Genomic DNA, 68,224 nt, shown 5'->3' with positions numbered 1-68,224 from the left:
GCGTGCGCAGGGCGGCGGGCAGCGCGGGCACCGTGGTGATGTTGTTGTAGCTCAGGTTCAGCTCCTCCAGCGTGGGCACGGCCAGGAAGGTGTGGGGCGCGATGGTCATGTGGCAGGCCCAGTGCATGATGCTGAGGCTGCTGGGTGGGCAGTTCCACTTGAGGTCGAGCTTGCGCAGGCGGGTCAGGTGGGCGAAGTCCTGGTCGTGGAGGTGGCGGATGCGGTTGCAGCGCAGGGAGAGGCTGGTGACGTTGGCCCGGGGCGAGGACTCGGAGAAGCGGGGCACGGCCGTCAGGAAGAGCCACTCGCAGTCCACGTGGTTGGGGGTCTGCTCCTCGCAGGGCAGGAAGGCGGGCAGGGCGCCCTGGGCCTGGGCCAGGGCCAGCACCTGGGCCTGAACCAGGAGGCACAGGGGCAGCAGGGCGCCGTGGCAGGGGCCCTGTAGGGGGGAGGGGGAGAACGGGAGGGGAGCGTGAGTACCAGCCCGGCTTCGCCTCCCCACCCAGGTCTCCCCAGGGAGGCTCCCGCCTCTCTGCCCACCCCCTCCCACCTCCGAGGCTCGTGGGGAACCTGGACGTGGGCCGGGGACTCGGCCGTGGACTCAGAACCGCTCCTGAGACCCAGAACTCAGACGCATGGTCCAGACTTTCACTCCGAACCAAACCCCAGCTGCACGAGAGCCAGGCGGGTGCCTGCAGGCCCCAGGCTTCCCCTCTCCTCCCCCCACTCTCCCTCCATCCTCAGCCCATTGCTCTTTTCTCCTGAGCAAGGAGCCCCTCCCCGTTCCGCCCGCTGCTTCCCTCCTCCCCACCCCCTCCCTTTGGCCACGACCGACCCAGGCAGGAATGAGGGTCTCTCGCTGGGGTCCAGGCCGGGGACCATCCAGGGCCTGGGCACCGGGGGCAGTGCCCGCTCTTTCCCCTCGGCCCAGGAGCCTGCCCCTGCTGTGGGTCAGAGCCAGGCCTGGGCGCCCAGCTTTACCTTGGCCCCCGGGCCCCTCAGAGGGAGCCCTCGGCCTCGGCCTCCTCGTCCGCGCTGTTGTCTGGGGGGCCCCGGGGGCACCCTGGGCCATGTGGGTGACAGTGCATCCCCTACTGTCCCCTACTGCCAAGCCCTCCCGTCTCCCCACCCGTCCCCTGGCCCCGCTGTCCCCTCCCCAGCCAAGGGTGGCTGTCCTACCATGACCAGGAGGGGGGCTTGTCCAGAGGGTCTCGTCCAGCCAGGCCCTTCCCGCTGCGACTGCTGCCAGCAGAGGAAGTGAGACTTTCACAACCGCCAGCCCCCTCCCTGCCATGGCGGGGGGCGTGCGATGAGTCAGGCCATTTGCATAGTCAGATGGCAGACAGAGCCCTCCTTCCTCTTTCACTCCCCTCCCTCGCCCCAGCCTGTCCCGGCAAGACCGCCGTCTGTCTGGGCCTCACACCTGTCTGCGGGGACCCTGGGAGCCACGGGGCCCCAGCCCAGGCGATGCTCCCCGAGGAGCTGGCATCGGGGCAGTGCCAGACCTCGAGGGCACGCCGACACCTGCCGGGGCCTCCCCTCTCACCCTCATCCCTGCAGGCGGCCACAGGCCGGCGCCTCCTCCCTGCGCCTGCCCCTCCTGGCAGAGGCCTTCGAGGCTGGGGCCTGGGTGTGGGAGCTGAGCCTCCCCGCTGCACCTGCACCCCAGCCCCCACTCCCTCTAGGAGGGGTCCCCCTGCGCTCCCCACGTCCGGCTGGCTGCCGGACCGCCTGGCTCGGCTCCCATGGGCTCTGCCCGCTCCTTGGCCCCCAGCAAGGCCCTGGGCTCCACTTCCAGGTCCACCAGCTCCTGCCCATCACCCGCCATCTCTCGCCTAGACCAACACCCTCATCCTCGCCTCACGGGTGGCCGGCTTCTGTGCTCACACCCACACCCACGCCTGTTCCCATGGGCCCCGAGTCACAGGAGGCCCCCCTCCCCGGCTCAGGCCCCTCTGTGACCCTTTCTGGAGCCAAAGTCGCACCCACATAGTGGCCTCCCTCCTGTGCCGGCCTGGACACACCGGGGCACCTCCCGCCGAGGCCTGTGAGGGTCCGGTCCCTCTGCCTGAAGCTCTTCTCTCAGACCCTCCCTCCCCGCCGTCGTCTCCTTCACGTCCCCTCACACAGGGCCTCTCAGCGGGGCCTCCTGCGCTTCGTCTAAGCCTTCCACCCGCCAAGACCGGATTGGCTCAGTGGTAGAGCGTCGGTCTGCGGACTGAAGGGTCCCAGGTTTGATTCCGGTCAAGGGCATGTACGTTGGTTGCCGGCACATCCCCGGTAGGGGGTGTGCAAGAGGCAGCTGGTCGAGGATTCTGTCTCATTGACGTTTCTAGCTCTCTCTCTCTCTCCCTTCCTCTCTGTAAAAAATCAATAAAATATATTTTAAAAAATCAAAAAAGGGTGATCATGAAAATTAAAAAAAATAAAATAAAAAATAAACCTTCAACCTGGGCCAAGCCCCTTTTCTGGCTGTTTTCTCTTTCTTTCTTTCTTCTTTCTTTCTTTCTTTCTTTCTTTCTTTCTTTCTTTCTTTCTTTCTTTCCTTTCTTCCTTCCTTCCTTCCTTCCTTCCTTCCTTCTTTCTTTCTTTCTTTCTTTCTTTCTTTTTAATATATATTTTATTGATTTTTTACAGAGAGGAAGGGAGAGGGACAGAGAGTTAGAAACATCGATGAGAGAGAAACATCGACCAGCTGCCTCCTGCACACCCACTGCCGGGGATGGGCCCGAAACCAAGGCACATGCCCTTGGCCAGAATTGAACCCGGGACCCTTTAGTCCGCAGACTGACGCTCTATCCACTGAGCCACACCGGCTTCAGCCCGGCTGTTTTCTGTTTAAGTTTTGACAAATCAGCATGCGATTTCCTTGCTTTTGCGTCGCCTGTAATAGTCTTCTTGCCCGCTGGCCACGTGGGACCTTTTCTGTCTGTGTCCCGGGCCCACCCGGTGCCAGCTGAGCCTGGGCTGTCCCGGCCCCCGGACAGAGGTTCTGGGTGACGCTGAGTGAACGCAAAGGGCTTCTGCCGGGAGGCGGGCTCGGCTGCCGCTGCAGGGAGGGGTCGGGCCCTCGCCCTCGCCCAGGCTGTGCCACTGCGGACAGGACAGTGCCAGGTCCGGGGCTGAACCGCCACCGACCGGGGTCCTCACCCCTGCACCCCCCGCTGAGCCCCTCCCCAGGGCCCCTGGGACCAAAGGCTCAGGACCTCTCCCCTTCCAGCAGCCACCGTCTGCCTTGGGGGCAGAACCCAGGTCCCGAGGTGGCCATGAGCTGCCAGGGAAGCCTGCGTGTGCATGCACACACACCGGCTGGACACTGCGGGATTTCAGACACCCATCGCACCCGCCAGAGCCCAGCTCCACTGAGGTCGGGAAGCCCAGTGGGCAGAGCTCCCCAGCGGCGCAGGCCGAGGAATGCCCCCGGAGAGCCTCCCCCCCATCCCACTGCCTGGCCTGTGAATTGAGTCCACGAGAGGGGCTCACAGGCAGTTCCGGGTTTGAGGGGAGCGGGCCCGGCAGCAGTGGGAAAGGGAAGTGGCTATAATTGGAGCGGTCCTCCAGGCAGGGGAAGGGGAAGCCGATCTTCGGAAGCAGCCGCTCCGCCCCCGGCTCTGCAGGGGGAGGAAGGGGCCCGGGAACAGGTGTGGAAGCGGATGGTCCCCCGTGGCCTCCGGGCCGGCCCTGCCCACGCCTGGCTTTCGCCCTGCACGCACTCCCGCGTGTAAGAACTGCCGGGGAGTGCACGTGTGTTGTGTGAAGCCAGTAAGGTTGGCCTGAGAACCAGGAGGTCACAGTTCGATTCCTGGTCGGGGCACCCGCCCCAGTGGCAGGCACCATCCCCGGTGGGAGGCCCGCAGGAGGCAGCTGATGATCCGTGGTTCTCTCTTCATGGATGTTTCACTCTCTCTCCCTCTTCCTTCCTCTCTGAAGTCAACAAAAATAGACAAAGCCAGCGGGTTTGGGGAACTCGGAGCAGCTGTAGGAAACCCGCACACCCGCCCCCCTCCCCCGCGCTGTGCCCCCCACCACAGGCAGACCCCTCCGAGGAGGCGTCCCTGCACCCAGACACTCTCCTGGCACCTCCCACGGGGGGCGGGGCCGTCACACACACAGGGCCTCCCATGCCCAGGGCCAGGGGCTCCCTCGGGCCAGACTCGGCTGTTGATTTAAAAATATTTTATTCTTTAAAAAATACAGCATCCAACCATCTCCCCCACCGTGACCCTGCCCGGCCCCGACGGACCCACCCCTGTGGCCAAGGATTGTGGCTGCGCCGGGCCCTGGTCTCAGTTCCCTCGGGGCCCACGTTCATGCCAGGCCCTGAGACAGCCACGCAGGGCCCGGACAGCGGGCACACGGCGGGCACACGGACGGGCACACGGACGGGCACACGGACGAGGGGCAGGGAGAGCACGGGGGAGGCCAACGCCAGCCCGGTGGCCCCTGGAAGCAGCAAGCGGGTCCGCCACCGCCCTCCCGCCCCGAGGCCCCTGCCCGCAGCCCGGGCGGCGGGCGGGCGGGCGGACGGGAGGGAGGCGGCGGCCGGGCGGGCGGCGGCCCCGCAGTGACCGGCCGGCGGCCGGGGCCTCTAGCTGTCGTCGCCGTTCTCCCCGGGGCCGCGGATGAGGCGCTTGTGGCCGCGCTTGCCGCCCGGGCCCTGGGGCTTGGCGAAGGCCCGCCTGCAGGCGTGCTGCTTGGGGTGCACCTCGTCGTACAGGAAGTCGGCGGTCAGCTCGGCCCCGTCGCCGATCTCGATCTGCGAGGGGCACGCCGTGTCAGCCCCAGTGTGGGACCCAGACTCCCACCTCACTCCCGGGTACCCCTTCTCTCCTCCCCGACCCCCACCTGGACGACCTGCTGACCCCGCCTTCCGGGCCCCCCGCCTTCCGGGCCCCCCCGCCTTCCGGGCCCCCCGCCTTCCGGGCCCCCCGCCTTCCGGACCCCCCGCCTTCCAGGATCCCCGCCTTCCGGGCCCCCCGCCTTCCGGGCCCCCCGCCTTCCAGGACCCCCCGCCTTCCAGGACCCCCCGCCTTCCAGGCCCCCCGCCTTCCAGGATCCCCGCCTTCCAGGCCCCCCGCCTTCTGGACCCCCCCGCCTTCCAGGACCCCCCGCCTTCCAGGATCCCCGCCTTCTGGACCCCCTGGCTTCCAGGATCCCCACCTTCCGGGCCCCCCCGCCTTCCGGACCCCCCGCCTTCCAGGACCCCCCGCCTTCCAGGATCCCCGCCTTCTGGACCCCCTGGCTTCCAGGATCCCCACCTTCCGGGCCCCCATGCCTTCCGAACCCCCCGCCTTCCCGGACCCCCCGCCTTCCAGGATCCCCGCCTTCTGGACCCCCTGGCTTCCAGGACCCCCACCTTCCGGGCCCCCCCGCCTTCCGGACCCCCCGCCTTCCAGGATCCCCGCCTTCTGGAACCCCTGGCTTCCAGGATCCCCACCTTCCGGGTCCCCCACCTTCCGGGCCCCCCCCACCTTCCAGGATCCCCGCCTTCCAGGACCCCCCGCCTTCCAGGACCCCGCCTTCCGGGCCCCCCGCCTTCCGGACCCCCTGCCTTCTGGGCCCCCCGCCTTCCAGGTTCCCCACCTTCCGGGCCCCCCGCCTCCGGGCCCCCCCGCCTTCCAGGATCCCCGCCTTCCAGGCCCCCCGCCTTCTGGGCCCCCCCGCCTTCCAGGATCCCCGCCTTCCAGGCCCCCCGCCTTCCAGGCCCCCCGCCTTCTGGGCCCGGGCAGGAGGCACAGAGCCCGGGCAGGAGGCACAGAGCCAGGGCTCGGGCCCGCCCAGGCCATCAGCCAGCAGGGCAGTCCTGGACCGGTCCCCCCGTTTCTCCCCTGGACCGGTCCCCCGTCCTCCCCCCAACAGGCAGCAGTGGCCCTGCCCTCCACCGTCTCGCCCCGGGCCCGGCAGAGGCGGGGGGGGCTCAGGGGGACACGCTCGCGCCCACCTTCTTGGCGATCTCCAGCCGGAAGTCCTGCTCCACCGAGTCGAGGAGGCGGCTCTTGCAGCTGGAGTAGAGCATGCGCTCCCGGATGCTGCACTTGTAGCCGGGCATCGAGTAGATGAACACTGGGGGCGGGCGGAGCGGTGAGCGGGCGCCCCCGCCCCCGCAGGCCCCCCCCCCCCCCCCCCGGCCGCTGCTCACCCACAGACTCCAGCGGGTCGCCCTCGTGCGTGTGCCGGTAGAGGAAGAAGTGGTAGCGGGCGGCCTCGCGGGGCACACGGGAGGGCAGCTGGGCCACGTCCGTGGGCTCCGTGTGCACCAGCTCGATGGTCTCCCGCTCCAGGTCCAGCTTCTGCCGAGGGCGGGGGCGCCAGGAGGGTGAGGCAGTGCCCGCCCGCCCGCCACGGGGGCCCCCGGCCCAGCTCCCAGGGAAGGCTGGAAGGACCCCCCAACCATGGGCAGGACCAGCCCCCCCCTCAGACCTCAGGCCGCTTGGAGAGGAGGTGCCCCTTGGCCCCGGGGGGCCAGCCTGGACCACAGGGGCGAGGGCTTGCCTGGGGGTGGGGGTGAGGATGGGGTGAGGGGGAGTCTGGGACAGGAAGGGGCTGAGAGCTAAGGAGTCAGCGGATTCAGTGAGTACAGTGTGCGAGCGGAGGCGGGCGGGACTGTCACAGGCCCCTGCCCATGAGCAGGGACAGGGCAGGGGGCAGAGCGCATCCATGACACACGGCAGCTGCACCCAATGGGGACGGGCAGGGGCGGGGCGGGGCCGGCAGGTGTTCCTGCGGGCCCACGGATGAGCTGTGTGGACAGGCCGGGGACACGGTGCACACGCCTGCACGTGTGAGGGAGGTGGGGTGGGGCGGGGTTGAGGTGGGGGAGCGTCGGGGGCCGGCGGGCGCACCCACCAGCTGGATGTAGTCGATGGCCTTCTGCCGGAGCCGCTGCAGCGCCCGCTGGGCCTCGGGCTGCAGCGGGAAGGCCAGGCCCTGCAGCGTCTGGTGCTTGCTCTCCACGCTGATCTCCGTCTTCCCCTGGGGCAGCGCCAGTGAGCTCCGTGAGCGGCCTCACCTGCCGCCCGACGGGGCGCAGGGAGCACAGGCCCGCCCCCCAGCGCCCACCCCGCCTCCCCTCACCCCCCAGCGCCCACCCCGCCTCCCCTCACCCCCCAGCGCCCCCCCCCCGCCCCCCCTCACCCCCCAGCGCCCCACCCCGCCTCCCCTCACCCCCCAGCGCCCACCCCGCCTCCCCTCACCCCCCAGCGCCCCCCCCCCGCCTCCCCTCACCCCCCAGGGCCCCCCCCCGCCTCCCCTCACCCCCCAGCGCCCCCCCCCGCCTCCCCTCACCCCCCAGCGCCCACCCCGCCTCCCCTCACCCCCCAGCGCCCCACCCCCGCCTCCCCTCACCCCCAGCGCCCACCCCGCCTCCCCTCACCCCCCAGCGCCCACCCCGCCTCCCCTCACCCCCCAGCGCCCACCCCGCCTCCCTCACCCCGCCTCCCCTCACCCCCCAGCGCCCACCCCGCCTCCCCTCACCCCGCCTCCCCTCACCCCCCAGCGCCCACCCCGCCTCCCCTCACCCCCCAGCGCCCACCCCGCCTCCCCTCACCCCCCAGCGCCCACCTCACCTCGTTGATGCGGATCTGCTGCAGCTCCCTCTCGGCCGAGGTCAGCGGGGCGGGCGCCGCGCAGGAGGACAGGTGCTTCTGGTAGCCGGCCAGGGAGAGGTCGTCCTGCCGGGCGGAGGCACGAACGGGTGATCGGGCAACTGCCGGGAGCCCTCAGCACCCAGCCCGCAGCACCCAGCCCGCAGCCCAGGCCTGCAGCCCTCAGCGCCCAGCCCCCAGCCCTCAGCACCCAGCCCGCAGCCCGGGCACCCAGCCCTCAGCGCCCAGCCCGCAGCCCTCCCTGCTCATGGCCCAGCCGGTGCCCACCCGCCCCGTGACCCGAACCCGTCTGTCCTCAGGCCTGTGACCGGCTCGCAGGGCCAGCCTGAGCGCACCTTCGTGGTCCCGAAGAGCTCGTCCTTGACGTGGCCGCCCCCGAACTCCTTCTTCACCGTGGCCCTCGTGGCCGCGTACAGCATCTTCAGCCGCACCTGAGCGGGGGCCAGCGTGAGGCCCTGGGGGCAGGGCTGTCTCCCCGCAGGCAGGGCCAGGGGCAGGGCTGTCTCCCCGCCTGGTGCCCACACCCCGGCAGAGGGCGCCGTGCAGAGCGAGGAGGCAGTGGGGTGGCTCGGACAGCAGGGGGAGCCCTTGTCCAGCCAACCTCTGACTCCCAGGCCAGGAGGCTGCGGCGACCCAGGACCTGGTCCCTTCAGCCGCCCTGGAGCCGGTCCCCACGTCCCCCCACCCCAAGGATGGGCCTCGTCTCGCTCAGCCCCGGGCCCTCCCCCCGTCCGGGACTGGCACCGGGACTCACGGGGGAGCTGTCAGGCGACCAGGCCAGGAAGAGCCACTCGAAGCCCTGGGCGTTCTTGGAGTCCAGGCGGTAGAGCAGGTAGCAGGGCTGCTGGGCGTCCAGGAGCGGCAGCACCGCCCGGTCATAGTCCTGCTCCCAGCTGCCCACCGGCTCCCGCGACGCCCCCAGCGTGAGCTGCTCTGGGGGCAGAGGCGGGGTGAGCGAGTCCCACCCCCACGCCTTCCCCAGCCGCCCGGACCTCCGCCTCCGGCCCCCCTCCCCGCCTTCCCTGGAGCCCCCAGGCCCCGAGGGCGAGGCTGGGACTGAAGCACGAGTGAGTGGGTGGGTGAGGGGTGACAAAGCTGCCACTGGGGTCCGCTCCCTCCGCACACGCACGGACACGGGTGAGGTGACGCCAGGACTGGCACAATCACATGAAGACACGCAGAGGTGTGCCCAGCGCCGCCACCAGCTCGCTGCTCCATACACACCCTCACCCTCCCTGGCCCCCTGCAGAGAGCTCTGGGGGCTCACAGCCCCAGCCACGGGCGAGGGGACAATCACACCTGGGCCGGAGGGCTGGCACCTGCTACCAGGCCCCTGATGGGGGCAGGGCCCCCAGGCCAGGCCCAGCAGCCCAGCCCCCTCTGTGGGCCTCGGCCTCCTCGCTGCCTGCCACAACTGAAAGGGGGCCGGCTGGAAGCCAGGGCCGCAGGCTGAGCCGGCCGCCAGCGCTGTCGGCGCGCCTCACCAGGCCGCCCGTCTTCACACCGGAGTTTCACGTCCAAAGTGACCTTCCTGGTTTCTCTAGGAAACCCGGGAGCGGGGCCACAGGCGGGTGGAGATGGCAGTGGCTGCCCGTCCGGGGCCTGGACCCTCTGGGCACGCCCCGCTGCCCACCACTGCCTGCAGGCCTGGGCGGGCCGCGCCCCTGGAGCCCTCAGCTCAGACCTGGGGGACGTCCCGCCTGGGCAGACCCTGCTCGGAGCCCATTCACGGCGTGAAAAGCCATGGGCACCACGCCCGTCCGAGAGCCCCCACAGGCCCGCTCTGCAGGCTGGGAGGACTGGGGGGCAGCCCCCCAGCCCCAGAGTCTCACCCTCGTCTCCGGGGCAGCCCCTCGGCACAGACGGACGGGGAGAGGAAGGAGCCCTCTGTTCCGCCCCACAGCGCCGTCCGCTCCTCCGCCTCGTCAAACCCTCCCACCTGCGGCCTCAGCTCAACCCCCGCCCCCCATAAGCGCACGTCCCAGGTCCAGGCCAAGGCCCAGCCACGCCCAGAATTCTCCCATCTGGACCCCAGAGTCCTTCTCCCCGCCGGGGGACATTTTTTGGGCTTCTCCGTAGGACTCCCCCCTCCCCCCCGCCGCCAGCAGCCACACCGGCCTAGGCTGCCAGCCACCGACCCCGGTGAGCGGCACTGGCCACGGGGCAGGGCCCAGCCTGGCTTATCCCTGCCCCCTGCCCTTCTACCCCCTGCCCGGCCCGTTTCTCCCCACACAGCCCAGGGGGGGGGGGCGCTGGACAGGACCCCAGGCCAGGCCTGGGCCGCCTGCTACCCCTCAGCTTCAGTTTCCTGCCGTTTCACAGGAAACGGAGACGACCACGCCACCTCCAGCGCTTCCTACAGGCCCCTCCGGCTCCCAGGGGGAAACTGAGGCCCAGTGGGCTGGAGGTCCGTGTCCCCACCCCCAGCAAAGCAGCGAGCTCGGCGCCCGCCTCCGTCCGCTCCCGGGCACTCACCGTCCTCGATGACGACTTTGATGAGCCGCACGGAGCCGGCCCGCGCCTTGGCGAGGAACTCCCGCAGCTGCTCGGTGGCTACGAGCACAAGAAACATGGCGGGTGAGGGCGGTGGGCGGGTGGGCGGCAGGGGGCAGGGCGAGGGCGGTGGCAGGGACCGGCCGGGCCTGCTCTGCTCTGCGGGGTCCGGTGCTGGGCGGGGAGCGGGGAGCGGGGAGCGGGTTAAGTACAGCCCCATGTGACCGGGAACCTGAGACGCCGGGACAGAAGCTCCCAAATTTAGCCGCGGAGGTGGCGGTGAGCGGCCGCCCGGCCCGAGGCCTCTGGTGACAGGCGGGGCGGCAGCCCGTCCAGGAGGCGGCTCTGGGCAGGCCAGGCCGGCGCAAGGCCAGGCCGGCGGGAGAGGGGGCCGCTCAGTCCTGTCATAGCCACGGACAGACACACGCGAACAGCTCCCGGGGACCACTATGCCCGCTGACACACACGTGTGTACATGCGCACACACACATGCGCACACACGTTGCACGTGGCAACAAACAGGTACATTCTCAGCCCAGCGTGAGTGAACATAACACGTCAACACGTGCAGGTGACAGAGGAGTGTGAATGCCAACACCCCGTCCACCAGCACACGCTCCGCTGGGCTAACACAAGTGGACACTCGCATTTAGACACACACACACACACACACACACCCAGCCACCATGCCTGGGTTCTAACACACACACACACACACCCAGCCACCATGCCCGGGTCCTAACACACACACTCACACACACACACACACACACATGAATGGCAGACGCAGAGCTTGGCGAAGGCATGTTTGCAGGCAAAGGATGTATAAAGGTTACACGGAAACACACAGGCAGTCCGGAAGGCTTCCTGGAGGAGGGGGGACTCTCAGGAACTCCCCCACGCAGACTCTCTTGGTCCTTGGACCACAGAGCCAGGAGGTAAGAGCCAGTGGCTTGGGACCGAGTGCGGTGGGGAGGACGGTGGTCGGAGCTGGGGACTGCCGTGGTTCGGGGGGAAACCCAGGTCCACGTGGCAGGGCTGCCCGGCGTCCGGGTGCGCGGACCGGCAGCGTGGCCTTGAGGCTCCCCGAGGTCGGAGAGTCCTTGGGGAAGTCCCTGGAGGCTGAGGTCAGGGGCTATTTATAGGGCCCGCAGCTCGGGCCGGGGGGGCCTTTGGGGACACTCTGCCCCCGTCCTCGGGTGCCCCCCATGCAGGCGGCTGAGCCTGAGCCCGGGCGGGCACCACCCTCCAGGCCGCTGGGTGGGCGGGTCCCGGGGCAGCCCGGGTGCTGGGTGCTGAGGGCAGCCCGGCGGGCTGGGCAGAGCCGCCCACCTGCAGAGCCCGGGCGGGTCTCTGAGGAAGACCTGGCCTCTGGGGTGCCCCTTCCCCATTGCTGTGTGTGACCCCTGACCTCTCCGAACCTCACACTCTTCCTCAGGTGGGGCTCGCCGCCCGCAGGCAGAGGGAGGCCGGGGGAGTGAGCGGAGGAAGTGCTGGGAGGGGCTTCCACTGTGACACACGCACCTGCTCAGACCTGCGAGGGAGGGAGGGAGGGCGCAGGGGAGGGACTCGCCCTTCTCCTGTTACGGGGCAGTGACACCCCAGAAGGGGCAGAGACAGCCCATGCCTCCTCAGCCACCATCAATAATCCAGAGGCCGGGCCTGGGACACCTGAGCCTCTCATCAAAGATTCATGCCCCCGCCCCACCCCTGCCTGGCCCGCCCCCACCTGGAGCCTCCGGTTACAGGCCCCTCCCCTCCCCGGCCCTGCCCTGCCCTGCCCTGCGGTCAGCAGACTCGCACCTATGGCCTCCCACCCCCGGCCGCCTGGCAATGAGGGGTGGGCTGCTCCCAGGCAGGAGGAAATGAGAGGGTGAGGCGGCCCGACCAGCTCAGAGGAGGAACCCTCGCTTCCGATCCCGCCCCCTCCCGGCTCCGCTGGGGCAGCGGCGATGACCAGGCAAAGGGGAAGGAAGGGACACTGATCTCTCCTGCGGGCTGAGTCACAGCGGCTGGCCAACGCCTCCTGGGAGAGGCCGGCCACCTGGGGGGAGGCTGGCCCTGCCCCAGGCCCGGCCTGCTGACCTGCTGGACGGGCCAGGGAAGCCTCAGGGCTGTCTGGCCAGCAAGTGGCCACAACCACAAGCCGAGATCTAGGCAGGCGGTCAGGCTGGTCGATGGTGGCCCGGGGGGGGGGGGGGGGGGGGAGATCCTGGTTGGTGGGAAGAGTGGCTGAGGGCCAAACCACCAGGCTCGCTGGGCAGACCGTCTGGACCTTCTGCACAGCCAGGCGGAGGGAACCCTGAGGCCGGGAGGGGCAGGACACCTGGGTCCCGGCCTCCGCCTCTCCGGCAGCCTGTCCAAGGGAGAAAGGGGGGCCCTCGGGGAAGGGGGTGCTGCTGGTCTGGAGAAGCTCGGGTTCGGGGGAAGCTGGCCTGGAGTCTCCAGGGCCACAACCCTCACCCCCAAACCCCATACTCGGACCCTCTCCTGTGTTCCCAACCTGGAACTGGAACCTTCCAAGCCTGGCCCTGGCAGACTCAGATCAGAGTGGAAAACGGAGGGGACCTGAGGTCAAGGTCAGACCCACCACGCTCCCATCCCACTCCCAGGGCCCTGCCCGGGGTGTCCCCAGCCCGGCATGCAGGAGTGTGGGAGGAGCCAAAGGTCAGGGTCCCCCCTCAGACAGACACAAACCCACACCAGCCACACACACACACACACACACACACACACACACACACACACACACATACACACGGTGCATGCATCCATGGTAACAAACGCACACCGAGATGCACCCAGACACCCACAGCCGTGTGCAGTCACGAAACACTGTCTACAGATGGTCCCACGTTACTGTGTCCCTGCAACCAGCCCCTGGTGTGTGTATGTGTGTGTGCACCCAGCTGGGCACACACAGGGCTGTGCACACCAGGCGAGTGAACATGCGTGCACACCTCCCCAGATGTGCGCATCCGGGCGCCCCCGCCCCCGGAGAGGCACACAGACCCATAGATGGGCACACACAGGCACCTACCTCCACCCGCACGGGCACCACAGCACGGAAACTTCCGCCGCAGCCGGGTACCTGCCTGCACACCCACCCCAACTCTGCACGGGGAGCCCCCTCCCCCCAGATGTGCCGCCCCGGCGACGCGCGGCTGCAAAGGGAACAGGAAGCTTCCCCACCGGCGCTGGAGGAGCCGGGAGCAGCCGGGAGCCGGGGAGGGGCGCCGCGGCGGGGAGCCCCTCTGCCCCGGCCCGCCCGCCGCCCGCCCTCACCGTGGATGCCCGTCTGGTGCGCCATGGCTCCGTGCCCTGCTCCGCCCGCGCCCTCGGAGCCCTCGGCTCGGCCTGGCTCCGCTCCGCTGGCTCAGACCCGGGAAGGAGGAGGCGGAGGCGGAGGATGTGGCGGGGGCCGCCCAGCTCCGCTGCTTCCCGGGCGGTGTCGCAGGACCCGCCCCCGGCTGGCCCCGCCCCCAGGGCGCGGCCGGGAGGGGCGGGGCCTCGGCTGCGCGTGCGCACAGGCCGCTCCTTGTTCCGGGTGGGCGTCGGGGCGGAACCGGCGGGCGTGTCCGCGCATGCGCGAGCCAGCCTGAGGGGGGGTCGGCGGGGGACGGTCCGCTCCGTGCGCGTGTGTGCGCGTGCGCGAGCCTGTCCGCTCGGGGCCAGCCGGGTTTGCCCGCCGGCGGGGTCCGCAGGTCCCCCCACTTGTGGCCGGGGAAGGGGTCCGTCCGCACGTGGACGGGCGTGCGTGTGTCTGCGCGGCATCCCCGGCCCGGAGCCCTCGCCTGAGCGCCTCCGGGCACCCGCGAGGCGGCCCCGCTGGGAAGAAGCGAACTCTTGAGTTTTCCCCTGGGGGGCCTGCAGGTGCCAAGGCCCAGAGGCTGGAGGAGGCTGGAGCTTGGTGGCCTGAGACACTGCCAGCTCCTAGCGAACGGTCAGCACCAGCAGCCTGGCCTTGCCTGACGTCAGCCCCTGGGACGAGCCTAGGACCATCAGGGTCCAGTCAGAGCCCATGGTAGGCCCTCAGTGAGGAACCAGCTTTTGCATTTGCTTAACATTTGATGTTCACATTTGCTGAAAGCACCCTTGGAAGGAAGCCTCGAGATGCAGTAAACTCCCAGGAATGTGGCTCTCAAACTTGGGTCGTCTGGCCGCCACCTCCCAACCCCTGTGAGACTGACTCAGGCCGTCCAGGAACTGGTTAGCATCACGCCAGGGGACTGGTTTTAAAAAGATACACGGAAAGGGGTTTGTGATGAGACTGGCCTCACCTGGTGACAGGGGCTGAGAAGTCCCAATGAGACGGGCCAGGGAGCCAGGACAGGCAGAAGAGGGAAACTGAGGCGGACAGCGGGACCCACTGCCGGCATCACCAGGTGCAGAGGGCGCCTCCCTGGTGAGCACCTCCAGGCCCGGAGAAGCAGCAGCACCCGGGGGGGCGAAGCCAGGACCAGCTGCGGTGACGGAGGACCCTGCCCTGAAGTGACCCCTCAGTGAGGGCCTCACCCTGAGCGGGCACTGCCGGACGGATGACTCTTCTGCTCACAGGGCTGGAGACAAAGCCCCAGGGCGGCCACCCCCTTCCCCTCTCGCTCTCCCGCAGGCTGCATCCCCTAACCTCTAAAGGACCCCGAGGCTTCCACCTGGGGAGCGCCGGGCAGCGGCAGCTCGTCCCAGACTAACCCCCCCGCCCCGTCCCGAGGCCCCTTGGCTGACTTTGCGGAGAGTAGGGTTGCTCATCTGGGCTTTCCTGCTGCCTCTCTATGCGAGGCCCTTCCTCGTTCACGGTCCCAGCCCCCATGAGCACTCCTTGAATCACCTGGGCGTGTTGTGAAATCTGTCCTGCAGGAAGTCAGGAACCCACAGGCTGGGGCTGGCCGGAGCCAGTCCGCTTCCCGGTAACACCACCACCAGCAAGCTGCCCTGGCGGGAGGCTCAGGGCAGTGCTGGGGGAGTTCCAGTCCAAGCCCGAGGCTGAGAACCGAGACCCGGGGCGGGAGGAAGCGGAGTCCCCTTTCAGCAGATCTGTCTCACCCGGGCCCTCAGCGATGGTGCAGCCTGCGTGGTGAGGGCGTCTTGTTGACTCGGCCTGCGGCAGGGAGGACCTGGCGGCCAGCATGCTTTCCTGAGGGGGAGCCGGCATCTCGGATGGGACAGGAGATTCGTTTTTGGAAAGAAAAAAAAAAAAGTTTTCTATTGATTTCAGAGAGGAAGGGAGAGGGAGAGAGAGAGAGAAACATCAATGATGAGAGAGAATCATCGATCGACTCCCTCCTGCAGGCCCCCTACTGGGGATCGGATAGTAACCCAGGCAAGTGCCCTGACCAGGAATTGAACCCATGACCTCCAGGTTCATAGGTTGATGCTCAACCCCTGAGCCAGGCCAGCGGGCAGGACAGGAGATTCTGATGCAATTTTGAGAACCATTGGTCCAAGGACCACAGGTCATACCCCAGGCAATGAGTCGGGACCACGTGTTGTGAGCTCCAGAACCGGCCTCCGCCACAGAGCAGCTGATCTGAGGAGGGCGGGCGGGCGGGGAGGCGGGCTGCCGAGAGACCCACCCCTGCACACCAGCCTTGCCCCCATCCCGGGTACCCCATGAGGAGGTATAATTCGCCCCTCCTAACAGGTGAGGCAGCTGAGACACAGGTTCACTAACGCCCAGCTCAGAGGAGCAGCGTCCAGAGCCAGGCCACAACGTGGACGCCAAGTACCGCTGCCCGCCTGCCGCCAGCTCGGGTCATGGGCACAGCAGGCAGGGGTGAGGCTCCTGGGGACCAGGGCTCCTGACCCCCCGAGCCGAAGCTGGTGCCAGGGGCTGGAGGAAGGAGAGCCGAAGCTGAGTGGTGCCCCTGGCGCCCAGAGACACCGCCAGGCTTTACCCACAACATGCCATCGCCCAGCCTGCAGGCGGACAGAGTGCCCGAGGGGAAGTTCAACCGCCCACATCCAGCATGTCAAACCCATGGCCGCCGGCATGAGTTTGACATGCTTGACCCACGTGAACACTGCCCAAGGCCCTAGGCCAGTGGTCTGCAAACTCATTAGTCCACAGAGCCAAATACCAACAGGACAACGATTGACATTTCTTTTGAGAGCCACGTTTTTAAAAAATATATATTTTATTTGATTTTTTACAGAGAGGAAGAGAGAGGGACAGAGAGTTAGAAACATCTTTGAGAGAGAATGATCGATCAGCTGTGTCTTGCACACACCCCAGTGGGGATGTGCCCGCAACCAAGGTACATGCCCTTGTCCGGAATCGAACCCGGGACCTCTCAGTCCGCAGGCCAACGCTCTATCCACTGAGCCAAACCGGTTTCAGCCGAGAGCCACGTTTTTTTAAACTTAAACTTCTTCAACACAGACTCGCCCAGGCCGTGGTGTTTTGTGGAAGAGCCACACTCCAGGGTGGCTTGCAAGCCGCCGTTTGCCGACCACGGCCCTAGACTCACACTCAGGAAAACGAGAACCCCAAGGCAGGCATCATGATTTTAACTGAGAGGTAAGCATGACAGAGCTTGCCCGGCCCAGCATGGCTCAGCGGCTGAGCGACCTAGGAATCAGGAGGTCAGAGTTCAATTCCTGGTCAAGGGCCCATGCCTGGGTTCCGGGCTTGATCCCCAGTAGGGGGCGTGCAGGAGGCAGCTGCTCAGTGATTCATTACTGATCTCTCTCTCTCTCTCTCTCTCTTTCTCCCCTACTCCCTTCCTCTCTGAAGTCAATAAAAATGTATTTTGAAAAAGATTTAAACACATTAAAGAGCTTGATGGTGCAGGGAAGACCCGACAGACACCCAGTGTCATCGTCATTGTCTCTGCTGGCACACGCGAGGGCGCAGCAGGGGGCCCAGGGCCACGCCGTCAATCTGCACGCGTGTGGAAACGTCAGACGCTGCTCTTCCTGGACCTCGGTTGTTAGAATTTGTCTTTTTTTAAAAGGCCCCGTTAGAGAAAGTGAAGCGACAGTGGCCTCTGGTGGACGTGAGCAGAATTACAGCCACTGTGGAGCCTGCTGGCAGGGCCTTAGGGGCACAGAGGAGCTGGGGAAAGTGTTCTCTCACCTAAAACGCCCCTGACTGTGACCTGCCAGTTCCCCCCGCACCCCCGGCCCCTTATCAGAGGGCAGGCCTCTCACACCCAGAACCGCTAACCGGGCACCAGGATATGGATGTGAAACCTTCACGAACAAGCTGCGAGCAAAGCCCAGCCGCAGGGGGCCCATGGAGACTCGGCAGGGCCTCTTCTGTCCCTCCCACCGCACAGAGCTGCTGGAGGGACGCTGGGCTGCAGGGGGTCCCTCCGCTGAGCCCGCGCTCCCCGGGGTCTGCACAGGCCACTCACTGCCACGGCCCGGGCTCGGCCCTGGGAGAGGGAGGCAGGCAGGCTGCAGGGTCAGCTGGCTCTTCGGGGGCCCTGGGCAGCGTGCTGGGCCTGCTCAGCCTCATGAGGTTACTGGCTCCGGGGGTAGAGCGTCAGCGGAGGACTGAAGGGTCCAGGGTTCCAGTCCGGTCAGGAGCAGGTCCTCGGTGGCAGGCTTGATTCCCAGCCCGGCTGGGGTCCAGGCAGGAGGCAGCCAATCGATGCATCTCGCTCACATCAATCTTTCTCCTCCTGTCGCTCCCCTTCCCTTCCACTCTCTCTAAACTCAACAGAAAAGTACCCTCAGGTGAGGATTGACAACAAAGAGGCCACGGAGCCACGGGACTGGCAGCCAGGCCGCCGGCCCCCACGCCTGTGCTTTGGCATCAGCTGTGCCTCGCCAGCCTCAGGGCTCTCTCCTTCGCCCCGTGGAATATTCTGTTTTTAAAAGGCTCCTCAGAATCACCTGTGCACAGAGCGGCCCCCCCTCCCCCCCCAAGACGCCACAGAGGCAGAATCAGCAACCTTCGAGGCCCCATCTGTCCCCGGGAGGCCCCGGCCTGCTTCTCTGGGCAGAGCCCCCACATCAAGGGCATGGCCCCCCCCCCCGTCTGAGAGGGGCCTCCCCGGAGGAGGTGCAGGGCAGGCAGAGTGGGGCAGGGCGAGGCTTAGCTGTGAGAAGCCCTGGCACCTAACTTTTCCTTTCCCTCAAAGACCCCCGCCCCTCCGCCTGCTCCGCGGGCAGCGTGTCCGTGTGCGCGTGGAAAGGAGACACGAAACGACGCCAAAAAAGCGAACCTTTTAATAAAAACGGCTCATAAAAATCCTAGTAAATTTCAAAGAGCAAGATATGTCTCATACATTTATAAAAGCGTTTGGTCCTTTACAAAAGGCGCGTTTCACGCACACACACCTCTTTACAGCCCGACAGGAACCCGCTGCAGCGCAGGCCTATTGCACAGAGGCTCCCAGCTCCCTCTGGGTCTCTTCTCAAAACCAGACTCACGTTTCTCGGTAATAAATAACAACGCAGTGTGGGGTTCGCTACTTAAATACCTTTAAGACCATTTATTTCTCTGCCTGAGAAGGGGCGGGGGAGGGTCCACAGGAACTGAACCAGCCTCGCAGCCGTCCAGGGGAGGGGAGCCCTGAGCCCCCCAGCCCGCACCGCCCGCTGCCCCTTCACAGACGCCTGCCTGCGGGGAGGGCCGCCGGCCGGTGCGGACGGAGAGGGAAGACGGAGGTTTCCGACAGGCGCCATCACCACTCAGGGCCCGCACCTGTCAGAGCCGCGTCAGAGAGAAAGTGCCGGAGCGCGGGGAAGGAAGGAAGGAAGGAACTGAGCGGAGGAAAGTGCTCGAGGCAGAGGGAGCACCAGGCTCCCGCCCCCCAACGGCCCGGGCCTGGCCCCCTGCAGGCCCAGCTGGGCGCACACAGAAGCCCGGGAGCTCGCCAACCGTGGTCCAGGCGGCCTCTCAGAGGCGGTGCCATGCTGGGCTGGCAGCACTTCCTGTCACCTCTCGTCGCAGGAAGTGGGGTTCCCGTCACATCCTCTATCGCGGCGAGGCCGCCCACGCCAGGCGGAACCGGAGCAGCCTTCCCAAACCCTGCTGCTCAGCCACCAAAGCAGACCGACACCAGCATCACGTGGACCAAGAGCGTGGCAGGGGCACGGCTGAGCCGGGGGTGACGGGCGAGCCAGGGCGTTGGAGCAAAGCCAGCGAGGGCCTCTCCGGCACCGCCCGCTCAGCCTCCCGCCCGCACCGCCCTCAGAACAGCCACGGACCCGCCGGTGTGCCCTGGCTGCAAGGGCACCCGCCCACATCCCGCAGCCCCTCCCACTCGAGCGGGGCCCGCCGTGCCGTAGCCGCCCACCCAGGATGAGCCCGGGGCCGGGAACCAGAGGCTGTGAGGCACAATACAGGACACGCCTGGGTCCCTGGAGGCCGGGCCCTCCCTGGTGGAGGAGGCAGGCAGGCCCAGCACGGGGCTATTCCCAAGCCGGGAGGAAGCCAGGGCAGCAACGATCGAGAGAAAACACACGGACGCTCGGGCCCCGCTTTCCTGCCTAATGTGACCCATCGTCCAAACGGGTGCTGAGGCGTCAGCCTGCCTAATCCCGGGAGAAGGTGCAGGGGGAGGCGTGGCAGGGAGGCCGGGGGCGGGAGCGCAGCGGGGAGGACCCGCTCGGCCTGCCTGTGCATCTAACCCGGGACACTGGGGTTCTCCGAGTCCATGAGAACACTTAAAATCTGTACGACCCTTTAGACAACTCAACTCTCTATTCAGCAGCGGAGACAAGACCGGCACAGACGCCTCTGACAGGAAGGTTCTCCTTTAAACAATTTGCATAGTGAACGCTGGAGAGGGAGGTGACACATCTGTTACTGAAAACCCTTTAAAACTCCGAGCGGAGCCACGCCTGTGGGGGCGGAGCCGGGGCCTGCGCTGTGCGGCTCCCGTTTTAAGATGGAGGAAGGAATCGAAGTGCACGCAGTGCAGGTGGGCCCGTGATGGGGGTGAGACTCCCCCTTCCTCTGGGCTCAGGTCCCCGAGGCCACGGGAGCAGGTGAGGTTCGCACCCCTGGCTCGGCGAGGGGCCCTCGTTTGGCCGGGAATGGGAGACAGGAGGAAGGGAGACAGCATTTCAGCACAGGCTCCTCCTCGGAGCCAGCCCAGCAGGCGGAAAGGCCGGGACTGGCCAGGAAGCTGCAGACTCTTCCGAACACGCCCGCCCCACCCACCGTTCGTTCCCCATCCCGCCATGTGGCTACACAGAACATGCCTGTTGGAGCCACGGCGGCAGCTGTGACCACGTAAGGCACTGGTCGCGGGCACCGGCTCCCTGACTCAGGTACTTGGCACGAGACACGGAGACAGACACGGACACGGTCGGAGCTGAGCATCCTGGTCCGTGACCACGTGGCGGGCGCAGCAGAGGCAGGCTCGGGGTGCTTCTCTCCCCAAAAGGCACCTGGTTCTGGGGCTACGCAGCCCCCAGGCAGTCCCAGCGACGGTCAGACACGTCCGGGGTCCCCCTCGAAGCTCGGTGCGACGCCGCCACGGACGGCTACTCGTCAGCGCAGAACCGGCAACACGGCGAGGGCTCCGGGGGCTAACAGGCCGCTGATGGCTTCTTCTCCCCACGTGACCCACCGTCACGGCGACGCTGACACCGGGAGAGCCCAGTGATCCGACGGAGAGAGGACGACAAAGGCAGCAGGCAGGGAGGCCGGGACGCAGGCCTCCGCAGGCTCCATCCACAGGCGCTGACGGGGGCGGCCACACGGTGTCCGGGCACGGAGATCGTCCGTGGTGCCGATGGCATCAGCAGCTCCTCTCACCTCACATCACACCCGTAAGAAAGCGGCTTTTTATTGACAGAGAGAAACACTAGGGAAGCAGGACACTGCTGGACGCGGGCGAGGAGCTGACAGGGTCCCGGCGTGGCCGGCGTGGCGGATGCCGCCTTTGGTTCGGGCGGCAGGGCCCAGAGCAGCCAGCAGTCAGATCAGGCCGACCATCTGGTCGATCTGGCGCATGTAGACGCTCTTCAGGGGCAGCGAGTACCTCCTCTCGTCGGGGACGCGGTTGCACTAGAGAGAAATGGGACCCCGGGAATTTCCAGTTAAAGATCGTGTGCTGACCCGGCCAGTGCGGCTCAGTGGCTGAGCCTCGACCTATGAGCCAGGAGGTCACAGGTCAATTCCAGGTCAGGGCACAGGCCCGGGTTAGGGGACTGATCTCCAGGAAGGGGGTGCAGGAGGCAGGCGATCAATGATTCTCTCTCATCACTGATGTTTCTGTCTCGCTCTCCCTCTCCCTTCCCTTCTGAAGCCAATAAAAAAGTATAAAAGCCCTCCACATGCTGAGCCTCTCGGCCGGGCACTGCAGCCGGCTTGCGTGTCCCGGGTGAGGCAGGTGCTGGCAGCACCCTGGCCTCTGCCATGAGATGACCCGGCCGCGCCCCCAGAGGTGACCACCGGGGCGCTCCCTGGAGGAGTGGCACCCGCTGGGGCACTGGGGTGGGGGGCGCCCTCGCCTCCCAGGGTGCAGGCGGACCCGGGAGGCCGACGCCCACCACGTGCGCAGTGGCCGGACTCTGAGCGCGCGGGGTCTGCAGAAAGCTCGCTCTCTGGGCTCCTGGGCTCCTCTGGCTTACGTTCCTCTCGGCCACGGCCAGACCCTAAGGCACGCGTGCATCTCTGGGGGTGACTGGAGGCCGCGCCCCCTCGGAGGAGAGCGAGGTCAGGACCAAACGTGGTCCGGAAGCACCACAAGGAACACATCCACTGGGACGCACCTCGCTGCTCCTCATCCTCGAAGAGTCTTAACAAGGCCCTCAGCTTGAACCCGCATCCTCCCACCCTCCACCCTACTTCACCCCCACCCTGCGCTTCCCCTGCCTGAACCTCCTCCCTGCGGGGCCTCCTCCCCTCCAGGACCCACTGAAAGGCCAGCTCCTCCGGGAAGCCCTCCAGGCTTTCCCCGCAGGTGCCCTGTGTTGACAGCTCTGTGGCTGCTGGGGAGGAGCCGGTCTCCCGAGCAGCCAGGACCTATCAGAACCGGGCCCCTGGATCGGCTTGTGCCCGGCGCTGACCCCAGAACGAGGTCTATACGTGAGCGTAGCCATCGACCCCTCGGCCAGAGTGGCGGCCACCGCTCCGCGGCTCCCTCGCCCCGGCGCCTGTGACCGCCTGTTAGTCAGAGGCGCCTTCTCCGTCCACCACAAAGCGACCCCGAAAAGCAACTCACGTTGGAGCTGGAGTTGAGGGCTCTCAGGTCGGGGGCCGCCGGCCTGTGCAGGGACCCGGCCGCGCGCCCGGGCTCCTCGGGGAAGAACTCCTTCCACGGCGCCTCCCGCAGGTGCCGGTCCACCGACACCACGTGGCCCTCGGTGGTGAACATGTACCGGGTGCCGGCCTTGTGCACCGGGTTCTCCTCGTCGAACAGCTGGCGGAGGAGAGCGGTCGGAAGCTGGCGGACGACCTCGGCGCCCACCCCAGGAGCTGCCACCTCGCTCTCAGGGGCCCACGGTCCCAGCGGCTGCGGGTCTGAGGCACCTGCTTCACCTCAGATGTCCCCCGGCCAGCGCCCCAAGGCCCAGGCCCAACGCCACGGAATACAAACCGTCACCACCCTTCGCACTCCCTGCCATTTCACATCTCCGTCTGCTGGACGTGCCCCTCCACGCACGGTCAGGAGCCGCGGGGGGCCTGCCGTCCGCGTCTGCCCGCTGTGCCCGCTGAGCCCGCGTCTGCCCGCTGTGCCCGCGTCTGCCCGCTGTGTCCGCGTCTGCCTGCTGAGCCCACTGTGCCCGCTGAGCCCACTGTGCCCGCGTCTGCCCGCGGTGCCCGCGTCTGCCCGCTGAGCCCGCGTCTGCCCGCTGTGTCCGCGTCTGCCCGATGAGCCTGCGTCTGCCCGCTGTGCCCGCGTCTGCCCGATGAGCCTGCGTCTGCCCGCTGTGCCCGTGTCTGCCCGCTGTGCCCGTGTCTGCCCGCTGTGCCCGCGTCTGCCCGCTGAGCCCGCATCTGCCCGCTGTGCCCGTGTCTGCCCGATGAGCCTGCGTCTGCCCGCTGTGCCCGTGTCTGCCCGCTGTGCCCGTGTCTGCCCGCTGTGCCCGTGTCTGCCCGCTGTGCCCGTGTCTGCCCGCTGTATCCGTGTCCCGGGCAGCACTGTGTGGCCTGCCCGGCTCCCCGCCGCCTGGGGCCCCACGTACCAGGTACAGGTACTTGCAGGTCTCGCTGAGGAAGAAGCTCTCCATGCGGTCCTCCTTGGACTTGTCAATGACGTGGTGCAGCGTGGCGTACCCGCACCTGCAAAGCAGAGTCAGCCCTGCCGCTCCCGGAGCGGAGTCCGTCCCGGAATACCAGCCCCACCGGCAAATGCCACGGTAAACAGGCTACGCCCGGTTTCAGCGCTGCCCGCCTTAGCCGAGCCTGCCTGCACATTCGTTTAAAAACGGATTTGGCAGCCCTAACCGGTGTGGCTCAGTGGATGGAGCGTCGGCCTGCGGCCTCAAGGGTCCCAGGTTCGATTCTGGTCAAGGGCACATGCCTCGGTTGCAGGCACATAACCACCTAACCAGTAGGGGGTGTGCAGGAGGCAGCTGATTGATGTTTCTCTCTCATTGATGTTTCTAACTCTATCCCTCTCCCTTCCTCTCCGTAAAAAATCAATAAAATGTATTAAAAAACACACACAACAGATTTGGCGGCCGAATCGCCAGGTTGGGGAGGGGGGGGGCGGGGGCTGGCAGGTTTGCTGAGAGCATACCTAACATCGAGAAACGACTGGGACGAATTCAGGATGATTAACGTTTTCCATCCTAATATTTATAAACCTGACGTATTATTTGGAAAGTCTAAGACGACAGTTTATAAAAAATACTCAGGACGTGCTGCTCGGTAAACATGCAGGTCACAAAACGGAAACATCTTTTCTTATACAATACATGCATGCACACACGCTACATACGATACATACAAACGATGAGCACACACGTAAAGTCTGTGCTCCTCTCTGCACATGGCAGCCCAGGACAGTCCCAGTGTGTATTTTACGTGAGAAACGGGGAAGTTACTTGGGAAGAATTCAGTCCCGCAGTCTGCCAGCACCCGCCCCCCCCCAAGGGACCCCAACTTCCCTGCAAATCAAGATGAGGCCCCGCCCGCCACGTGACCATGTGAGAACCCCATTCTCCACCCCACCCCCACCCCCAGCAGCTCCCCGGGAACCGATCCCACCAGCAGGAGAGGAACGGGGAGAACTCACTTGACTTTCGTGTACTTTTCCAGACTCTGCAGGATGTCCATGCCCACGTGGAGGTAGAAGGGGTTCTTGGTCGCCTGGAGAGGGGAGAGCGTGAGCCAGCTGGGCGGGGGGGGGACATGCCACAACCCGCAGCACCGCCCGCAGCGGGCGTCTGGGTGAGGAGTCACGGCCACAGGAGGCGCAGGGCCCGGCCCGAGGGTCACAGCGTCCAGGGCTGAGTGTCAGCTCCCGCCGGCTCCCGTGGCTGGGCACACCTGCCCGCCTTCCTGAGCCACCAGCCAGGCCTCCCCAGTGCCATCTGAGCCCGCCAGTGCCCGCCCTGCCTCAGAACTCCCCGCAGCCTGAGCCTCTGCCCAGGCTCCGCACAGCCTCCTGGCGGCGGCTCTCGGCCCTCCGGTCGCCCAGCTCAGCCCGGGCCCGGAGGCTCCTTAGGAAAGGGTTTGCTGGGAAGGTGAGACTTCCTCCAACTGTTTCACCGGTGAGGGTCAGCTTTTTTATCCTCACCTGAGAATAGTTTTCTTCTGGTTTTTTATTTTTATTTTATTATTATTTTTTAATATATTTTATTGACTTTGTACAGAGAGGAAGGGGGGGAGAGAGAGAGAGAGTTAGAAACATCGATGAGAGAGTCATCGATTAGCTGCCTCTTGCACACCCCCCACTGGGGATGTGCCCACAACCAAGGTACATGCCCTTGACCGGAATCGAACCCGGGACCCTTCAGTCCCCAAGCCGATGCTCTATCCATTGAGCCAAACTGGTTTTGTCTTGATTTTTTTTTTTATAGAGTAAAGGGAGGAGGGAGGAGAGGGGAGAGAGAGAGAGAGAGAGAGAGAGAGAGAGAGAGAGTGGGAGAGAGAGAGAGAAAGCACCGAAAGAGACACCCGGACTGGCTGTCTCCCTGCCCCCCTGCCCCGACCAGGCCGGGGCTGAGCCTGTAAGCCATCCCCGCCCATGTGACGCTGACAGCAGACGCCCGGACAGGTCACTGTCAGAACGACCGGAAACGAGAGCCCACACCAACCAGCAGGGGCTCCCGAGAGCCAGCCCCCAGGCCCCAGCGGCCGGCGCCGAGGGCCAGCCCGCACCTGGTACAGGAGGTAGGTGGACTCCACCAGCTCGGGCCGCAGCGGGTAGAAGAAGACGTCGGGGGCCTGCAGCTGCCAGTTGTAGCGCTCGGGGAGCGCCCCGTAGCGCTTCCAGATGGCGTAGTAGAAGGCGTGCAGGCAGATGGCGTCCTCCACGTCTCCGATCAGCACCTGCGGAGGCACGGCCGCCGGCTAGCACTCAGGCCCACGGCTCCGGCTCCCCTCCCCACACCCACCCCCACCCACACCCACCCCGGCTGGAGAGAACGCTCCGGCTCCCCTCCCCACACCCACCCCCACCCCGGCTGGAGAGAACGCTCCGGCTCCCCTCCCCTCCCCACACCCACCCCGGCTGGAGAGAACGCTCCGGCTCCCCTCCCCTCCCCCCACCCACCCCGGCTGGAGAGAACGCTCCGGCTCCCCTCCCCTCCCCACACCCACCCCGGCTGGAGAGAACGCTCCGGCTCCCCTCCCCTCCCCCCACCCACTCCCCCTCCCCTCCCCCCACCCACACCCACCCCGGCTGGAGAGACCGCTCCGGCTCCCCTCCCCACACCCACACCCACCCCGGCTGGAGAGACCGCTCCGGCTCCCCTCCCCACACCCACACCCACCCCGGCTGGAGAGGACGCTCCGGCTCCGCTCCCCACACCCACCCCCACCCCGGCTGGAGAGACCGCTCCGGCTCCCCTCCCCTCCCCACACCCACCCCCACCCCGGCTGGAGAGAACGCTCTGGCTCCCCTCGCCACACCCACACCCACACCCACCCTGGCTGGAGAGAACGCTCCGGCTTCCCCTCGCCACACCCACGCCCACCCCGGCTGGAGACAACCCAGGGCAGCGCCAGAGCAGGAGAGGCCTCCCCAGGGCACCAGCAGGAGAGGCCTCCCCAGGAGGCCGGGCACGGCACTGCAGGGCGTCGCTGTGGTCACAGACGGACAGCGAGGGGCACCCGAACACGATCGGGCCACTTTTCGGGCACGGCTTCCCCTCATCTGTGGCCCCGTCCAACATCCTGGAACTCACTCCACCACAGAACCAGACACGCCCTGCCACTGCCCTCCGATCCGAAGGCGCCGGAGCAGGCGGCCAGGGGAGGGAGCGTACCTGCAGCCCCGGGAAGAAGGCCTGCAGCGAGTCCATCCACGTGTTCATCAGCCGCCCGCTGAACATGTCCACGTTGACGTACAGCGGGGGGTCCCCCTCGCCCTCGTTGCAGGCCTCCCGGCTGCAGGGAGAGCGCGGGTGAGCGGATGGGACAGGCCAGGCTCACCCCCGTGGCCCCAAGTTCTGCTTCCATGGCGTCAGCAGGAGCCTTCCTCCTACCCCCCCTTTTTAAAAAATATATTTTATTGATTTTTTACAGAGAGGAAGAGAGAGGGATGGAGTTAGAAACATCGATCAGCTGCCTCCTAAGAACCAGCTGGGGACACATGCAAGAAGCCACTGGTGGGTGTCTCTCTCACCGATGTTTCCTCCCTCCCTCCCTCCCTCCCTCCCTCCCTCTCAAAACCAGGACAAGCTGCCGCTCCCACAGCATGAGTGGCCGAGAGCGGGAGGCACTCGGGGGCTCCCACGGCAGCCCGTGTGGGACGGGTCCAGGCGGAGCCCCGAGCGAGACCTCAGTGAGGCCAGGGGAGACGCCAGGCCACCGCCGCCGCCGGATGCACCGCTGAGCAGGGTCCAGGCGGTTTAGACCGGCAGAGGGAGGCGGGGCCAGCCTGGCTCTCAGAGGGGACAGGCCAGAGTAAAGGTCCACAGCGACTCAGTGGCCGCCCCGCACGGCGCTGTGCCGGCCTGTCACCGAGAACAGGTCAGGAAAGCACACGGTCTCTCCCCGAGGGAAGCCGCCTACAAGAGGCCCGAGTTGCCGAGACCCCCAGCCGCCGGCCGGCGGTTCTGGCCGCGGCCGTACCCGCGGCGCAGGTAGCTCTGGATGCTGTGGTAGGCGGCGTTGAACATGTCCAGGTCCTCCTTCTCGCCGAAGAGGATGTAGGACTTGAGGAGGTACTCGTAGAAGGAGTCCAGCCCGGCGCCCAGGCCACTCTGCTTCCCCACCCAGTGGCCCGTCTGGATGTTGACGACGTTGCCTGCGGACGCGGACCGAGTGGTCAGGCTCCCGCTGTCGGGGCAGGGAGTGGGGCAGCCCCTTCCGGGGCCCCTGCCCCAGCACAAGGACGGGGAGCTGGGCCCTCAAACTGTCCTCGTTCCCAGGTAGCTCAGCAGCAGCAGCCTGAGCCTGATGCCAACACGGGACACACTGAATGCGAAAGGGACGGTGTCCTCTGAGCAAAGTCCCCGGAGGACACTGGGGGGGCAGACACTGAGGGCCCATCGCTGAGGGGTCACTTCTCAGATTCAATGGTTCAGGGGAGGGGAGAGGGGAGCGCCCTGAGGAGGGGAAAGGAATGGGGCTCAGGCGGGCAGTCCCATGGCTGGAGGAGGAGGAGGAGGAGGAGGAGGAGGAGGAGGAGGAGGAGAAGGGATGGGGGCCCAGGTGGGCAGTCCCGTGGCTGGAGGAGGAGGAGGGGGAGGAGGAGGAGGAGGGGAAAGGGAAGGACAGGGCCAGGTGGGCAGTCCCGTGGCTGGAGGAGGAGGAGGAGGAGGAGGGGAAGGGATGGGGGCCCAGGCGGCAGTCCCGTGGCGGGAGGCGGCACACACCTAGCAGCCCGGTGCCGCTGCTCCGGAGGCTCCACAGCGCCTTCACCGCGCGGCGGGCCACCCACTCGAAGGTGGAGTCGCCCAGCAGCCGGCTCAGCATCCCGAACTCCACCAGCAGGGAGCCGGCGCCGGCCGTGCACGTCTCGTTGTTGCTGTCGGGGGGCACCCCTGTCTTCAGGTTCACCTGGGGACGGAGAGACAGGTTCGTGGTGCCTGGGCGGCGTGGCGCAGTGGATGAGCATCGGCCTATGAACCGAGAGGTCACCGTGCGATCCCGGTCCGGGCACAGGCCCGGGCTGTGGGCTCAGTTCCTGGTGTGGGGAGTGCAGGGGGCGGCGGCCGGTGATTCTCTCTCATCACTGATGTTTCTCTCTCTCCCTCTGAAATCAATAAAAGTCTTAAAGTAAAAAAAAAAAGGGGGGGGGGGGTTGTGGCAAAACTCAAGGAACCTGCAGGGCCGAAACCGGTTTGGCTCAGCGGTATAGCATCGGTCTACAGACTGAAAGGTCCCGGGTTCGATTCTGGTCAGGGGCAGGTACCTGAGTTGCGGGCACATCCCCAGTAGGGGGTGTGCAGGAGGCAGCTGGTCGATGTCTCTCTCTCATCGACATTTCTAGCTCTCTATCTCTCTTCCTTCCTCTCTGTAAAAAATCAATAGAATATATATATTAAAAAAAATTATTGATACTTAAAAAACAAAAAAGGAACCTACAGGGCCGGCAGGCCAGGCCCCACCCCTAGAATGAGTTGTGGGGGTCAGATCCCCTCCTCGCGCCAGGCTGGAGGAGCTCGGGAGCTGCAGACACACAAAGGGGAGGCCTGCCTAGGAGCGGGGCCGTGCGGTCACGTGTTTGTGGGCGCTCCCGTGCTCCCTCCTCTCAGCCTGGGAGAGAAAGGCCCAGCGAGGCGGACAGGCCGCTCCGTTACCGTCACCATCACCGTGGCGCCGGCCGGGCCACTCTCTGCCGAGCCACGGCTGACTCACGTCCCAGGAGTCCTGGGCTCGGCCAATCAGACCGCAGGGACGGGCTCTCCCTCCAGGGCTGGCATTTACCCAGCAGGGAACGTGCTGTCTGTGCGGCTCCCCGGGAAGCAGCCGTGGGGCGGTCATAGGACAGCCCCAGCTCCGACAGCCACAGAGGGTCTGGGAGAGGTGCCCCGGGGAGGCAAAGACACCCCCCACCGCTCACAGCGGGGATAACCTCCCCATGGAGGGCGATGCTGAGCAGAACACAGCTCTGTCCTGAGGAGATCAGGCAGACACGCTGTGCGCCCGCACGCAGTAGGTGCTCAGCAAACGCCGAGGAACGGAGAAACATCTGCATCGTAGGCAGGGCCAGGTTCTCTCTCAGACACAGCCCCTCTCCCCCCAGAGGTCTCCACCGGGAGCCGGCCGAGCGGCTGCTTACCCGGGGGTAGGGAATCCCGGTCTTGGTGTTCTCGAAGGCCGGCAGCAGCCGCACGGCCAGGTCGTGGGCCATGTGCAGCAGCTCGTTGTCGTAGTCCTTGATGGTCATGTCGCCGAAGGGCTGCTTGGCGTCCGTGATGATCCTGTGGGCGGACAGGAGGCTGCCCAGGACCCTGTGGTGGGAGGGACACAGGAACGGCCGGATCGCATTCGCCGTGAAGGCACACGATCCTGTTGGAGAGACAAAGCCACCCCGACGCTGCCTGCGCTCGGGGGGCGGGCCCGGGCCCCGGGGGCTCCCCAGCCCGGAAAGAACCGCCTGCTCTCAGTCACCACTTTACTGACAGGAAGTGACGGGGCACTCATCTGGGGGCGCGGGGGTGAGGCCGCGGGAGGTAACAGCGAGGTCTGCCACCTCAGCGCTCAGTGGGGCGGCAGGGGAGGGGTGGCCGTGCGGGGGGTTGGGGGGGGCCTTGAATCGCTCTCAGGTGAACACGACCTTTATGCTGAGACATCGCGCTGCTTCCCTCACGTGGGGGAACGCGTAGATTCTAAGAAACAGAGCCGACAACAGAGCACAGGTGAAATCTCTCGCTCTGGCGCCGAGCATCGGAGGAGCCATTCTCCAGCCTCTCCAGGAGGCGAGGGAGACCTACTCACAGGGAGCCCAGCCGAGGGCCGTGTCTCTCAGTGATCTGAGCAGGGTGTGACTCTTTCCAGAATGAACGCTTTCCTAACTTCAACGTGACCTCTGGAATACTACACAGTAACCAAATTTCAAAAAGTTTAAGTGAGCCTGGCTGGTGTGGCTCAGTGGGTATGGATCTATGAACAGGAGGTTAGTTTGGTTTCCGGTCAGGGCACAGGCCCGGGTTGTGGGCTCCATCCCCAGTGTGGGGCGTGCAGGAGGCAGCTGGCCAATGATTCTCTCTCATCATTGATGTCTCTATGTCTCTCTCCCTTTCTCTCTGAAATCAATAAAAATATATTTTTAAAAAGTTTAAAAGAGCCCTAACCGGTTTGGCTCAATAGATAGAGCATTGGCCTGTGGACTGAAGGGTCTCAGGTTCGATTCCAGTCAAGGGCATGTAACTTGATTGCAGGCACATACCCAATAGGGAGTGTGCAAGAGGCAGCTGATCAAAGTTTCTCTCTCATCGATGTTTCTAACTCTCTATCCCTCTCCCTTCCTCTCTGTAAAAATCAATAAAATATATTTTTTAAAAAGTTTAAATGACAGAAAAATAGTCATGATACATCGAGCTCAACAGGTAAAGTACAGCTGGGCCCGGAACGGAACGCATGCCCCAGCGTCAGTGGCACACACGCAGGAGGAAGCACAGCCAGGCGGGGAGCAGGGCCCCCCTCGGTGGCGGCGGCGGCGATGGGCGCCCATTTCCGTCAGAAATTCCCGGCGTTTCCCAGGACACCGCGAAGGAAGGACACGAGCCCAGTCCCGCGTGAGGGCCCCCTCACCCCCGTCAAAGCGTGTCTTTCCGGCCAGTCCAAAGTGCGAGGTCTCTGACCCGCCGAGTGAAGGGTAACGTGGCCGGTGCCATGCGGCCTCCGTGGACTCTGCCTCGATCGTGGCCGGTGCCGTTCCCGGGAGTGTCTCCCCACGGAGCCGGCGCCGGCACTTCCGCCGCCTCACCTGATCGTGGCCTCGAAGACCTGCACGGTGGAGTCCTTGTCGAACGACACGGTGTTGATCACCAGCTTGACCGCCTTCTGGAACTCGGACGCGTTTCCCATGATCTGTGGCAGAGGGGCGGGCTGAGGGACGGGCGGCCGGCCCTCGCCGGCACCTGGTGAAACCCGTGAGCTCTGGGGCGCCCCCCGGGACTCCCGCCGGCCTTGCCTCCGACTAGGCAACCCCGTCCGCAAACGGTGGGACTGAGTGGAACTGAGCATCGTTCCTCGGCACCATTAGCCCTCCCTTCCCCTTCCCCTCCCCTCCCCTCACTCAGGTGGCAGAGTTCCCAAAATTCCGGGAACGAGTAAAACTCTGCCCCCGAATGGAAGAAACAGAACTGAGACCTTCCCTCCTGCACCTCACACACACACACACACACGGACACACACACACACACACACACACACACGGACACACACACACACACACACACACACGGATACACACACACACGGACACACACACACACGGACACACACACACGGATACACACACACACGGACACACACACACACGGACACACACACACGGATACACACACACGGACACACACACGGACACACACACACACGGACACACACACACACGCACGGACGGACACACACACACGGACACACACACGAACACACGGACACACACACACACACGGACACACAGACACACACACACGGACACACACACGGACACACACACACACGGACACACACACACACACACGGACGGACACACACACACGGACACACACACACACACACACGGACACACACACGGACACACACACACACACACACACACACACACGGACAGCTCGGTGCCCGGCTCCCAGAAGACCCAGCACCTAGGAACGGCGGTGGCTGTGGCCCGGGTGTTTATGTGGAGAAATAGGAGTATTATCTTTTGGAGCAAAGCACAAGTCCAGGACATTCAAAACAAAACACAAGAGACAATCAGCTCGGTCCCTTTAAAAACACACTCTGGCCTGCCGGCCGGCGAGCTCAGTGGTTGAGCTCCATCCGTGAACCAAGAGGTCGCTGGTTGATTCCCGGTCAGGGCACATGCCTGGGGGGGGGGGGGGGGGGGGGCCTCGATCCCCAGTAGGGGGCGTGCAGGAGGCAGCTGATCAATGATCCTCTCTTCGCTGATGTTTCTCTCTCTCCCTTTCTCTCTGAAATCAATAAAAATGTAGTAAAAAAATTGTTACGACAATCCTGGAACTATGATGACATCGTGAAGACATACACACACAAAACAAGGAAAAACAAACCACCTCTGAGACACAGTTCTCTCCGGTGTGCCTTATGCCCAGACTCCCTGGTCTGTGGACCTCGGCCCCTCACTGTCCCTCCCCACCACAGGCAGAGCGCGGACAGGCGGCTCGGCTCCGGCCTGCAAGCTCTTTGTGAAAGACGGCGCCACCGCACGGGGGCTGCTGCGGGCCGGCCGGGGGCCTTGCCTCCCAGGGCTGCTGCACACCCGCGGAGCCCATCTCACATGCTCCCGAAGGAAGGAAACCTCAACAGACGTGCGAGCCCAGCAAAGGCCGGATGTTGTGCAACGGAAACCACGGGGTCTGTTTCCTTCCAGATGCTGGGCAGCACCCTGCCTGTGGGCAGCACCCTGCCTTGTGGGCAGTGCAGCTGCCGGTCTGGTCTCAGGTTGAGACGAAGGCGAAGACGCAGTGAGGTCACCCGGCAGGTGGGAGGCCCTCTCTCAGGCTGGGCTGGACAGGGAGGCAGACAGGTGCCTCTGAGATGCCGGTGTGCACTGGGCCCAGCCCTGGGACAGACGTGCAGACTCCTGTCAGTTCCCTGGGGACAGACTCCTCTTCTCTGAGAGGATGCCCTGGGGTCCGGCTGGGACCCACTGGCGCCGGAGAAAGTCACTTTGCACACACACTGCTAGAGCTGGGAGTGCGGTGGGCGACAAGGAGAAGGCCTGAATGCCACACGCGCGGCTGGGACGGAAAGCAGGCAGGGCGCGGGCGGAGTCCCGCTGTGCAGGAGTCCCGGGACGCAGTTAAGCAGCACTTGTGGCTGAGTCAGCCTGCTAACTCCGACAGCTCAGTCCCTACAGGTCAGTCCTCCCACAGGTCAATCCTCCCACAGCTCGGCCCCCCCGACAGCTCAGTCCTCCGGGGGCCAAACAGACTGGTCTGGGCACATGGGGTTGGGGTGGCGGACGAGGGGGTGGATCAGAGATGCAGGAGGAGGTCCGGGGAGACAAGGGCCTGGCAGCTCCTCCCGGCTCCCCATTCCACGGGGCCCAGTGGAATGCCAATGAGCTCTCCGTTCTGGCGCCTGTCCTGCGAGCGATGTGCTGGCCGGCGCTGATGCAAACCTCGCCAGCATTGCACAACGCACTCACAAGCTCAGGCCAGAAGGAATGTGCTAAGGGCGAAGGCTGGCTGGATGCGCAGGCAGAGACCCGAGCCGTCCCCTGGGAGCCGCACCAGGTGGCAGAGGCCGGAGGCCTGGCACCACCTGCTCTGCAGCCGGTCACAGGCCTCCTGTTCCCGTCAGTGGGGGGCACGGGCAGCACCGAGGGGAGCCTGTGGGTCTGTCCAGAGCACTGGCTGCGAGGTCAGGCCCTGGCAGAGGCCTGAGCTCAGGGCCGCACGGGGTCAGGGGACTGACCGACCCTCCGCTCCTGTCTTTTCCTCCTGAAACTTCCCTTTTCCTGCCGGGAAGGTTACGGTCACTGTGGCGCTAATAAATGCTCTTTGGATTCTCTGAGGCAATAAAATAGTGCAAAACGGAGGAAAATGGGTTTCCCCAAATCATCACATTTTCCCTCATTTCATCTGCAATACTTTTCTTGCTCTGGGCGTCAAGGCCACGAAAAGAAACCACAGTGAAGGCCTGGCCGGTGTGGCTCAGCGGTTGAGCTCCGACCTATGAATCAGGTCATGGTTCGATTCGGGTCACAGGCTTGATCCCCAGTAGGGGACATGCAGGAGGCAGCCGCTCAAGGACCCCCTCTCATCACTGATGTTTCTCTCTCTCTCCCTTTCTCTCTCAAAAAAAAAGAAAAAACAGAAACAGCAGTTATGAAATCTAGGGATATATTTGGAGATCAGGTTTCCTGGAATCCGTCCTTGCAGGGAGCTAGTCACCCCCCCAAACCCCTCGGTTGGTGAGGAGAGCTGCGAGGCTGCGGACTTACTGCCAGCGTGTCCAGCGCGTCCACGAGCGTCAGCGAGTAGTTGCCCAGCACATCGTTGATGTTCAGGTTGGAGCTGGAAGGAACGGAGGCGCCGTGTTAGGAGGAGGGACAGGGACCCAGCACCGTCAGCCGGAACCTGCCGGCCACGCTCATCACCCGGGCCCGCGCAGGCGGGAGCGGAGGCCTGGCCGCCTCAGGTGGCTCCTTCACCCCCAAGCACGTCCTGGACAGCCACGGCGTGGACACTGTCACGTGGGCACTATCAGGAGGGAGACCCCGGCAGAGGCAGGGGCAGTGCCGAGTCCTGCCGTCCTGAACGCCATTTCGTGGCCTAAGCGCTCCCCCGTTCAGCTTCCAGTAGCCCCGACTTTAGATCCTTCAAAGCAGAGAGGGGAGCCCTGCCCCGTCTCCAGCTGGGACATCAGACCCTCCAGCCGGCCACACCCAGAGGGGTGACCCTCCAGCGCAGTCTGAGCTTCTCATCGCCTTGGCCTCGGGGATAAGTGAACTTCAGGCGTGTTTCACTCACACTCACCCCGTGGCCCCGTGGCCCCGTGGAGGCTGAGAGAGATAGAGAGCTAGAAACGTCGATGAGAGAGAAACACCGACCAGCTGCCTCTTGCACACCCCCTATTGGGGATGTGCCCGCAACCAATGTACATGCCTTGACCGGAATCGAACCTGGGACCTTTCAGTCCGCAGACCAACGCTCTACCACTGAGCCAAACCGGTTTCGGCCTCTTTGCTTTTTAAAAACATATTTCTATTCACTTCGGACAGAAAGGGAGAAGGAGAGACAGAAACATCAGTGATGAGAGTCACTGATCAGCTGCCTCCTGCACGCCTTAGTGGGGATGGAGCCCGCAACCCGGGCCTGTGCCCTGACCGGGAATTGAACCGGGACCTCCTGGTTCTTAGGTGGACGCTCAGCCAGGAGGCCACGCCGGGTGCCGCTCCCCTTTCTGAAATAACCTGGAGGCCCAGCGTCAGGGCTGCAGAGGCGAGGCGGGGGGCGGAGGGCAGTTCTGCGTAACAGACGCCGCAGACACAGCAGTGCGAGGGCCGGAGGGCAGGGAGGGAGCAGAGGCTCAGGATCCTGGTCCCAACCCCACAGCCCAGAGCAGCCACAGGAGCTGGGAAGGAGGGAAGGAGGGGGAAATCCAGTGACGTTTAAGGACCAAAGGGTGAGCCCAGTTCCATCGTCACTGGTGTCCAGTCTCCCACCAACCAGACCACGTTCCCTTCTCCTGGGGACACAGACGGGCCTGGTGGAAGCAGGAGGCCGCTCACCACGCCCTCTGGTCTCCTCAGGCCCCACTGCTGGCTGGGCTGGGCCTGTTAGGCCACTTAATCTAGGGCAGCCTGCACAGCGCAACTTCAGGCCGCCCCAACCGGTGTGGCTCAGTGGTTAGAGCGTCAGTCTGCGGACTAAAGGGTCCCGGGTTCGATTCCGGTCAAGGGCATGTGCATTGGTTGTGGGTACATCCCCAGTGTGTGTGTGGGGGGGAGGTGCAGGAGGCAGCTGATGAATGTCTCTCTCTCATCGATGTTTCTAGCTCTATCCCTCTCCCCTCCTCTGTAAAAAACCAATAAAGTATATTAAAAACACTCCAGGTCCACGTCTTATATCTATCTACCCACCTACTTATCTACTTACTTGTTTAAAACCTTACCCAAGGACATGTTTTCATTGATTTGAGAGAGAAAGGGAGAGAGGGAGAGAGGGAGAGAGAGAGGGAGAGAGAGAGGGAGAGAGAGAGAGAGAGAGAGAGAGAGAGAGAGAGAGAGAGAGCGAGCGGGAGGGAGAGAGAGAGGAGAGAGAGAGAGAGAGAGAGAGAGAGGAGAGAGAGAGAGAGAGAGAGGGAGAGAGAGAGAGAGAGAGAGAGAGGGAGGGAGGGAGGGAGGGAGGGAGGGAGAGAGAGGAGAGAGAGAGAGAGAAGAGAGAGAGAGAGAGAGAGAAACATGGATGGGTTGCCTCCTGTACAAACCCCAACAGAGGACCGAACCTGTAACCCAGGTATGTGCCCTGACTGGGAATCGAACCCTCAACCCTTTGGTGCCAAGGACCATGCTCCTACCACCTGAGCCGCCGGCCAGGGCTGGGCCGTCGTTAAGCCGAGCTTGTGCGGAAGGCCATACAGGCACCGGCCGCCCCGCCCCTCACCAGCCACGAGTCCGACGCCCACGGCCGAGGAGCCGCCCCACCTGCCCTGCCAGGCGTCCACTCTCTGTCAACGCCCAGGGAGCCGGGGTAACAACAAGCCCCCGAGGGCACACGTGTGTGAGGTAGAGGTCCCTACCAGGCAGGGACACGCTCCGGCCGCCCCCAGCCCCAGGCTGCCGTCGGTCGCTGCTGAACCTCACGGCTCTGCTGCTCGGAAGCCGAGAGGCCTCCAGCCAGCCCCCTCGGACACGGTCCCTCCACCTGGCACCCAGCTCGCGAGTCCTACGGCCTCCTCGCCCCCTGCCCATCACTGCCCACCTTCCCAGTCTGACTGTGCCTCTCCTCCCAGGCAACACCTACAACAGCCCAGTTTACTTATTTATTTTATTGATTTCAGAGAGGAAGGCAGAGGGAGAGAGACATAGAAACATCAGCGATGAGAGAGAATCCTGTATTGGCTGCCTCCTGCACACCCCCCACTGGGGAACTAGCCCACAACCCACGCATGTGCCCTGGACCAGAATCGAACCCAGGACCCTTCAAGTCTATAGGTCTATGCTCTCTATCCACTGAGCCAAACCAGCTAGGGCTGGACCCAGTCTTTTTTTTAAAAAATATATATATTTTATTGATTTTTTTACAGAGAGGAAATCAATCAGAGAGAAACATCGATCAGCTGCCTCCTGCACACCCCCTACTGGGGATGTGCCCACAACCAAGGTACATGCCCTTGACCGGATCGAACCTGGGACCCCCCTCAGTCTACACTCTATCCACTGAGCCACACCAGTGAGGGCCAGGCCCAGTCTTAGAATATTTTTCCACCCGATGTCCAAGCTGTCACTCCAATGAACAAAGACACTTTGTCCCAGTGAAAACACGCGCTGGCAATGCCCCTTCTCGCCCCTCAGAGAGCTCAGGCATGCGTTCAGACTTTTAATTCTTTCCGATCAAATTTCGGTCCACACTTCCAAAATGTGCCGGAAAATAAAAAAGAAGGGAATAAAGAAAAGGGCAGGCTCCACACCCCTCTGGGCCGCTCAGTGGTTAGAGCGACGGCCCAAGCACAGAAGGGTTTTGGGTTCGCGTACCTGGGTTGCAGGTTCAATCCCCAACCCTGGTCTCTCTCACATCCATGTTTTGTTTTTGTTTTCTCTCTCTCTCCCTTTCCCTCTTTCTCTTCCACTGGGGGGGGGGGGGGGGAGAATCAGTGAGAAAATAGCCTTGGATGAGGATTAACCAACAAACCCTCTTCGCCTAAACCACCACTTATCGTGAGTCCGTTTATGCCAAGCCACGGCGTCGGTGAGCCCTCGGATTTGTTCTCTGGAGATGCTCCCGCCCGGGCCAGCCGCCTCGGTCCGCTAAGTCCTCCCGCCAGAGCCCAGCGCCCCGCGCCAGGCTGGCTGGCCGCACACACTCCCGCCGAACCGAACCGGGAGCCGAACCAGCGACGCAGAACCCGGCTCTCCCCTCTGTGGCCCCCCTCCTCTCCCCGCCCGGGAACGGTTAAGGTTCTTATCGCCCAAACAGAGAAGATGGAAGAGACTCACATCCACGTATGAAACCAACGCCCCACGTTCACCAGGAACTGCCGGTGCCGTGGAGGCGAGGGCACGGGGTTCAAGGGCTTGGTCATAAGGGGGAGGGGGGTAGACAGGCGAAGGGAGACGAAGGAGGATGAGTCCATCGGGGAAAGTCACCCTCAGACAGGCCAGCGGCATCACACAGGCCTGGGCCCTGACCCGGGGAGGACAGGATCTTAGAAAGAACGAGGCCACACGAAGCCAGGGGCGCCTCGGAACGGGTCGGTTTGGGCGTTTGCTAACTTAAGACGTGCTCTTTCTGTTTGAATAGCAATAGGGCTGGGAGAAAGCAGAGAAAGGTCGTGTGCCCAAGACCCGGACTACTGTCCACAGGATGCAAGACAATGATATCCAAAGGGCTGGAAGAAACTCTGTGTTTGGCCCTAGCCAGTTTGGCTCAGTGGGTAGAGCACTGGCCTGTGGACCCAAGGGTCCCGGGTTCAATTCTGGTCAAGGGCATGTACCTCAGCTTCAAGCTGCTCCCCACATCTGACCCTGGTGGGGGCAGGTGCAGGAGGCAACCAAATCGATGCGTTTCTGTCTTTCCCTCTCTCTTCCACTCTCCCAAACAATTAATGGGAAAAACATCCTCAGGTGAGGATTAAAAAAAACAAGAAAGAAACTCTGAGTTGGGAAGCTCTGACCCGCATGGGGGGTGTGAGAGGAATCAGCTTTGCATAGCAATCGGTGGCCGAGACACCTGCTATTTTTAGAGTTCAGGTTTTATGACTCCTCCAAGTTAACTGCTCACCCCGCCCCAAGACAAACAAGATGGCCAGATAAGCCTGGAAAAAGTGGAACTGAAAAATAGTGTTCAGCCCAGGTTTTGTTTCTGGACGTTTTCGGTCTGACGCAGACAGCTGTGCCGCACAGCAGCTTTAAAACGAACCCTAAGATACACTCGAATACAACAGTCACCGGAAACAACAGTCACGGGAATACTGTGATTTTAAACAGACCGGAAAGGTTTGGTTACAGGTGGCTTACCTGGGTGTGGATGTGCCCTATTTTGGAGCCAGAAGGACCAAGCTCGGGTTCTAAACTTTTCTTGGAAAAGCTAACGCCTGGAGGGAGGGAGGAGGTAAGGAGGCAGGGGAGGGAGCAGAGGGCTCTGAGCACTCTGGAGGGTGGGCGTGAGGGTCCACTCCAGGCCCTCTCACCTCCTTTACCAACGACACCCCTACCAAACCTGGCCGCCCGGCCGCCCCCCCCCTCCCCCACCGGCACGAGCTTGCCAACAGCATACATGTCCCAAAGCAGCCCGACCTCAAGGCCCCACACTGTTACTGCACACTCGAACCGAAACCCTGGCCGGCAGGCTTCGCCCCGAGACCGCGGCCTGCGCCACCCACAACCACGTGGGACCAGCAGGCCGACCCCGGCCGCCTCCCCTCGCTGGAGTGGGGTCCGGGTCTCAGGGGGTCCCTAAGGGTCATGAAGGCCCACAAAACTGGCACCCACTTCCTCCCCGACCACCCGAGTCCCAGCTGATGGCGTGAGCCACCCAGGTCCTCGTCACAGCCCCCTCGGGCCCACCCTGAAGGGAAAGGAGAAAGCGGAGCCTGTGCGGGGTGGGCCTGTGCGGGGTGGGCCCTGTGCGGGGTGAGCCTGTGCGGGGTGGGCCCTGTGCGGGGTGGGCCTGTGCGGGGTGAGCCTGTGTGGGGTGGGGTCTGTGCGGGGTGGCCCTGTGCAGGGTGGGCCTGTGCGGGGTGGGCCCTGTGCGGGGTGGGCCCTGTGCGGGGTGGGCCTGTGCGGGGTGGGCCCTGTGCGGGGTGGGCCTGTGCGGAGTGGGCCTGTGCGGGGTGAGCCTGTGTGGGGTGGGCCCTGTGCGGGGTGAGCCTGTGCGGGGTGGGCCTGTGCGGGGTGGGGTCTGTGCGGGGTGGGCCTGTGCGCAGTGGGCCCTGTGCGGGGTGGGCCCTGTGCGGGGTGGGCCTGTGCGGGGTGGGGTCTGTGCGGGGTGGGCCTGTGTGGGGTGGGCCCTGTGCGGGGTGGGCCCAGGGAGCTGTGAGGAGGACCTGGGTGGTGAGAACCCGCCCAGAAAGTGCCCTGCAGTCTCTGAACTTGAGGAAACAGCAGAGACAGTGGGCACTTCCTGAACAGGTTCTCACCCCTCTTGGGATCCCATGAGCTTTAGGGGGGGACATACATGCTCCCCACACGCCTATGTCTGCTCCGTAACAGAGTGTGGGCAGGAGCTGGCGTAAAAGAGCAATGAAAGAGACCTGGCAAGCTTTTGGGCTTTCTGTTTTCCAATTGTAACGTTTCTCGAAAAGTTAAGACCAGAAGAAAACACATGGGCATCGAGTCCAGGAGCCTCAAGCAAGACAACTCATGAGTTCCCGCCACCTGCACAGACCCAGAGCTTGTTTTCAAAACTTAGTAAAACTTTTGAGAGAGAGAGAGAAGGAGAGAGAGAGGGAGAGAGAGAGGGAGAGAGAGGGGGAGGGAGGGAGACATTTATATGTATGAGACTGACAGGAAAGGGAGGACACTAGCTCCTCGGTGTCCTCTGGGTTAGGAAGGCCCGTCTTCTGAAGTTCACCTGGGGTGTGACCTTGCCTCACTGCAAACCGCGCTCTCCAACGGCCAACTCAGGGCATGAACGTGCCGATACACAAACCATTGAAACCCTCTCCCAGCCCCGTTCCCGGCTGGGCTTCCCTTCCAGCCGTCAGCACCCGGCGCTGCCGCTTCTCACCGGGTCGGGGGACACCCGGGCCCGGGGCCACCACAGGGTGTGCGCCCAGGGGCAGCAGCCACCGCTCCCGCCCTCCCGCCCCGGGAGCCAGGAGGGAGGCGGCCGCCCGTCTGGCCCGACAGGGTCAGCGAGAGGCAGGCCGCTCCCGGGCGGGAGCCCTTCCGGGTGCGCTGAACCCTTGGACTCCGAGGTCGGCGCAGTGGCCCGGGAGCTCGGCCTGCGCCAACAGGGCTGGCCCACCTGCCCCAGCCCCGCCGCCGGCGGGGGTCCGGGAACCTCACCCGGGCACCGGGCCCCCCGACCCGGGCCGGGCTCCCCTCTCCCTCCCGCCTCAGCCTCAGCCCCGGAAGCAGCGGGTCCTCAGGGAGCAGGGGAGGGGGGCTCCAGCCCCGGCTCTGGTCTCCCATTTCTAACAGGGAAGCCAGGCCGAGGGACAGCTTGTTTCCAAACTTCCTTACAGGGGGTTCACGTCCCCGCGGCTCCCCGCACGGAGGAGGCGGAGATGGGCGCTGCCCTGTCCCCGGGGCCTGAGCCTCGGTCTCCCCAAATGCCAGAGCCCGCGCGGCCAGCTGCCCCGGCGTTCCTCACTTCCGGGCCGGCCCGGCCGCACCCCAGGTCCCGGAGGCCTGGGCGGGGGGTTTGTCCTGATGCGGCGGCCGGGACCCTGGCGCCCTGGCACCCGGGGCCCCGGGGGGAGGTACTCACGGGTCCCCGCGGTCCGGGCCCCGGCCCCCGCAGTCGATGGGGTTGAGCTCGTCCTGCGGGAAGGCGTGCGCCATGTAGTTGTCGTAGCCGAAGACGAACATGCCGCGCGCCAGGTCGCGCATCCGGGCGCGCAGCTGCGGGGGGAAGGCGCCGCTGTAGCGCCGCTCGTACTCGTCCGGCCCGCCGCCCCGGCCGCCCAGCACGGCGCCCCAGTGCGCCGGGCCGCACACGCCCGGCCGCCGCCGCGGGGCCCGCCCCGCCGCGCCGGGCCCCGGCCGCCGCCACGCCGGCCCCGCCGGGCCCCCGGGCGGCTCAGCGGGGCCCGGGGCGGGGCCGCCGGGGCCCGTCAGGCGCGGGAAGCCGAAGCTGAGCGGGAAGCGCTGGTAGAAGCCCATGCTGGGCCCCAGCCCGAAGACCAGCCACAGCGCGCCGTGGAGGCCGAGCCGCAGGAGCAGCAGCCCCAGGACGAGCGCTCGCCATTGCATGGTGGCCGGGCGCCGCGGGCATCCTCCCAGCGCGCGGGGCCTCCGCCGCCGCCACAGCCGCGCCGCGCTCCCGTGCGCCCGCCGCCCGCTCGCTTTCCCTTTAAGGAACTCCGGGGTGACGCACCAGGAACCGGCCCATTGTCCCCCGCCCCCGGCCCTCCGGCCCGGCCCGCCCGGCCTCGCGGTCGCCCGCCGGGTGGCCCGGGATTGGCCTGGCCCGGCCCGGCCCCGAGGGGCGCGGCGCGCGGCCTCCCGCGCCATAGGCCGCCCCGAGCCCGCCGCCCCGCCCGCCGCGCCCCGCCCTCCTCCTGGCCCCGCCCCGCCCCCTCCTGGCCCCGCCCTGCCCCTCATGGACACGCCCACAACGAGAGGCCACGCCCCCGGGCGGGCCGGAGTCCCCAGGGCTGGCGTGGCGAGTGGAGGCCGCGCCGCTCCGGGCGACGGAACTTCCAGCCAATGGGAGGGCGGCACGGGAGCCCCGCGGACGTGGGACCGAGACGTGGCCCGACCCGCCCGCTGCGGGGCGAGGAGGTGACAGTTGGAGGTGCAGGAGGAGGGACGGGACATTCTAGGGCAGGTGTGTGTGTGTGTGTGTGTGTGTGTGTGTGTGTGTGTGTGTAATTTCCCAATTACAGTTGCCTTTCAACATTATTTTATGTCACTTCCAGGTGTGCAGCATCGGAAGCGTGGACAGTCACATCATTTACAATGACCCCACCTGGACACCATACGTAGTTGTTACATCATTATTATTATTATAATTATTGGAATTTTATTTCCATATATGTGGAAATCCCTAGAAAAAGAATGCCAGGATTTTTCCCCCTGTGTGGTTTCGTCTTGCTTCTTCATGGTCCATGATGCCCCCTGAGGCTGTCAGGCCAAGGAAACCATACTGTCGGGATGGAAGCAGGTTGTTCTGCCATCTTTCTAGGTCTTTGAGTTGCACATCAAATCTGGGGCTGATGACTCCACACCCTTTCAACCTGCCTGTGAGGGTCACAACCATTTCCCCAGCTCTGTGGCCATCAGTGATTTCAAGGGCGCCAATGTGACCATGCTTCACCATCACAGTCAGAAAACAGACTTTGGAGCACGGCCTCATGAGAACCTGCGATGGCCTCTCTCCGCGGCGTTGTTGATACTTTCCAGAGCATCAGCCAGGACGTTCCTGCCCACCTTTGTGGCCGCACAGACCGCTGGCGGGAAAAGCGTTACAATATTATTGATTATATTCTCTATGTTGTACTTTACATCCCATATTTTGTAACTAACTCCCAGTTCGCACTTCTTAATCCCTTTACCTTCCCCCCCAGCAAGTGGGGTTTTTAACTTGTCTGCTGATGTTGAGGGTAGGATATTACCTTTTAGCTGAAGACTGCACAAAATTCTGCTCTTTTTGTTGTTAAACCTCACAGGAGAATGTATTTTTTCCTCACATAATTCTTCTTCTTCTTCTTCTTCTTCTTCTTCTTCTTCTTCGAGAGAGAGAGAGAGAGAGAGAGAGACAGGGGGGGAGGAAGGGAGGGGGAGAGACACAGAGAGAGAAACATCGATGAGGGAGAGACGCATTGATTGGTTATCTCCTGCAGGTGCCCTGGTCAGGCAGAGCCTGCAACTGAGGTACTGCCCTTGACCAGAATTGAACCCGAGATCCTTCAGGTCTTCGGGCCTACACTCTAGCCACTGAGCCAAACTGGCTTGGGCTATGGTCAGCAAATTCATTAGGCAACAGAGCCAAATAGCAACAGTACAACAATTAAAATTTCTTTTGAGAACCAAATTTTTTAAACTTAAACTTCTAACGCCACTTCTTCAAAATAGACTCGCCCAGGCCGTGGTATTTTGTGGAAGAGCCACACTCAAGGGGCCAAAGAGCCGCATGTGGCTCTCGAGCCGCGGTGTGAGGGCAATTCTGCTCTTTTTGTTAGAACACCCTCACTTGCAAGATCCGCACACACATTGTAACACCTGTTCTCAGATCCCGTGCTGGACCTGCGAACGCACCAGAGCTCCCCGCACTGTGTGTTAACAGGTACTGCTGGGCTTCTCAGCACCAGGCAACCAGGAACTCCTGAGTTAGGTTGTGTTGCCTTTATCTCAGACATTCCTTCTTTTAAAAAGAGTGGGCGGGGCCACAGGGAACGGGGTGGGGAACTGGCTGGGTGGGTGCTCAGTTGGTTAGAACGTCTTCCAAGGTTTTGGGTTCGATCCCAGTCAGGGCACATCCAAGAATCAACCAACAAATGCATAAATAAATGGAACAACAAATCAATCTCTCTCTCTCTCTCTCTCTCTCTCTCTCTCTCTCTCTCTCTCTCTCTCTCTTCTTCTCTCTCATCAATTAAAGACAAGAGAGAAAAGGCCCGGCTGGCATGGCTCAATGATTAGTGTGGACCTATGAACCAGGAGATCTCAGTTCGATTCCTGGGGAGGGCACATTCTCAGGATAAAGGCTCCATCCCTGGTGTGGATGCAGGAGAGAGCCGATCCATGGTTCTCTCTCATCATCGATGTTTCTATCTCTCCCTCTCCCTTTCTCCCTGAAATCAATAAAAATATATTTAAAAAGAAAAGAGAGAAGAGCATAGGTGGTGGTGGTGGTGGCAGCAGTGGCAGTGGTATGGGCTAGATTCCTGATCAGATCACTGTATTCCTCCGTGTATTCCTCTAGGAAGCAGCCGCTCTGAGAGGCTGTGACTTTCAAGGAAGGATCCAGCCGGGGATTCTGTTTGCTTTCGCTGGCCGTGTTGGGAAACGTTTGCTAAGGTTTGCCCTCCGTAGGTTTAGCCTGTGTGCCTGGGGACAAGGCCTGCTGGGAGGCCCAAGCCAGAGACTGCTGAGTGAAGGGGCAGTGAGTCAGAGGATGATAAAGCCATCACATGGCAACGCATCACCTCCTCAGGGCCCGCCCTCCTGCCATAGAGACATCTGATGACAACACGAGGGCTCCCACACAGTAGGCCCTTTACGCACACTGTAGGTCCTTTTTGTGACTGAGCCTTATCCTCGCCTGAATCCCCTCCAGGCATTCAAAAGACGAAGAGAGCCCGAGCCTGTCTTCTGCCTGCACAGATTCCGCCTCTGCTCTCCAGGGAAGGCACCTGGCACCCACCCACCGAGAGGCCAACCTGAGTGCTTGATCCTGAACGTCTGAGTCTGCCTTCCTGCTGTGTTTCCTTCCTCCTCTATTTCATTGCAAATTTCAATGGAAAAGTTTTCCATTTGATCTGCTGCCACTGTCAACTGCCCGGCCACGTGGCTCCGCAGCTGAACGTCCACCCAGGAACCAGGAGGTCACTGTTCCATTCCCGGTTGTCAGGGCACCTACCGGGTGTCGGGCTTGATCCCCAGTGGGGAGCGTGCAGGAGGCAGCTGATCAATGATTCTCTCATTGATGTTTCTCGCTTTCTCTCCCTCTCCCTGTGTCTCTGAAATCAATAAAAATATATTTAAAAGACACAAGAGTGATGAGAACAGTATGGCATGTGCCCGGTGTGAGGATGGAATGGTTTAACATGCAGTGCACCCACAACAGGGCTACATGCATAGTGAGCCCGGTCATGACTACCCTTCTGCTCGGTGACCCAAGACCAGAGTCTAGCCCAGGTCCCCGCTGGGCACACCTCCAGCTGAGGGCTGCTGGACGAAGGAAACTCAGCCCTTCTTATGTTCAAGGCCCTATTTTAGGGGGGGGGAGGGGAATGTGTCTAAGGAAATGGGGTCTGAATTAGGACTAGGGCTAAAATGCTAGAAGTCTAATTCCAGTTCTGTTTGACGCCACCTGTTCCTGCTGCTGTAGTAAATCTCCGTGGGGTGGGGTCCCTCCCACAGGGTGACCCAGTGCCATCTCCCTCAGGCGTGGACGGCTGAAGGAGGTGTCCTGGTCAACAGGGATCTGGTGTCTCTGAAGACACCCTCCGTTGTGAGTTGGTGGGGACTCCGGTCCAGTGTTTGGAACCTGCCTGGTGAGTCTGGGTGCCTAACTGCCAGGCCAGGGGGGCCCTCACCCCACAGCGGGTCCCGGAGCCTCCCAGGCCAACACCAGGTTACACTGTCTACCACAGGAGGGCTCTGGCTGCTCTGGGAAGCCAGAAATGCCTAACTGTCCGCAGCAATGGTGCGACAGTGACTTTAACACTGGGCACTGCTTCTTTCGGGACTTTTGACTGATTCCAGAGAGTGGGGGGAAGCTAGAAACATCAATGGTGAGAATTATAGATTGGCTGCCTTGTGTGCGTGTGTGTGTGTGTGTGTGTGTGTGTCCCCGGGGATCAGACCCCCAACCCAAGCATGTGCCCTGACCGCGAGGGAGTCAGACCGTGACCTCCTGCTTTATAGGTCGACGCTCAACCACAGGGCCACCCTGGGGGGCGACACTGACATTTTCGAAGGACAATTCTTTTTCTGCTGCATCCCTTCCTCTACACATGCCCAGGACAGTGAGGCGTGGGAGGTGGGGCGCTATCCTGCTCCCCTACTGCTGGGCGGCCCGAGGCCCTGGTCAGGCCTGGGGTGACCCCGGTCACTTCAGGGTGCTGGGATGAGGAGCCTGCTGCTGGGTCACAGCACTCCGCGGCGATCCGTCTGCCTGTTCCGCCCTTCACTCGCCTGGCCCTGGCAGGAGGGCCAGTTTAAAAAAACAACATTTTATTGATTTTTTTTACAGAGAGGAAGGGAGAGGGATAGAGTTAGAAACATGGATGAGAGAGGCGGCCTCCCGCAGGCCTCCTACTGGGGATGTGTCCGCAACCAAGGTACATGCCCTTGACCGGATTCGAACCCAGGACCCTTCAGTTTGCAGGCCGACGCTCTATCCACTGAGCCAAATGAGCCATGGCAGGAGGGCCAGTTTTGAGGAGGAGCTGGATGTTGGACGGAGTTCGCTGATCAGAGGAAGCACCGCAGGCCCCTGCCACGCTGCTGGGCTGCTGGGCCAGGACGGTGGCGAGGCCAGCACTGGCTTCTCCGTCTTCCTTTCCAGGTACCTGTTGGGCACGACCTTTCAAGTCTGCAACCACGTGGAAAACCTCAAATCCTGAACGTGGCCGTTTCCCCGCAAGAGCAAATTTCAAGGAAGTCACTCGGCCAACTGGCTGTTACAGTTTGGTGCTCGCTACAGTCAACTTAGTTTATTTTTACTTTGTTCATCTGCACCAGAGGGTATTTTTCCTTTGATTTTAAGGGGAGTGGGAGGGAAGGGGAGAGACAGAGACATTGATGTGAGAGACACATCGATTGGTTGCCTCCTGCACATGTCCGACGGGGGCCAGGGATCGAACCTGCAACGTGCCTTTGACTGGAACGGAGCCCGACACCCTTCAGTCTGAGGGCCGGACCCTAACCACTGAGCCACTGGCTAGGGCTGCAGTCAATCTGACTGGAATGACCAAATCACCGGAGCTTAGTGAAATGAAACCTCTGTGGACAGAACTCACAAGGCAGTCACTTCCTCAATCAAAACAAGAGCACTGAGTGGCCCCCGCCCAATACAACTGACGTGATAGAGCAAAGGGCCTGGTTTTAGAAACCTCAGGTTTTACAGATCTAAACTTAGACTCCAAGTAAAGCGAACTAACTTTGTCTCCCTCCCCTGTTCCCCCCCCCCCCCCCCTCTCCTTCAAAAGCCGCCTGGATAGAAGGGTGGTGAGGACCAAAGTGGTTCCTGGCAGGATGGCTACACAGATTCATAGACTTTCAGCTGGACGCCCTGGGGACTTCTGTCCGAGGGGAGCTCACACACACACCCAGCTGGCCACCAGGAGTGGCTGACAGCACAGACACAGGGAAAGCCAAGCTGAGCTTCTCGAGTAAAAATACAAAACAGCACTTCTCTTTTAAAAAAATGTTTTTATTGACTTTGAGAGAGAGAGAGAGAAGGAAAAACAGAAACATCGATGAAAGAGTCATGGATCCTGCACCCCCCTACTGGGCCTGAGCCTGCCACCTGGGCGTGTGCCCTGACAGGGGAATCGAACCAGTTTCCGCTTGGTTCCTGGGCCGATGCTCAGCCACTGAAGCACGGCGGCTTGGCCATCGGATCCTTCGCAAATGGCTCTGATAAGATGAACGCTCACTCACAGCGCCACAGGTTAAGAGCCAGCAGGCCTGATGCTTTCCTTGGAAAACCTGCCTTTGTGGGGATCACCGTTTCAGAGTTAAATCGTTTCATCTGGAACTGACCTAAGCGTGTCTTGCGATTTCAGTTTACTAGTCGAGTTTTGTTTTGATTATAAAATGCGTAAACTAGCCGAAACCGGTTTGGCTCAATGGATAGAGCGTCGGCTTGGGGACTGAAGGGACCTGGATTCGATTCCGGTCAAAGGCATGTACCTTGGTTGCGGGCACATCCCCAGTAGGGGGTGTGCAAGAGGCAGCTGATCGATGACTCTCTCATCGATGTTTCTTACTCTCTCTCTCCCTTCCTCTCCGTACAAAACCAATAAAATATATATTTAAAAAAAAAGTTGGAATATCTTTAAAAAATAAATTGCGTAACTAGCTCTTTAAAAGTCCCAAATTTGGTGCAACTTGACGCCCCATCAGCCTCACTCACGTGGACACGGAAAAGCTGACTTCTTTGGGAGCTGAGCTTCCTTCCTGCACAGCCCTGGGCCCTGCCCTGGAACCCTCGTGTCAGCCCTCCCCCAGGAGTGACACCTCCATCGGGATGCACCGTCCAAGCGAAAGCTGGCAACACAAGCCCAAAACCCAAGTTCCCTGACTAAAGCGAAGAGGTTAACGACAAAAAACACAGCCACCCAGATAACAAACCGGGCTTACAAAGTGCACTGGCTGGGAAGCGTCCACATACAGAGGGCGCACAGGAGTGTGTCGGTGGCGTCTGGACGTCCTGAAATCAACTTGTGGGCCAGGCGGCCCCGTCTCACCTCCCCGCTCCGGGCCCTCCTCAGGCACCAGCAGGCGTCGTTCTTTGCAGGGACTGTTCCTAGCGCTGAGCGCAGGAGCAGCTGACCCGTCCCTCTGCACAGAACCATCCTACCCCCGACCCCAGGGGGGTGAGCGTCTCAGAGGACAGAACCGAGAGGCCAGCTGCTGCTCAGGATGTGGCCCACACAGTGCACTCTGTGGGACAGAGGGGAGGCCGGGCAGGCCTGACCAGAACCACTGCTCGTTAGGACTTACTGCTGCCGCACCGAGCACTCAGCACGCATGGAGATGTGCCATCCATGCAGGTCCTTAACACACATGGATACATCGTCCATACGTGTTCAACATACGTGGAGATGCGCCATCCACATGCACTGAACACACATGGAAATGTGCCATCCACATGAGTGCTGAACACACGTGGAGATGCGCCGTCCATGAGCGCTGCTGCACCACAGAAAGCAATCACACATGGGATCATGGAAGCAGGCGGGCACACCCCTGCCACGGAGGGGCCGGTAAGCCATCGGCATGCCCCTGTATGATGTCACCATCCTACAAAACTGGTTCGTGTTCCGTCCCTGCACCTCCGTCCGTCTCACAGCTCAGGCCTCAGTGCTGTGGGAGAGGGATCATCCCTTAGCCTGCAGGCTTGCATGGCTCCCTCAGGTTAGAGGAAGCAGGCAGCTGGAGCTGTCACCATACCAGATGCCTAACGGCACGGAGATGGCGCCCCTGGCGTGAGGGCTGTGCTGAGCGCTGACCCCGTGGCCAGACAGAAGTCAGCTGCTGCACGGACACACACCGAGATAAAGAACAAGTCTGAGATCGCAACACGTTTTATTATATTGGCCGGAATGCTCTAAATTCATGAAAGCTTTAGAGAAAATCTTCAGTTCCCAACCCCTTAAAAAAGTGTGCTGAACCAGCAAAAAAGGAAAACGGGGAAGTGATGATCCGGACAGATACAACAGCCGCCCAGGCCCGCTGCGAGGAGGCCGGGCGGGGTGGAAGCCCACACGCAGGTCTCACGGCCACAGGCCCGGGGCGTGGTCCGCGCCTGGCTCGGCCCGCAGGCCGTTCAACTCCCAGGCGGTCACACATTTCACATGCATCGTGGGACGTGTAGACGGTATGTTACCCCCACGTGGGTCAGGCTACAGGTTCTCTAAGTACTGTGTGTGGCACTAGGAACTTCATGCTGTATCAAGTCAGTATCAGGTTAAGCTACTAGACTATAATATAATAGAGAGACGTTTACCGAAAACCAATATAAAATCTGGCCCAGAAAGACCAGAACAGAAATATGCAATTTTCTTGATTTAAGATGGTCAAAAGTATGTTTTTAAAAAGCCCCGCACACGGGTGTGCAGGAAGCTTTCTGTGCCGGCGGCACGTGACCTCTGGCTGACGGGGAGGGGGACAGCTCCGCAGTGCACATGAGATGAACTCTGACAGGCAGTTCTGGGTTCAGGAGGGACCGGGTTCCGGGAGGACTTGAGGGACGGACAGCAATTCTAGGGTCTGAGCCAGGAGGACCGGGAGACTTCGGGGACGCTTCTCAGCTTCTTCTGGACTTTGAATGTTGAATAAGCCACTGAAGTGTGATATCTAAGACGGAGGGAAAAGGCGTTAAGACACTGAAGTGAAGAAACTGAACACCAGAGAGAATACCTAAACACAGCCAACTCCCAGCACACTGGGCCGCCTGGCGGCCGTCAGCGATAGGAAGTGGCTGAGGCAGAGGGGCGAGTGGGGCTGGGGCCCTCACTGATACAGCGAGGCTCTCCCGCTCCCGCTCTGGCATTTGGGCTGGTTCAGGCCTGGCCGGGAGGAAGGAAGCGGATTCTGCTGGGCACGGTAGAGTATTTTGCGACATCCATGACCTTTACCACTAAACGCACTACGCCCGCCCCCTCGGTTGTGACAACCAATAGTATCGCCCAGCACTGCCCATGCCCCCGGAGCGCCATGGGCCTCGGTGAGAACCACAGGCTACGGGAGCCGAGCAGCCTGAGTGCCATGCTAAGTACCGGGAATGTGGGGTTTACTCCCCAGCCTGGAGAACTGTGAGCAGGAAACCAAGTTTCTTTGGTTAGATCAACAGGAGCAGCAGGAGGACGCTGGGGGGCTGCCAGCAGAGCTGTCCAGGGGCCAGGAGAGAGCGGGGCTGCAGCAAGGCAGGCCGTGGGATGGAGGAGGCAAAGGAGAGCCGCTGATGGCTGCCTCCCGCACGCCCCCTGCTGGACTCCGGGCGTCCAGCCTCCCGAGCCTGAAAGAACAGACTTGTTTCCAGCCACCCAGTGTGAGGTGCTGGCTCTGGAGGCCTAGGCCATCAGGACAGGGCATCTGGGGCTACTCCTCCAGCAGAGGGAACACAGGCAGGCATGTGCTGGTCCCGTCAATGAAAACAATGTTTGGACCTTCGTGAAGTCTCCTTCCAGAATGCCACTGTGCTCTAGAGCACAGCTGGGTGCGAGGTCAGTGAAGCCCATTGGCTTAACTCCTTTTGCGGCCACAGCCGCTTCCTTCACAGCGAGCCAGGCTCAGGACACCGGCCGCCACCATGCCGGCGCCATCTCTTCCTGAGCCACGGCCACAGCCACAGAGCTCTGTACGGGAGGCCACTGACACAGAGGGGACGATGAACAGAAATGCCATGAGATGCCCCTTCCGGGGTAACCCTTCCTTCCAGAAACACCCGCCACTTCTTACCTATATTATCCTTTTCTTTGCAAGAAATTGAATAGCAGCAAATTTCTCTATCCTGAATAGCAGACAGGTTCCTGTAAGAAGCAGAATTAAGAGTAAGTCTGCACTTAGAACAGCCGTCAGCCTCATCACTCTGCTCAGTTCTATGTTCCTGTTCATTGCTGAGCTGAAGGGTCGCTACTGAAATGCCGGGCTCACTCCTATGTGGCCGGTCTCCCAGGCCACGGCTGGCCCGCGGCGGAGTGAGGCTGGGAACGGAACGGAACCACTCAGCGCATCACCACACCGCCACCGCCCGCACCCGCGCAGACGTACATCTTCTCAATGAGCTGTTTCTCGTCCAGGGCGTTAGGAAGATCCCTCTTGTTTCCAAGGACGAGCACCTTTAAAAGACAAGACGTGAAGAGTAAATGTGACATAGGAACTGCCTCAGAAGCACGTCAGCCTGGTCCCTGTGGGTGCTGATGGGATGGGACCCGCGCCCCCTCCGCCGTGATCGTAAAGCAACTGTGTGACGGCTGGCCTAGCTCACCCATTTAACCACTCATCAGCATTTTTACTCCCACCACGAAGATGCCTTTATCCAGCAATGGCTGCCAACTTCTACTTAAACTCAGTGCACGTGTGCATTCTGCTATTGTTTTTTTTTTTTTAAATATATATATTTTATTTATTTTTATAGAGAGGAATTGAGAGGGATAGAGAGTTAGAAACGTCGATGAGAGAGAAACATCGACCAGCTGCCTCCTGCACACCCCCTACCGGGGATGTGCCCGCAACCAATGTATAATACATGCCCTTGACCGGAATCGAACCCGAGACCCTTCAGTCCCCAGGCTGACGCTCTTCCACTGAGCCAAATCGGTTTCGGCAGCATTCTGCTATTCTTAAGTCTTTGCCAAAATGTGATTACCAACCAAGGGCGGGGAAACAATTCCTAACCACTTTTCATCTGTAAGCTATTCATTATGTGAATGTGTACGTAGCTTTTAAAATTCAGAACCCAGCCTACAGAATATCTCCCAGCCTACAGAATATCTCCCAGCCTACAGAATAGAGAATATCTCCCAGCCTAGAGAATATCTCCCAGCCTACAGAATAGAGAATATCTCCCAGCCTAGAGAATAGAGAATATCTCCCAGCCTAGAGAATAGAGAGTATCTCCCAGCCTAGAGAATATCTCCCAGCCTAGAGAATAGAGAGTATCTCCCAGCCTAGAGAATAGAGAATATCTCCCAGCCTAGAGAATAGAGAATATCTCCCAGCCTACAGAATATCTCGGGGAGATACGCTGGGACAACGGGTGAGTCTGAGGAGGAATGAAGAGCTGATGCCGCCCTGGGAAAAAAGCCCCTGGCTGCCAGCTGTGCTCTGAAAGGAGGGAAAGCAGAGACGGGCTTTCCACCTACTCCTCCCTCCCCTCCCAGGCCTACCCTCCCGCCTCACCGAAGCAAAGGGCACAGGCACACAGACATACTCGGTGCCGTCCCCCCTCTAAGCCAGCGTTTCCTAAGAGCCTGACAATGGTGTGCGGTACGGCGAGGGGCACAGCGTGTGACAGAGCGAGCACCGCATACTCACGGGGATTCCCTGCAGCTGTGGCTTATCTAGAAGGTTATGGAGTTCGTTGCGGGAGGCTTCTATCTTCTCGCGATCGGCAGCATCTATCATGTAACTGAAACACACATGATCTCAATGGGCCACATTCTGTGGTGGTCACAGTTACCATTTACACCAAGGAAGCTGCTCATCAAACAAAGCTCTAGAGGGCGGGGAGAGGGGGCGAGGGGAAAGGGTATGGGGAAGAAATAAAACCCTAGATAAAAAGCTCAGCACCCAAAATACTTTTAAATAGACCATCTTAGGAGTTAGTACATGATAGTAACACTTATAGTCCTTAGCACAGTGAAGCATGAACAAGAACAAATAAGACTCTCCTTCTATGGCCAGGTATTTTAAAGTCATGTTAATGAATTACACTAAGAAGCTTCTAAGAACGACTATTACTACTCCAAGTATTAAAACATCGCTTTTCCTTGAAGCCTAAATTGACTTGTCCCCCCCCCCCCCCCCCCCCGTCTCCCGCCCCAAATTGGTTGTGAGAAGGGCTTACACGATGGCATTGACCCCTCGGCAGTACCGCTCCCACATGCTCCGGAACCGCGGCTGCCCGCCTATGTCCCAGATCTGCAAGCAAGACAGACACTTCAGATCACGCGTGAGCGGGAGGAGGAGGACCAGGCAGACACACCCCTTTTCCCAAGGAGCCACCTCCCTCGGAAACACCTGAGCTCAAGCCAGCTCTGACGCGGAGGTTCTCGGGGCCCCTGCTAAACTGGAAGCTCACGCTTAAAACGTCTCACGAAACCTAACAAGTTCTGCTGAGCAAAGACTTAGTTTTCTCTGCAATGCGTGTTCTGCCTGTTTGCCAATAAAGTTCCAATACTGAAAATACAGCAGTCCTGCCATTCTGCAGGGAATGTGTTCTGAGGCCCCAGCAGATGCCTGAAACCAGGGACAGTATCAAACTCATTACTCCCTTTTCCTCTCTGTACATGCCCGTGGTGAGTGCAGCTTGTAATGTAGGCTCAGTCAGATGAACAATAACTGATAAAACAGAACAGCTGTGACAGTTCTAAGTGCCTAAAGGGCAGGCAGCATATACAGTGTGGATGTGCCAGGGAAAGGGACAGAGTGGGGTGGCACAAATGGAAGCATCTGAACTGTTTATTTCTGGAATTTCTCATTAATGCTGTCAGACAGCTGTTGGCCGTGGGCAGCTGACACAGCAGGTAAGGGGCTGCTGTGCATACCTTTGACATAACATTAGAACCTCCAGGACCCAGATTTGAATGCCAAAACAGAAAACGGTTCTTTCAGAATCTATTCACGGTTAACTGTCTGATTGGGCAAATACATGAATGCCTAGTGGTTTTCAATAATTCTGTAAACACAGGCAACATTCTTACCTAGTGATTTTCTTACCTGCGCTAATTTCACCACAAGAAAGCCCCACCCCGATTGCTGTTACTAGGCCTCCCATGCAGACGATGGTGCCCACGTCCTGGTGCTCATCCTACAAGCTTCCCGCTGAGCGGAGGCTGGGAACACGCCTGAGATCGGCCTGAGCAGGAGGAGCTGCACCCGATGGCTCACGGGACCGAGTGACCCACTGGGGGAGCCCCAGATGGGGGACCGAGTGACCAGCTGGGGGAGCCCTGGACCGGGGGAGCCCCGGACTGGGGGACTGAGTGACCCGCTGGGGGACTGAGTGACCCGCTGGGGGAGCCCCGGACCAGGGGGACTGAGTGACCCGCTGGGGGAGCCCCGGACCGGGGGACTGAGTGACCCGCTGGGGGAGCCCCGGACTGGGGGACTGAGTGACCCGCTGGGGGAGCCCGGACTGGGGGACTGAGTAACCAGCTGGGGGAGCCCCAGATGGGGGACTGAGTGACCCGCTGGGGGAGCCTCGGACTGGGGGAATGGCCAGGGGGAATGGCCACAAGGGCCAGGCCCTATGAGCAGACTCCCATGAGCCACTGAGCCAACCAGCCCAGCCCCCACGTGAAACATGGCCGCTCACAGAGCCCACGGTCAGCATCAGCTTCTTCTAAAACTAATTATGTTAAACCAGAAAACTTTCCTGTTATAGCTTCCATTTTAAGGCCCAGAAGAAAGGGAAAACTGGTTACTGTATTTGCTGCCCCAAATATACTAAATCACTCATTTTCTACACACAACTGTCAGGAGAGCTCGGGTCCCAGCTCCACCCCCTCTGAGGAGGGTTCACTCCCAGGACCCCCCCCAGTGGCTCTGCCAGCGCCGCTCTGAGGACGAGGGCACAGGCTGCTCGTCAGCTAAGGATGCAAACTCTCTCGTAAAAAGTCACCCACAGGAGCCCGCGGCACCTGCCGGGGACCGGACGGAGGGGGTGGCGTACCTTTATGGTGACGTTGCCTTTGGTCACCTTCCTCATGTTGAAGCCCACGGTGGGGATCATGTCCTCGCTGAACTGCCCTGACTGCGGAAGAGAAGACGTGGTTAGAACAGCCATCCTCTCGCCAGCCTGCTTCTGCCCCCGGGAGAGCTCGCTTCCCAGGGGACTACGGCCCACGGCCTTAATTCTTCCTTCCTTCATCTATAAATACATTTTCGTTTATTTCAGAGAGGAAGGGAGAGGGGGAGAGAGAGAAACATCCCTGATGAGAGAATCATGGATAGCCTGCCTCCTGCACGCCTCCCACTGCAATCGAGTCCGCAACCTGGGCCTGTGCCCTGACCCGGCTGAACCGTGACCTCCTGGTTCACAGGTCGACGCGCAACCACTGAGCCACGCCAGCCAGTGCTTCTAGCTGGTAGGATGACGGTGCCTTACAGTCTCCAGTGTGGCATTTCTGGTAACACTGCTCTCATACTCCAGAGACACTAGTAAGAACAACAACTTCTTTAATTGTTGTTTTTGCTGTGACGCGCTTAAAACGTTTTAAGCTGCGAGGTGTGGGGGAGGGAGAGCTGCTGAGGCCTTCAGGGGTCTGTCCCCGCCCCGCCCAGTGCTGGAGGGCACTCCGAGTCACATCACGGGGGCCTGAGGCACAGCCCTGCCACAGGTGACAGAGGGACACTGCGGGACACACGTGCCTGCCGCAGTCTGCTGACCTTTGTGGCCACCACCGGAGGACGCGCGGAAGCAGGAGCATGTCTGTGCACACGCTGGTGTGGCCCGGAGCGGCGAGCTGCGCACGGGGTCCCCTGGCTGCCACCGCAGCCTTTCCCACCGCACAGACCGCAGCCCCTCCGCCCTGACAGCCCCAGTGGATGGCTCTGTGCTTAGGAATGTTCACTTCTTAAAACGTTAACGTGACTAATTCCCTACCACCATTTAGGACGGAATTCCTGCCATCTCTGAGCTCTGTTCACTCAGCGGCAGACACTCTGCCTCCATGCCTGCCGGCGCCTCTGGCAGGAGGGGCACGGTGAGAAAAGACATGTCTGACCACGTTCCCTGCCACGGCCAAGTCCCTCCGGCTTCTCGGAAGAAGCACTCAGCGCCCATGAGCCCAGCAGTGCGATCAGTACGGCCTCACAGACATCAGCTCTGAAAGGATGGCATCCTGGAATACTGAGTCATACCTTCTCCATGCTGTCATCACTTCTTCAGTAGCTGCCTGTACCCCACTTGTTACCACCTGGCGGGCACCTGGCAGGCAGGTAGGAGCCCAGGAAGAGGCAGGAGCGACAAGAATGCTTTCCAGTTACACGCAGCTGCTGCAGCAAGACCACGTCACTGTTATTAGCTGGGACACATGTCGCTGACTTACACTGTCCAATCCTCTACAATAAAACTAATGTGCAAACCCAACGGCGGAGCGACTATGACACCCACTGACCACCAGGGGGCAGACACTCCATGGGGAGTGCAGCGGCGGAGGAGGGAGCCTCTTTCTCTTCTGTGGGAGCAGTGAGGAGCAGCGGGTCTGGACTGCAAGAGGGTGCAAGCCAGGCTGAGGGACCCCTCCAAAGCCTCCCAGGGCCTGGGCCCCTGGCTGATATAATAGTGATGGCAGCAGCATAACACCCTTCACTTTACTGACCCCATTTTACAGAAAAGGAAACTTGAGGTCAAGGTCACCAGGTCACAGAGCTAAGCAGTGGCCTAATGGGATGTGAACCCAGGTCTGAACTCCAAGCCCCAAGGCCACCTTCTCCTGGGGGGAGCGCTCCAGGCGCTTAGGGGGCTGGTGATAGGAAGACGCTGGAAGCGAGTGTTATCTTACTCAACGGCAACAACAGATACCAACTCGGTGGCCAGCTGAGAGGTGGAAACGAATAGGAGGCTCGCAGTCTGCAGCGGGGTCACCAACCTTTCGGACCTCACGGACCGACCAGCAGTGGTTCCTGGATCACCGGCTGGCGGCCGCTGGTTCACAGCCCGTGCAGTGCAGTGCCAACCAGAGCAGTTAGCCTCTTCCAGCCACGCCCAAACCAGCAACGACCACAGATGTCCGTCCATGGAGCCTCACCACCAGCAGCCTCTCAGCAGGTGCCCAGACTCCACGTCTGCAGCGGGTTACGGCGAGGACGGCCGGTCTGTGCGGACCCAGTGACGTCCTCTGAGGAGCACGGCAGCTGTCAGAAGCGACCTTTGTGGCCACCAGCCTGAGGTCACCCGGTGCAGGTGCAGGTGCTTCCCGCTGGGTCACACACGGCGCTCTCTGAGCACCACAAACCCGCAGCAGGTACCCGGCAGCCCACCCGGAACACGCAGACCGAGCGTCACACCGTCTAAACCACTCGGCGAGGCGCTCAGTGATGTAACCTGACGAGAAGGCAATGGCATCGAACCCAACACTGCGTGTTCCCAGCACCCCCCGGAGCCCAGAGGGCTGTCCTTCACGCCAGGCCCGCCGTCCGAAGGTCCACACTTCCCTCTCCGCAGGAGACACTTCCCTTAGCAAGACACGCCACAAACCCACGGCAAGGCTCTTCCAGTCAGGCACAGGCTCCCGGCTGCTCAGCCTCGCCCGCCGCCGGGAGGGACCGCTGAGGGCACTGGTGCTCTGGGCACAGACCCGCACCGCAGGGCAGAGCGCAGCCGCTGAGCCACCGGCAGCAGGAGGCAGGCCCGCCAGCAGGCTCAGAGAACACCCACAACCCGCTCTTCCCAGAAGCCAGGCTGGATGCGCACTGGCCTGCGTACATCACGGCTCCTCCTCGCCCGAGGACAGCGACACGCACTGATGGGTTTAGTGCAGTCTGGGCCCCACTGCGTTCGCACTCAGCATCAGTGCCCTCCCCGAGCAGCACCTCTCAGCATTAGCACCGAGTACATTGCTGCCCACACCTTTTCTCTTCCAGACCCGCCCCGGTCCACCCCATGCCGCTACTTGTGGATCGCAAACTCACATTCCCCATCACCATTCAGATCCTTACAGAGGTCTTAACTACACACTCCCTTTGCCCTGCACCTCCGATCCACTGCTACCTGTACCCATCCCACTTCCACAACAACGCTGCTTCCCCCATCCTCACCTCTGTCCCAGCCAGACAGACTGTAATAGCCCCGCACTCACCTCCCTTCTGTCTCTGCACTGCGCCTACACCCGCCTCTGAGACACGGCTCCTCGCCCTCTGAGACACAGGTCTCCCCAGTCCCCGGGCAGAGCCTGCAGTGGCTCCCGTGCCTGCAGCCTCAGGCTCCGCCTTTCATCTTCTCTTCATCCAACACAATGTCTTGCCCTCAACTGTGTCTTTTTTTTATTTATTTAATTAAGGTAGCCCTGGCCCCTTTCCCCTTTGTTTATTTGAGGGGGGAGTGTAAGAGAGATAGAAACATCTATGAGAGAGAAACATCATTGATCAGCTGCCTCCTGCATGCCACCTACTGGGGATGGAGTCTGAAACCCGGGCATTGAGCCCACAACCAGGGTATGTACACTGACTTGGAATCGAACCTGTGACCTCTCAGTACGTGGGACAACACTGAACCAACTGAGCCACACCTACTAGGGCATGAAGCAATTTTTATAATTATAAATGATACTCAAGTCACACAATTAAAAAAATTCATATACTATGGCTTCAAAAATGGTCTACTTGGAAGACTTTCTTAGACTCTGATTTCATAAAGAATATTTCTTAATCCCCTGCACCATGCCAGAAAACCAGCACCACACATGGTAAGGATCACATGGAAATATGTCAGAATTCTGGAAGATAAACTCCTAATGCAATCCACCAATAAGTTTAAAACTAATTAGACTGTGATAGCTAAAGGAAATAAGTTGTATTGATATGGCTTGATTACAAAGTTTACTTTTTAAAACATTAAACACAGAATTAGAGCAATTTATATATATAAAAGCCAAAAGTTGATTGACCTGTTGCTATGACGCGTACTGACCACCAGGGGGCAGACGCTCAATGCAGGAGCTGCCCTCTGGGGGTCAGTGCACTCCCACAGCAGGAGCACCGCTCAGCGAGTTGACCAAGCAGCACAGGAGGCTGGGATGAGCGGAGCAGCACTGCACCGCCTGGGTGCGGGCCTGGGCTCCTCCCCGGCCACCTCTGCTCTGTGCACTACTAATCCCTCAGGGGATGCTGGACTGCCCCTTTCGCCCGATCCCTGCCTCCCCCGAGGGGTCCCGGACTGCGAGGGGCACAGGCCAGGCGGAGGGACCCCACGGTGCATGTGCACCAGGCTTCTGTTATAGTTATCTAATGAGATACCTTTAAAATTCTGCTGCTGTATTCCACCTTAGCAACAAACTAGTAAATATGTTTTGCCCTAAAACTATCAAAGGAGAGTTTTTTGCTGAAGTCCAACTTTACATATGAAATCTGGTCGGAAGACCTTCACAGCAGGAATGCGTTTTCTGGGAGGTAAAGTGGCCATCTGATATGGAATAGACTCACATCCTTTGACCCGGCGAGGCCAACTCGAACCCATCCTCAGGAAATGTAGGTCGAACTGACGTACAACCGCAAAACTCGATACCAATGTCCACTAATGAGGAAATGATCGAATATACTGTAATATACCCACAAGAGGTGCCATAACTAATTATGAAGTCATTTAAAACAGTTTTACTCTCTTCCAAAACTTATAGGGACCCACAAATGACCCAACTAGTCAAAGAAGTTCTGAGAAAAAAGAACAAAGCAGGAGACATCACGTTTCCTGATTTCAAGCTATACACTAAGCTACAGTCATCAAAACAGCAATTCAGGCATAAAAATAGGCAGATAGAGAAATGGAACGAAATCCAGGGCCCAGAAGCAAACCCAAGCATTTACGGTCATTAATATTTGACAAGAGCGTCAAGAACACAGGCTCTTCATAAGCAATGCTGTGATAACTGTGTATTTATCACGTGTGTTTTCACATGTAAAAGAATGGAACCCACGTTTCACCCACTCACAAAAATGAACATCACATGGATTAAAGATTTAAATGTAAGCTTGAAATCAGAACTAACGCTCCTTGGCACGGGTCTTGGTAACAGTTTGTGAATATGATACCTACAGCGCCAGCAACAAAACAGAACTGCCGAGAGGGACTGCAGCAAGCTAACGCTCTGCACAGCACCGGAAGCCATCAGCAGAGTGAAGAGACGGCTTATGGAACGGTGGAGAATATTTGCAAATATTAATACCCAAAATGTTAAAAAGAACTCATACAACTCGACAGCAAAATCAAACAAAAACAAAACAAAACAAAACAATCCAACAGCTACTAAGGCAATTAAAAAATAGGCAAGCGGGGCAGCATGGCTCAGTGGCTAAGCGTGGAGTTATGAACCAAGAGGTACAGTTCGATTCCCAGTCAGGGCACAGGCCCTGGTTGTGGGCTCCATCCCCAGTGGGGGGCATGCAGGAGGCAGCTGATCCATAATTCTCTCTCATCATTGATGTTTCTCATTTCTCATTCTTCCTTCCTCTCTGAAACCAATAAAAATATACTTAACACAGGCAATAGACCTGAATAGACATTTCTCCAAGACATCTGAAAGGCCAACAGATACATAAAAAGCTGCCTAACATCACTAGTCATTAAGAAAAGGCAAATTAAAACCACAATGAGATATGGATCCCTCACACCTGTTAGAATGGCTGTCATCAAAAAGACAAGAAATAGCTAATGCGGGCTTGGATGTAGGTTGAGAACAGGTACAGCCACTATGGAAAGCAGGATGGAGGATCCTCAAAAAATCCCAACACATACACCATGTGATCCAGATATTTGGCTTCTGGGAAGAGATCCAAAGGAAATGCAAACTAAGGCATCAAGACATCGCTCCCCATCTCAACAGCAGCACCAGTTACAGCAGCCAAGACACGGAGGCCACCTAAGTGTTCTTCTGACGGATGAGTGCACAGAGAAGTGTGGTACACACATAATGGACCGTTACTCCGCCATACATAATGGAGAGATCCGACCATTGTGACAACACGGATGGCCCCTGAGCGCATTATGCCCAGTGAAGTAAGTTACAGAGAAAGACAAAAACTGGAAGATCTCACTAAATCTGAAAAACAAAACCAACCCCCCGAAACACACAGAAAAGAAAGCTCAGACTCATGACCAGATGCAGAGGGTGGAGGGAGGGGGGATTGGAGGAAGGTGGTCAAAGGCACAAGCTGGCACCTATAGGCTAAGTCGTAGGTATGTGACTGATACACAACATAATGACTACAGCCAACACTGCTCTTGTTGAGGGAAAGCCCGAGAGTTCTCATCATAAGAACTTTTTTCCTTTCCTTTCTTTTCTTTTAATCCTCACCTGAGGATATTTTCCCACTGATTTTTATTTAAAAATATATATATCAATATTTTATTGATTTTTTACAGAGAGGAAGAGAGAGGGATAGAGAGTTAGAAACATCGATGAGCAAGAATCATCGATCAGCTGCCTCTTGCACACCCCCCACTGGGAATGTGTCCGAAACCAAGGTACATGCCCTTGACCAGAATCGAACCCGGGACCTTTCAGTCCGCAGGCTGACGCTCTATCCATTGAGCCAAACCAGTTTTGGCTCCCACTGATTTTTAGGGAGAGTGGAAGAGTGAGGGAAAGACAGAGAGAAATATTGATGTGAGAGAAACACACTGACTGGTTGCTTCCTGCCCTGACCAGGGCCCAGGCTGGCGAGGAGCCTGCAACCCAGGTACGTGCCCTTGACTGGAATTGAACCCACGACCATTGAGTCTTCAGGCTGACGCTCTATCCACTGAGCCAAACTGGTTAGGGCTCTTTATTGTATCTACTAGATACACTACTATGGGGTCCCTCGGCCTGGCTTGAGCCCTCTTGCAATCTGGGACCCCTCAGGGGATGTCCGACTACCGGTTTTGGCCTGATCCTTGCAGGTCATTAGGTCATGCCGAGGGACCCCACTGGTGCACGAATCTGCACAGGGCCTCTAGTATACATATAAGATCTTTGATTAATCTCTTCCCACCCTCCACCTACCCCCTTCCCTCTGAGATTCATCAGTCTGTTCCATGTTTCCATGCCTGTGTGTTGAGTGTCTGGCCCCTGGTGGTCAGTGCACATCATAGCTACCGGTCAAATGGTTGGATGGTCGCTTAGGCTTTTAGATATAGATAGATAGATAGATAGATAGATAGGACATGTTAGGTGAACCCAAAGCAGTAACCATTTCACAATGCATGTAAATGAAACCCATGCTTACGCCTTACACTTATACAAGGATGCATGTCAATTATCTCTCAATAAAACTGGAAAAAAATAAACAGTGCTTTAAGAAATGGAAAAAGCGGTTTTAGATGTAAAAAATGCACACACTGTAACTAAAAGAAAACAAATCAGGATACACACATGAAAGATGATATAATCTCAAAACTTAAAAAGGGCATTTGGATACACGCATTTACAAAAGACCAAAGAAACGACTCTGAAATGTTGACAGCAGTCAACCTTGGATGGTGGGGGTAGGTGGTGCTTTTACTTTACGCTCTTCTTTTTAAATGTCTACTAAAGGCCCTGTATGATTTCGATAATCAGAAAAAACTTGTAAAAATAACACTTAAACATCTATTTCTATAGGTGCTGGATGCATTCTGTATCCGGGCTCAGTGACCACCCACTTTATTTTGGAGAAATTTGGAAAGTGCTTGATGGTGTGAAACGTCCTGGGTCGGTGTTTAACTGCACTATTGCACTCGGACAGCTTGCTGATGAGATGTGGGCTTTGGAGGTGGGGTCTGCTGGGAAAGCATGATGGAACAGGGTGGGAGGGGGGGAGGGGGGGGCCAGAGAGGCTCCAGGCAGGACCTCAGGCTCCACAGCTCAGGCTGGTAAAGAACCCGCAGGGCGAGGCTGGTGTCCACAGCAAAGGCTCAGATTTGGTCAGATTTGGTTAGAACGAGCCACAGCAAATTCTCACTGACAACTATTTTTGCCATTCTTACCCCAAATAATGAAATAATGCTCTCCTGACTCATAAGAGGAGCATTCTTATATATAAAGAGATTTTCAGGATTAAGATCTAATTCACAGCTCTGTGATTCTAACCTTAACTGGATTTACAGAGCAGACAGGAGAAGCAGAAAGTGCACTGGCCCTGGGTTCCAATTTTCTCTCTCTACTAATTAGCTCTGTGGTGTAGGAATACTGGACCTCCTAGCTACACCTATAAAATGAAGGTAGCCAAAACCGGTTTGCCTCAGTGGTAGAATGTCGATCTGCGGACTGAAAGGTCCCAGGTTCGATTCCGGTCAAGGGCACGTACGTTGATTTCGGGCACGTACGTTGATTTCGGGCACATCCCCTGGTCGATGTTTCTCTCTCATCAACGTTTCTAGCTCTCTCTCTCTCTCCCTTCCTCTCTGTAAAAAATCAATAAATAATAAAAAATAAAATGAGGGTAAACTTTGACCACTTAATTGAGGTTTCTATAAATTCTTAAAAAAATAATTCCAGGCCCTGCCAGAGAGCATCAGCCCTCAGACTGTAGGGTTCTGGGTTCTATTCCCGGTCAAGGGAATTACCTAGCTCAGTGGTTGGCAAACTCCAGTTCACGAGCCACACGTGCCTCTCAAGCCTGGGTTTGCCGCTCTGTTGACTAATGAGTTTGCCGACCGCTGGCATAGGGGCTTAATCACAAGGAACAACAACAGCCTGTAATTATTGGAATCGAGAGTCTAGGTCAGTGGTCGGCAAACTCATTAGTCAATAGAGCTGCAGTTTGCCGACCACTGACCTACATTGTAGGCTCCTAGCTCGCTGGAGTACATGTAGGAGGCAGCTGACTCGTGTCTCTCTCTCACATCAATGTTTCTCTCTCTCCCCCTTCCGCGAGAGTGCGCTCGCTCCCTCTCCCTCTCTCTCTCAATCAAAGGAGGGAAAAATATGCTGGGGTGAGGATTAAAACAAACAAATGACCCCAGGCTAATTAATATCTCTATAATCTTCCCAAATATCTCCCTTCCCTAATTCTCAGCAGTAACAAACTTTTCACTGGATTAACCTTTTGTGGTATAACACTTCAGAAAAATGTAAACAAAATGTCATACTGCTATTCATTTCAAAAACACACACTCTCTACAAAACTTATCCTATAACATTTTGGTAGATAGAGCCTATTAAATATTTCTTAGCAACTATCCTATGACCCATCTCAGCCTCAGTTAAAAATAAAGATTGCTCAACATACATTACACATATAGGGCACATGACGTATTGCGCAATAACAGCCAGAACATTGAGCTGTGGGCCCTGACACCGTGCAGAGCAGTAGAGACGAGAGGAGTCTCTTTTCCAATGCCTAACACAGAGACCACTATGTACACCGAGTGCCTCTACACAGAGCATCCGGGAAAACGAACTGTCATTTCAGCTTTAAAGCCACAAGAACATGCATTCTAGGAGCGACACCCTCTGTAAGCCAACATTTCAGAATGAACCAAACCCTACTGTATGCATTTCAGCTTCACAAGCCATTGAAGTTAAATAACATCTATTACATTTTTAAAACTTTTAAGACAGAAATACAGCCAAATTTTAATTTGATGTTTACAAAAGATTGATTTTTACCCAAAGAAAACTGGCTTCACCTGAAGCTTTTCATATTTGAGAAGGCACTTGTTGAATTTGAATAAAAGTGACAGTGCTCAACACATCTGTATTTTTGAGCCTATAGAACAAACATTTTATACAAAATACAAAAGACATAAAATTGATTTAAAAAAAGGTAATGCAAAATTTACTACTTTGGACACTCTATTTAAGTCTGTAAAATCAGCCTTAATAACTAACCTTTTCCTCACCCTCAATATATCCCATGAGAATCACAGATTAGGTTCAAGTCTGAGGTTTAAGAAGAAAAAGTATGACATTTTCGGAGGCCTCATTCTCCCGCCCCGTCCCACATCTTAGCCAATACACAGCCAACAGTCTAATGTTAAAGTAATAGTGGAGCCACTGGCTCATTCTGAGTTCAACAGCTTTCCAGAAGTTTTGTTGTTGTTAAAAATAATATAATTTTAAAATGGGGGTGGGAGAGGTGGGATGTGCTGGGATTACCTGCCTCAATCCATAAACCCGCTGCAGGACACACAGCTGGATACACGGATTCAGAGAAGGAAAAGACCCCCGTTAATTCCCTTCTCCATGTTCTGCACTGAAGGGCTGTGCCCAGGACAAGCGAGCCCACCGTCACCCCTGACCCAGCGCCTCTGTGGGTAGCACGATGCCAGTCAGCTCCCACGTCATTTCTCTCACCCTCAGAGCAACTCGGTGAGACACCCGTGACCACCTCCCCATTGCAGGGGAGGAAGCAGAGTCCAGTGAGGACAAGGCCGCAGCCAGACGCCAACCCGGGCCCCGGGCTTCACAGCACACGCTCCTCATGTAAGCTCGCTGTCTGAATCCACAAAGGTGGCTCAGGTTTTGCTGAGGTTCCCAAACACACTCCTCCACTGCAACCAACACAACTGGTTGTAGCGATTCCCGATCCACACTCCTCACTCTTTCAGTCTTGTCAAAGGGTAAGGAGATCCAAGTCTGACAGCAGGAATACCACAGAAGCCCGCTAAGGAGCGCACAGGCACTCAGCCGATCTTTCCCGCAGCTCATTAAAGCACATTAAGGTCCTGCCCTGGCTGGTTTGGCTCAGTGGGTAGAGCGTTGGCCTGTGGACTGAAGGGTCCCTGGTTCGATTCCAGCCAAGGGCACAGGCCTGGGTTGTGGGCTTGATCCCCAGTGGGGGGTGTGCAGGAGGCAGCCAATCATTGATTCTCTCTCATTGATGTTTTTCTCTCTTCCTTCCTCGCCGAAATCAATACAAATGTTTAAAGACATAAAGTATGTTAAGATCCTCACAGGGAGAGTCAGCCCAAAGTTGTCCTCGTTCACGTCAGTGGCATCAGAGCCACATTCCACCTGCTTCACCTGCGGAAACAGCCACCGCGGGGGCCGCGATGCCGGCAGAAGCGAGGCGGGCACAGGAGAGCTCGCTGACACCATGTGCACCGTCTTCCAGGGAAAGCTGCTCAGCCTTCCTCCCAGCCCTCCTCCTCCCGGCTCCCCTGCCGCCCGTTCTCTCCAGTGAGGGCGCCGTGTCGGCATCACTCCTGCAACCAAACCAGTCGGACAGCCAGCCTCCCGGGGAGCGGGGGCCCCGCGGTCACCCCACAGGGGGAAGCGGCGCGGCCGTCTCTCCGGAGTGATTGCAGGCCGACCGGGAGGCCCGGCCAGGACCCGGCGCCCGGGCGCGGCGCAGACTGAGTCACGGCGGCTCGTGGGCTCCGAATAAAGCCCCGGAGGCCCTTCCCGCAGCCCCGGGCCCCGGCACGGAGTACCCGCCCTGCACCCCCGCACGCCGCCGCGCTGTGGACCGGCTCCCGGGCGCCTCCCCTCAGCCACCCCGCCGGCGCCCTCCCTCCTCGGGAAGCGACGCCCCCGCACCGTGCTTGCGAGGCAGTTAACTTTCCGCAGACCCGTCCCCTCCCCCGAACCCCGCTCTGAGGACAGGACCCCGGAAAGCAGAGCCGAAGGGGGAGGTGGCACAGGCCGGACCGGCTGCGCCTCTGCCCGCCACGTCCGGGGCCGGCGCCGTGGGGCCGGGGCCGCCCGCGCCCGGGAGCGGGCCGAGCTGCGCGCACCGGACGGAGCCTCCGATTCTCCGGCTTCTCCCGGGCCCGCGGGCTCGCCAAGCCCCAGCCTCCGGGGACGAGACGGGCCGGGCTCAGCCCCCAAAGCAAGCCCCAGGGAGCCCGACCCCCGGCGTTGGAACCGCCAGGCGAGCGCCGGTCCGCCCGCCCCGCGCCCCGGCCCTCGGGCCGCCCCCGCCTCCCCGCGCGGCCCGGCGGCCGGCCCGGCCCCGGCGGAGGGGCGGCGGGCGCTCACCGCGATGACATTGACGAAGGTGGTCTTGCCCGAGTACTGCAGCCCCACGAGCGTCAGCTCCATCTCCTCCTTCCAGAAGAGCGAGCGGAACCAGTCCAGCAGGCGGGAGATGAGCGCCAGCATGGCGGCGGCGGCGCGGGGCGGGCGGCGGCGGCTTCCACGCGAGCGGGCCTCGGCCCCGACCCCCCAACGGCTGCGGCCCCGGCGCGGCGCGGGCGGACGGACGCGGGCGGCGGCGGCGGCGGAGGCCGAGCCAGGAAGCCGAGCGGGTCATATGACTCGCCCTCCCCCCCGCGCCCACACTGCGCCTGCGCGCGCGGCAAGAGCGGCGAGGACCCGCTGGCGGGGAGCGGCCGCCGCCTGCAGCGCCCTCTGCCGGCGCCTCCGCGCAGTACCGGGGCCGCCCCGCGCTCCTTCCCACCACGCCCTCCTTCGTGTTGTTTAAGTCATTGTGTGTGTGTGTGTGTGTGTGTGTGTGTGTGTGTGTGTGTGTGTTTTAAAAATTTATTGATATTTTACAGAGAAAAGGGAGAGGGCTAGAGAGTTAGAAATATCGATTGAGAGAGAAAGAAACATCGATCAGCTGCCTCCTGCACACCCTGCCCTGGGAATGTGCCCACAACCAAGGTACGTGCCCTTGACCAGAATTGAACCTGGGACCTTTCAGTCCATGGGTCGATGCTCTATCCACTGAGCCAAACCGGTTTCAGCTTAAGTATTGTTTTTAAAAAATGCGTTTTAATTGATGTCTTAGAGAGAGAGGAAAGTGGAGTGATAGAGAGAGAAAAACATCGATGAGGAATACCATTTGCCTGCTGCAGGGCCCCTGACTGGAAATCGTACCAACAAACTCTTG

General features: G+C 60.5%; 3 protein-coding genes and 1 pseudogene across 7 annotated transcripts in view; all 4 read right to left on the bottom strand.

Annotated features, from left to right (window-relative positions):
* The window catches only part of LOC118715606 (twinfilin-2), a 26,658-nt gene extending 13,078 nt beyond the window's left edge, over positions 1–13,580 (bottom strand). Inside the window, exons 1-9 of one of the 4 annotated variants that reach the window (XM_036432140.2) lie at positions 13,383–13,580; positions 10,080–10,157; positions 8,359–8,537; positions 7,940–8,035; positions 7,566–7,670; positions 6,847–6,972; positions 6,140–6,290; positions 5,942–6,063; positions 1–439 (exon numbers count right to left, since the gene is read on the bottom strand). The exon at positions 1–439 is cut by the window's left edge and continues 2,747 nt beyond it. In XM_036432140.2, coding sequence (XP_036288033.1) covers positions 1–439; positions 5,942–6,063; positions 6,140–6,290; positions 6,847–6,972; positions 7,566–7,670; positions 7,940–8,035; positions 8,359–8,537; positions 10,080–10,157; positions 13,383–13,407 — 1,321 coding nt within the window. In that variant the 5' untranslated portion in view covers positions 13,408–13,580. Of the gene's footprint in view, positions 440–1,179; positions 2,064–4,383; positions 4,757–5,941; positions 6,064–6,139; positions 6,291–6,846; positions 6,973–7,565; positions 7,671–7,939; positions 8,036–8,358; positions 8,538–10,079; positions 10,158–13,382 lie in introns of those variants that run through there. The other 3 variants (XM_045579517.1, XM_036432139.2, XM_036432138.2) reach the window with 3 other exon arrangements.
* A 4,674-nt stretch (positions 13,581–18,254) lies between these two features.
* Positions 18,255–42,031, bottom strand: EDEM1 (ER degradation enhancing alpha-mannosidase like protein 1). 2 transcript variants are annotated; one of them, XM_036432137.2, is made up of 12 exons: positions 41,412–42,021; positions 34,259–34,331; positions 31,055–31,158; positions 29,405–29,576; positions 27,996–28,179; positions 27,250–27,424; positions 26,442–26,562; positions 25,333–25,503; positions 24,245–24,318; positions 23,190–23,286; positions 22,226–22,423; positions 18,255–21,066 (listed from the first exon to the last, which is right to left on the bottom strand). In XM_036432137.2, exons 1-12 carry the CDS (start codon positions 41,894–41,896, stop codon positions 20,977–20,979), a joined length of 1,944 nt encoding a protein of 647 aa, XP_036288030.1. In that variant the 5' UTR covers positions 41,897–42,021; the 3' UTR covers positions 18,255–20,976. The 2 variants fall into 2 exon arrangements, with proteins under 2 accessions (XP_036288030.1, XP_045435472.1); XM_045579516.1 differs by lacking the exons at positions 18,255–21,066; positions 22,226–22,423 and having other exon boundaries at positions 23,233–23,286; positions 26,442–26,656; positions 41,412–42,031.
* Positions 42,032–42,258: 227 nt separating this feature from the next.
* Positions 42,259–49,902, bottom strand: LOC118715773 (annotated as a pseudogene).
* On the bottom strand, positions 49,611–67,639 carry ARL8B (ADP ribosylation factor like GTPase 8B). The gene is made up of 7 exons (XM_036432136.1): positions 67,369–67,639; positions 55,440–55,520; positions 53,613–53,686; positions 53,081–53,174; positions 51,815–51,882; positions 51,503–51,573; positions 49,611–50,398 (listed from the first exon to the last, which is right to left on the bottom strand). Exons 1-7 carry the CDS (start codon positions 67,489–67,491, stop codon positions 50,349–50,351), a joined length of 561 nt encoding a protein of 186 aa, XP_036288029.1. The 5' UTR covers positions 67,492–67,639; the 3' UTR covers positions 49,611–50,348.
* Between the last annotated feature and the right edge of the window lie 585 nt (positions 67,640–68,224).

This window comes from Pipistrellus kuhlii, unplaced genomic scaffold (genome assembly GCF_014108245.1).
Source record: "Pipistrellus kuhlii isolate mPipKuh1 unplaced genomic scaffold, mPipKuh1.p scaffold_m20_p_11, whole genome shotgun sequence".
Classification (NCBI taxonomy): Eukaryota; Metazoa; Chordata; class Mammalia; order Chiroptera; family Vespertilionidae; genus Pipistrellus; species Pipistrellus kuhlii.
The sequence above is the reverse complement of the archived record's forward strand: the minus strand, read 5'-3'. Positions and strand labels throughout refer to the sequence as shown.

Coding starts and splice junctions, on each gene's coding strand:
- ARL8B (XM_036432136.1), bottom strand. CDS start 67,491: ATGCTGGCGCTCATCTCCCGCCTGCTGGACTGGTTCCGCTCGCTCTTC. Junction 53,687..55,439: donor AAGGCAACGTCACCATAAAG/GTACGCCACCCC, acceptor TCTTGCTTGCAG/ATCTGGGACATAGGCGGGCA. Junction 51,574..51,814: donor AAACAGCTCATTGAGAAGAT/GTACGTCTGCGC, acceptor TGCTTCTTACAG/GAACCTGTCTGCTATTCAGG.
- EDEM1 (XM_036432137.2), bottom strand. CDS start 41,896: ATGCAATGGCGAGCGCTCGTCCTGGGGCTGCTGCTCCTGCGGCTCGGC. Junction 23,287..24,244: donor GAAAAGTACACGAAAGTCAA/GTGAGTTCTCCC, acceptor TCTGCTTTGCAG/GTGCGGGTACGCCACGCTGC. Junction 21,067..22,225: donor CCCTCAACTCCAGCTCCAAC/GTGAGTTGCTTT, acceptor ATTTCTCTCTAG/TGCAACCGCGTCCCCGACGA.